The sequence below is a fragment of the Helianthus annuus genome, chromosome 1 (assembly GCF_002127325.2).
Source record: "Helianthus annuus cultivar XRQ/B chromosome 1, HanXRQr2.0-SUNRISE, whole genome shotgun sequence".
Taxonomy (NCBI): Eukaryota; Viridiplantae; Streptophyta; class Magnoliopsida; order Asterales; family Asteraceae; genus Helianthus; species Helianthus annuus.
Window position 1 is genome coordinate 88,387,256 of NC_035433.2, and position 72,089 is coordinate 88,459,344.

The 72,089-nt window shown below is 37.0% G+C and overlaps 5 protein-coding genes across 12 annotated transcripts in view; 1 reads left to right on the forward strand and 4 right to left on the reverse strand.

Annotated features, from left to right (window-relative positions):
• The first annotated feature begins 11,930 nt into the window (after positions 1–11,930).
• LOC110871177 (3-ketoacyl-CoA thiolase 2, peroxisomal) lies at positions 11,931–21,863 on the forward strand. Its single transcript, XM_022120091.2, has 13 exons — positions 11,931–12,136; positions 15,492–15,553; positions 15,761–15,845; positions 16,680–16,806; positions 16,909–17,075; positions 17,148–17,255; positions 18,204–18,281; positions 18,471–18,603; positions 19,437–19,533; positions 19,722–19,845; positions 20,684–20,792; positions 20,884–20,967; positions 21,608–21,863. The coding sequence occupies exons 1-13, from the start codon at positions 12,044–12,046 to the stop codon at positions 21,649–21,651; spliced, it is 1,311 nt and encodes a 436-aa protein (XP_021975783.1). The 5' UTR covers positions 11,931–12,043; the 3' UTR covers positions 21,652–21,863.
• Positions 21,723–27,320, reverse strand: LOC110871189 (thioredoxin-like protein 4B). The gene is made up of 5 exons (XM_022120096.2): positions 27,117–27,320; positions 26,876–27,033; positions 25,306–25,372; positions 23,690–23,790; positions 21,723–21,944 (listed from the first exon to the last, which is right to left on the reverse strand). Exons 1-4 carry the CDS (start codon positions 27,246–27,248, stop codon positions 23,692–23,694), a joined length of 456 nt encoding a protein of 151 aa, XP_021975788.1. The 5' UTR covers positions 27,249–27,320; the 3' UTR covers positions 21,723–21,944; positions 23,690–23,691.
• A 28,648-nt stretch (positions 27,321–55,968) lies between these two features.
• On the reverse strand, positions 55,969–56,586 carry LOC110925009. The gene has a single exon (XM_022169007.1). It carries the CDS (start codon positions 56,584–56,586, stop codon positions 55,969–55,971), a length of 618 nt encoding a protein of 205 aa, XP_022024699.1.
• A 2,390-nt stretch (positions 56,587–58,976) lies between these two features.
• On the reverse strand, positions 58,977–64,166 carry LOC110871123. Of its 8 annotated transcripts, none has more exons than XR_002553532.2 (4): positions 63,959–64,166; positions 62,476–62,689; positions 60,371–61,474; positions 58,977–59,243 (listed from the first exon to the last, which is right to left on the reverse strand). XR_002553532.2 is itself a non-coding variant. In XM_022120065.2 (4 exons), exon 3 carries the CDS (start codon positions 61,464–61,466, stop codon positions 60,423–60,425), a length of 1,044 nt encoding a protein of 347 aa, XP_021975757.1. In that variant the 5' UTR covers positions 61,467–61,474; positions 62,476–62,689; positions 63,959–64,166; the 3' UTR covers positions 58,977–59,243; positions 60,416–60,422. The 8 variants fall into 8 exon arrangements, 7 of the variants coding, with proteins under 7 accessions (XP_021975757.1, XP_035845750.1, XP_021975766.1 ...); XM_022120065.2 differs by having other exon boundaries at positions 60,416–61,474; XM_035989857.1 differs by having other exon boundaries at positions 60,416–61,488.
• Positions 64,167–71,312: 7,146 nt separating this feature from the next.
• Positions 71,313–72,089, reverse strand: part of LOC118490608 — an 8,139-nt gene continuing 7,362 nt past the window's right edge. Inside the window, exons 3-4 of the mRNA XM_035988364.1 lie at positions 71,433–71,489; positions 71,313–71,317 (exon numbers count right to left, since the gene is read on the reverse strand). Of these exons, the coding sequence (XP_035844257.1) occupies positions 71,313–71,317; positions 71,433–71,489 (62 nt within the window). The remainder of the gene's footprint in view (positions 71,318–71,432; positions 71,490–72,089) is intronic.

Here is a 72,089-nt window from a genome sequence, read left to right on the forward strand (position 1 = left end):
ATTTTTCGACCGCTAAAACCACTATTTGCATCCCAAATCATATTTTGAATCAACCTAATTTTACCTTTATTTAGTTTACATCCATTTTTTTTCTTTTATAATACTTTTTTGGCAAATTGGATTTAAATAATCCCAACTTGCTCAATTTGGCCAATAATAATCCCAACTCAGTTATTGGCCGATAATAATCCGAACTGGTCCACTTTTGGCCGATAATAGTCCGCCATTAAAAATAGCTTAACGGAGTTAAGCTTTTTTCCGAATTACAAACCGATGTTTTATGGATTTTGATCAGAAGGAGGATACGATTCGATTTATGTAAAACTTACCTCGAAACGGTGCTTCAAACGACTTGATTTTTGTTAATTGGAAGTTTAAACACCTGAAATGAAGCACCGTTTTCGTCATTTGGCGCAGTATTTCGAGGTAAATTTTACATCAGTCAACTCGTATCCTCATTCTGATCAAAATCCATAAAACATCGGTTTGTATTTCGGAAAAAAACTTAACTCCGTTAAGCTATTTCTAACGGCGGACTATTATCGGCCAAAAATGGACCAGTTCGGATTATTATCGGCCAATAACTGAGTTGGGATTATTATCGGCCAAAATGAGCAAGTTGGGGTTATTTAAATTATATTACATAAGACTATCCACTATCACAAGTAAACCCAACCCAATCTTCCATTAAAATATTAATTTCTCTCTCTTTCACCTACATAACCCAACCTAATTCAATTTTTCATCCACATTCACAACCCAACCTAAACTAATATTTTATTAAATAAAAATGATTTATAGTTATTGTTTATAAGGAAAAAGACAAAAGAAATAATTAAATCTATTATATATAATAAATGAAAGTTATTTGGGCCACGTGTCACTTAATTAGGGCATCCTCAGTTCTCTTTTCCCGCCCAACAGTACCACTGTCCTCCTCTATTTATATCATTCCTCATTTACTCATTTAGGGCTAATGCTTTCTTTCTCTCTCTGCTCTGCTCTATTCCGATCGATATTTATCCTCTCTGATGTTTATCTTTCTTCTTCTTCTTCTCATATTCATCTCCTCAACAATGTACGGCAGAGGTTACTTCTATTGGATACATCGGCGTTTGAAACCCTAAATCATGAACCGTCGAGTGGTTGAAGAAGAGAATAATCATGTAAGATCTACTTTTTTATTCAGAAATTTTATTTCGTTTTATCTATTTTCTCATACTGAACATGATTACACCTTTTCTATCCTCAGAAGAAGAAACAGATCTCCTAGGGTTTCTTATCGTACTCGATGAACGCTTTTGTACAAGCTCCTCTTAATCGGTAACTCTGGTATGTTTTGCTTTGTTGTATCATGTGATTACGAGTAGATTTATTTTGATATGTTTTGTACTTTGTCTTTCTAAAGTTTTTTTGTTGGTTTATAGAGTTTGTTGATTAGAAGCAACCTCTGCCGGACGGTTGTTGAAGAGATGGAAATGTGAAAGGTGATACCAAGTGTCTTGATAGGTGATACCAGTACAAAAGTTTAGGACATCAGCAAGGTAACTTAAGTTGGTGTGATTTATATTTTGGTATTTCTAACGTTTTGAATTACTGTTTATTGGTGCATTGATTCATTTGTAATCCTTTGTAGATCTCCCATCATGTCAATTTTTAGCAATTAAACGGAGTGCTTAAAAAGTTTTCCATCAGCTGTTTGGCTTAACAATAGTTTTCGTTATTTATTCTAAATTCATCAGTTTTTATAGGTAAACTGAACTTTCCTACAATAGGCACAGCTCAGCTAAGTTTCCTACAATGACAGTGGTTATAACAAGTCAATATGGCAAATCACTGTTCAATTATCTGCCTAACAAGTGTTGGATATAATGATGGTTCTACATAAAGTATGATAAACATCATTCACTGTTCAATTATGAAAACCACTGATCAAGACCAAAGTCCAGACAAGTACTGATCAACTAAATGTGAAACACTCTTCAACAACAGTGGTTCCCCATCAACATTAGTTGTTATATCTTTGTTTATGTTAGCAGTGTTTATTCTATCTTTGTTTATTTTAACAGTCCTTATATGTAACAAAATTTATCCTATCACTTCAGTGTTTTGATCTGTACTATTAATTGAACAGTTGTTTCATTTTTATACTAAAAAAATTCCTATACACTTGGATGAATATTAAGCACCTCATCTTGATTATTTGGGTATAGTATTCTTGAAATTGGTTCAAGCATTTGATTGTTCAAATATTCCACTGCTGAAATACAACCTTTGTTTCTTCAATCCCCCTGTTGACCACTGATTGACCAAACATCAGTGTTTCCAAAACTGGTTGGTATCCACTGATCGGAAAAATATCCACTGCTCACTTTTACATTGTTGACATCCAATTACATAAGAGTTCCACCAACATTATTTTCATGATAAAATTTAAAGTTAAGTCAAAAAATAAATAAAAAATTCTTGATAACTATTTGTTTCAAATCAAATTAGTAATTAATGCTGATTTCTTGAGCTTTGGATATTTGATTAAGCAAATTTTGAATTTCAAATTGACGGTTATTATATCTTGATTAAAGTTAAAATAAATTTTAAAAAAGTCATTATGGCATTTGCTTTCAAATCAAGTCAGTGGTTACTGATAATATCATTAATCTTGAAATTCAAAATATGCAAAATGGTAATTTAAAATTTTCATTCCCTCCTTTTTTTTCCTAATTTGCATATCATTTCTAATATTTAATTAGTTTAATAAAGCAGCGTATAAATATATACACTACTTACCTTTGAAAATCAAATCTGAAATTTATGACGTCCAACAACAGTGTCAAACTACAACAGTGGTTCAGCATCAACTTTAGTTATTCTATTGTTTATTTGTTTATGTTAACAGTGTTTATATGTAACAGTGTTTTCCGCATCAATGTTTTAAAGACTGTTAGGTTGTTAGATGTCATCACCTCAGTGTTTTATATGTAAGCATTTTTATGGCATCAGTGTTTATATGTAACACTGTTTACGACTGTTGTTTATATGTAACACTATTTATCACATTTGATTGTTCATGTATTCCACTGCTGAAATACAACCTCCGTTTCTTCAATCTCCATGTTGACGACTGACTGACCGAACATCAGGGTTTCGAAAAATGCTTGGTATCCACTGATTCGAAAAAATAGCCACTGTTCACTGTTACATTGCTGACATTCACTGATATTGATCATCAGCGGTTTCCCTAAAAAATAGTCAGTGCTCACATTTTTATTATTGATGTTGTTAATTTGTGATACATTGAAATTATCAAATGAAAACTAGAATTACAATCAAATTACCATTTTACCTAATCTTTACATTCCAATTACATAAGAGTTCCACCAACATTATTTTTATGATAAAATTTAAAGTTAAATTAAAAAAAAATTCTTGATGACTGTTTGTTTCAAATCAAATCATTAATTAATGCTGATTTATTGAGCTTTGGACATTTGATTAAGCAAATTTTGAATTTCAAATTGACAGTTATTATATCTTGATTAAAGTTAAAATAAAATTTAAAAAAGTCATTATGGCATTTGCTTTCAAATCAAGTCAGTAGTTTCTGACAATATCAGTAATTTTGAAATTCAAAATATTCAAAATGGTAATTTCAAATTTTCGTTCTTTCTTTTTTTTTTCCTGATTTGCATATCATTTCTAATATTTAATTACTTTAATAAAGCAGCATGTAAGAATATACACTACTTTTCCTTTTGAAATTAAATCTGAAATTTATGACGTCCAACAACAGTGTCAAACTACAACAGTGGTTCAACATCAACTTTAGTTATTCTATGTTTGTTTATTTGTTTATGTTAACAGTGTTTATATGTAACAGTGTTTTCCCCATGAATGTTTTATATGCTGTTAGGTTGTTAGTTGTCATCACGTCAGTGTTTTATATGTAACCATTTTTATGGCAACAGTGTTTATATGTAACAGTGCTTAGGAACAGTTGTTTTTATCACATCACCTTAGTGGTTTCATCTGTACTAATAATTGAACAGTTGTTTCATCTTTATTTTAATAAAATAAAATTTCTAAACATTTGGATGTTAACAGTGTTTAAGTGTTTATATTTAGTTAAGCAAAATGTGAATTTCAAATAAAATTCCTATACACTTGGATGTTAATGACTATTTGTTACTAAATCAAATCAGTAATTAATGCTAATTTCTTGAGCTTTGCACATTTGAGTTAAGCAAAATGTGAATTTCAAATTCACGGTTATTATTTCTTAATTAAATTTAAAATAAAATATAGAAAAGAAATTATGACAATTGCTTTGAAATCAAGTCAGTAATTTTGAAATTCTAAATATACAAAATGGTAATTTAAAATTGACGTTCTTTCTCTTTTTTTGCCTACTTTGCATATCATTTCTAATATTTTATTACTTTAATTAGTATATGTTATATAAACTGTTTTTTTTTGTGTGCATATATTGATCATTCATTGAATTCACATGTATATGTTTACTTTTTCATCAAGTGGAAGAGAGCTGCCAACGTTCCGAAAAAGCTTAAGCGTAGAAATAAGAGTGCAAAGACTGCAAAAAAAACATTTTGGACATCCTCTTGACCCTGACTTCTTTCATTTTGATCGCAAAGGAGACTATAGGCTGATATACCATTTTTATAATAAAGTAATGATTTACGTTTATTTGTCTAACTATTATTTTTTCCACACAATACATGTAGTGTCTTCCTGCTGAAGTTGCGAGACGAGCAGGTCTTTCTCTTGATCTTCATCCTTTGAAAGTTCAAAACATGGTTGGAGTTGTGGAGGTTTATGATGTTAAGTTGGAGTTAAATGAATTGAAGCCACGTTATGCGTTGGATGGTTGGCGAAAGTTTATGACTGACAATAACTTGAGGTTTGGTGATATGTTGCATTTCACATATGTATCTTCGCAACAGAAGATAGTATTAAATCAAGTTACATCAGTTTAACAAACACATTTTAAGTCTGTTCTGTTAGCAGATACTAATTATGAACTTTTTGATGGTGATGTAGGTTTTTTGTTAAATTATTAACTTGATGATTTGTTGCTATGTATGGCTAAGATGATAAAACACTGTTATTAGCACTTTATGTTTTAAATTTGGCCAATTAGATTATGTGTTAAATCATAGTCCTTTAAGTCATTGTTCCATTTTCTTGAATTCTATCTAATTTTTTTAAAGAACTTCAATAACAAATAGTGGTTTCAACATCTATTTTCCTTTTGGTCAATAGTTAATGGAAACCCATGCTAGGTTCAACAGTGTTTTGAAGAGGAAAACTGTGTTAGAAGACAGTAGATCTTAACAAGTTAAAGATCTGTTAAGGCTTCAACAGATGTTTGGCATTTAAAAAATGTTTGGCCTTTTATATCAGATGTTTGGACTTAAACAGTTGTTTGACCTTACACACATGTTTGACCTTAAACAGATGTTTTGCCTTAAACAGATGTTCTTCTTCTATATCAGATATTTGGACTTAAACAGATGTTTGACCTTAAACAGATGTTTGGCCATAAACAGATGTTTGGCCTTAAACCAAACATCTGTTTAAGCTCCACATCTATTTAACTATTTGTCAATATGTTATTGAGTTTTGGTTAACATCTGTTTCAAATTTAGTCAACACCTTATTTTGTAAAAGAGGTACAAAAACAAAGATTCTTTCAAAATTCCAAATCACCCTATCATGTAAGTGCATTGATGTAAAAGTGGAAATGATATTATTCATATGGTCCTGTTGTGCTTTTGTTTGTCCTCTAATATGAGTTCATGATCTAATCCGGTGATTTGAAGACATTGATGTTCAATCGAATGAGATGGTTGATTTAATGTGGTTGTATTAAAAACAAATAGTAATTAATTAATATAAATAACTTTCCCGAACCCGGGAAGCAATCCCGTGTAAAAACCTAGTATTAATATAAGTGGTTGCAGACTTGGGTTGTGTACACAACCTAGTTGTGAGATATGATGAATTATCCACCTAACAACCGTTTATGAAGTTTGGTCACCATAGTAAATAGTCTAACATAAATTCCAATTTTAATAATTTAAAAAATCATATATATAATATTAAACATTAAGAGTACAACAAATAATAAAAAACACGCCTAGACCTAAAATACATACAGAAAATAATAGAATCACACCTAAGCATAAAATTTTAAAAAATCCAATAAAGAGGAAAATACCTAAATCTAAACCTAAAAGATACAATTGAGTACGAAGAGTCTATTGACCATTTATCTTCCCACGGGTCATGGAAACCCTCTGGCTGGTATTGAGGAACATCCTAGTCATGCATTGGAAGCTGGAACATATTCCTCCCCAAGGTCCGTGACGTGACCTTTGAGATGAGTGTTGGTCATGTGCTCGTCCCGAATTTACAATTGGCTAAAACCTTGATTGAAAGTCGCATCGTCCCTAATTTGCAGTTGACCAAAAACATGGTTGTAAGTCGCGTTCAATTATTTGTCCATCAATAAAGGTTCGTCGGAAGGAGGTGGGGGGTTTTGGCCGGGGGGGGGGGGGTGTACTTGCACAAGACATAAATGGTTTGAATGGGGAAATAGTTGCATGGGCCGGGAGTATTTGTATGGGGAAACGGTTGCATAGGACGCATGTGGTTTGTACGGGGATCGGTTGCAGGAGACGCTGAGAGTTTGATGAAGGGATTGAATGCACAGGACGTCGGTGGTTTCTGTTGGAAATAAGGACTTTTTTTTAACATAATCAAACAATAAATTTAACAATAAAAAACTCTTTGATTAAAACTGAAGGTACATAAACCGTAAACTGTAACTCCTATATATATACAAAACAAACCTTGATGCCCAAGAAACATAACTAGACTAGAATTAGAAACCAAATAATAATAAAATAAAACTACCATAAATCTAAATCTTCAACCGAAAATTAACTAAACTATTTAGCATCCTCCAATTTTTGAGTTATGACAACAGTTTCTTCAGCGTGAAGTCGCCAGTTCACAAGAAATCGATACCCTCCACCCATTTTTTGTTATATGTTGGTTGGGTGAAAGTGAGATGGCTTGAGATAAGATAAGTGTCGAGTAAAATTTGAATGAGAGTAGTGAAATTTGAAAGTGAAAGAGAAATGGGTGGGTGTAGGTTGTTTTTGAAGTGAAAGTGAGTATAAAAGTGAAAGAGGGTATGAGTTTTAAATTTAAAAAATTAAGTAACTTGTGTCTTTTTTAATATAATCGTTGGGTGGAGTGTGGGGCTCACCCATACCGTTTGAAGCAATGTTTTAAAAACCGGTTCGTACCGGTCGGTTATACCGGTAATACCGGATTCCAGATGCTTAGCCGGTACGAAACACCCCGGTAAAACCTGGAAACGGTATGCGATTCGTACCGCCGTAAAAATGTGAAATACCGGTTTGAACCGGTAAACCGGTACCGGCCCAAGGTAAATTTTGGTTCTTTTTTTTTTTTTTTTTTTTTACAATTTCATCAAGCCCATTAGTTTACTCCATAACCTAGCGCATATCAATCTTCCTTGGTATACGGTGCAATCGATGCATCATTCATCATTTCATCCCTTTGTCTTCAACTCTTCATCACTTCCATCCCTTCGTCTTCATCACTTTGTGGCTTCCAGTTTGATTCAATATTTCAGGTATGCCATTGTGTTGCTACTGGTTTCACTCTTTTGGACCGATATATAATATTACTTAGTAGTTATTAGTAATCATGTAGATATATAGTAGGATTCCACGTGTATATAGTATATTATGATTGTTGAGAGGTCTTGACATTTGTGAAAACATGTGTTACTATTAAATTTTGATTCTGCCATATTTTATGTGTAGGTTTTAATCTATTTTGGGGTATTTTTTCAAATGTGATTTATAATGTGTAGTTTTTAATATGTTTCCGACATTTATTCATTCCAGCAACTTGTTGGTTGGGATTCATGTTGGTATTATAGAGTTAATTAGTTACCCGGTTAAACCACTCGGTACAACCCGGTTCAACCGGTTGAACCATTTTTTAGCCCAATCCTGTATGATTAAAAAACCGGTTTTTAAAACATTGGTTTGAAGGAGTCTGCATTTTTAGATCATGATCGTCGGACGAGGGACCTCCATTGTGGCATTAGGACGGTGCTAATGGTGTCTGTGGGATGGGTTTAAATCTTAGGCCGGTGCCACATTGACAACGTTGGAGATGCTCTTAGAATCTTAAACAACCTATTTCGGCATTTGACATGTGAATGTTAGTTAGTATGGCCATAGCATGACATCTTCCTTTCAATGCCAAACAAAGCTTTCTTGATTTAGCTAGTTCACTTCATTTTGTTTTTACGGATCAATAAAGCCCTATGCTATTCGAACCAAATTGCCAGACTTAATTAGTTAGGTTTTATTTACATGAATATGGATCATGATCCTGTGTCTAAGTAATTGTTCTTGTTACATGTTAAGTTTTGTAAGCACCAATCCTAGTCTATAATTTGGACCCCAACCGTATCAAATACTATAAAAATGTAATTATATAATTTAAACAATAAAAATAATTATTATTCATATCCAATATAAACGAGAAAAATAAAATCAAACCCAATTCACTGAACCAAATATGTCATCCACCAATATTGATGGTCTTGAACCAAGAAGTCACCCGAGTCCATTTAACCCAAGTGATTGACATCAACAATGGAACCTCAGAAGTGAACATCAAATCAACCATCATGAATTCATATCCTTAGGGTGTCCGGTGTGGGGGCGGTAAACCCACCCGGCACCGCTAACCACCCCACCGCCAACATCTTGTTTGCCGAAATGGTTAAGAAAATCGGTGAGGGAACACCGATTCGGCAAGAGGGAGGAAGGAGAGAGAGGGAGGGTATTGTGGGTGGGGTCCATTCCAATCTCAACCAATCACATCTTTTTCCTTTTTTTTATTTAAAAAGTTTACCACTTCACCAAATGTCTAAACCATTGCCAACACTTTTCACCAAAGTTTAAACACTTTTCACTAATTGACGTGGCACACTCTCATTGGTTGATTTTTTAGTTTGCCACTCTCAACTGTTTAACCACTCCTTACACCCTTACCAATCGAGCCCAAGTTAAACGTTTTTTTTTTTTTTTTTTTTTTTGGGAACGACGATATCTCATTAACCAACAACTAGTAAAAAGCTAGAAAACAATTGTTACACAATAAAAGAACACCAGTTCTTCCACGACAGAGAACGAAACGGAGATCTATTTTTTTATCCAAAAGAAACTAAACGATTTGATGTGTTCCATTGTTTTGTTTATCATGTAAACTCCATTGTCTTACACTTGGAATATTTAAAAGGAATATTGGATTTTAATAATCTCAACTATTCGGCGTTGGCCGCTAACAGTCCTAACTTCAAAAATAACCAGTGACAGTCCTAACTATTAACATATTGGCCTCCAATGGACCCTAACTAACAGAACCCTAACGCCGTCAGTCTCCGGTCGCCAGAAAAACGTTTTTTGGCCGGAAAACTGAACCTTTTCGTCCCAAACCTCTTTATAACCTTATTAGGAACCTTTTTTCTAGTAAAAGACCCAATTATTAAAGTCGCCGGAGAACTCCTTTTTGGCCGGAAAACTTATTTTTGGCCAGAAAATACAACTTTTTGGCCGGAGTTAACTGTCATTTTCGTCCATGTGATTTGTTCACTTTTGTCATTTCAGACCAATTTTCAAAAATGCACCAGTTTCCTCCCTAATATACTGGAAACGTGCCACTTCAGTCCAAAAATTAAAACTCAGTTAAGTCAGACAGGTTAAATGAAGGGTATTATTGTCAATTCATAAAGTAAGGTGAACATAAAAATATATGAATTTACATGTTCAGAATTTACTACTACAACAAAACAAAGTGTCGGCAGTAATAGGCCTTTTCTTTGATTGGAGGAAAGGGGCGGCAGGGGAAATAGTGCCAGGCAGCTGTCTGCCACTCCTCTATTGGCCCAACAAATTTATGATTTTACCTTGTTTTAAAATTACGATTTTGCCATCAGTTCAAAATTATGTTTTTGCCCCACTTAAAAATAAATTTACGCTTTTGCTCCCAGCTAAATATTTCCATTTTGCTCCTGATTCAAAATTACAATTTTAACCCGTTACAGTTTTGCCATTAGTTTTTTCCCCTTAAAATTACGATTTTGCCATTAGTTCAAAATTATGTTTTTACCCCCACTTAAAATAAATTTACGCTTTTGCTCCCAGCTAAAGATTCCAATTTTGCCCTCAGTTCAAAATTACGATTTTGCTCCGTATAAATTTATACTTTTGCCATTAGTTTTTTTTTCTCACAGCCAAGTTACGATTTTGCCCTCAACTTAAATTTACATTTTGTCCATCGTTTTTGTTTGTTTTCCTGGTGAAATTACAATTTTGCCCCCAGTGTAAAATTACCTTCATGCCGGCAGCTTCCTGACACTCCCGCATTGGTCCATTTAATTTAGGATTTTATCCCTAAATTCAAATTATGATTTTGCCCTCAGTTATAAATTATGTTTTCCCATCGTTTTAATTTTTTTAGCAAAACTATAAAGATTTTCTGTTTTAAATTTTTAATTGATTTACTCGATTTAATTTTTTTCGTGTTAAGGAGCTGCCTAACACTGGCTCATTAGTCCTGAAAAATTACAGTTTTGCCCTTAGCCCAAAATTACGGTCTTATTATCGTTTTTGTTTTTTTTTTTCCTAGCAAAATTATAGTAGTCTTTTTTTAATTGATTGAGAATTATTCAGCCATCGTCGCGCAACGCGGGCAGGTCATCAACTAGTTTCATATACATTTAATAAAAATATTATTCCCATGATTTTTTATTTATGAAATACCATTTGTCTGTTTGGTAAAAGCTTTCACATGTTCTACCGACCCACACTAAAACTGTTTATTTAAAGTGGGGCGATGGCCTGGCCGGTGGGTCACCATGGTTCCATTTACAACAAATAAAATTGACCATACCTTTTCTGGTCAACTTGACCCAAGTCCAGTAAACACCATGATTATTGTCTTATTGCTAATGAAGATTTACAAAAACCAATGCAAACATTTTTTTAATGGCTTAAATTACATTAAATTCGTTTTCGACAGGACTCAGGCCCTTAACCACAAGAGGAACAACATCTTAACTCCAATAGCTTTTCCAATTGAACCCAACCCTTCATCCATTATTTTTTGTTATTACTATAATGATCGTTTGAAATTATTTAAATGAGATAAAACTGGGGTGGAGAGAAATAAAAAGATGATTGTGTGTACGTGTTTTGGTGTTGATAAGAAAGGGTCTGATATCACTACACGTGTTATCGACAAAGCATAGCCAGCCACATAAGTGTGTGGCTGACAACTTCATCTGTTCATTCAGTTGAACTATTAACAGATATTAATGTTTAATTAAGGTTACGTAAGTGGTTAAATTTGAAAATTATCTGTTAATGAGTAGACAAGCTGATGCATTAAAAAATAAAACAGATAAATTAAAATGCATAAAAGCCAAACTATGTAACTTTTTTTTATAAAAATCAAAACTTGTTGGGCTAGTTGGATCAACCTCTAATCAAATAATATATTATTGATTATCAATTTTTATGGATAAATTAACAATTTAACAAATCATTAAAATTTGATTTTTTAAAAAATTTAAAGATATATAAACTGAAAATATATTATAATATAAATAAGTAACTAAACCATTAAAATTGCAAAAGTTAGTTGAGTTACATAGGGACAAAAACGTCAATAACCCAAACTTGAAGGGGTTTCATGTAACTTCCACAATGGAAAAAACGTGGAAAACTTCTATCTTTTGAGTCTTCCCTCCACTTAAATATAACGAAATTCTATTGAGTTCACACATAACACAACCCCCCCCCCCCCCCCCCCCCCCCCCCACAAATTTATTATATATACATGTGTGATCTGCTTGATCTGTGTGCAGAAACAAACTTTTATAAAATTTAGCGTTACACAAGAGATAAAAATGGAGAAAGCCATTAACAGACAGAAGATCTTACTTCAACATCTTCAACCTGTTTCTTCTTCATCTTCCTCTTACCATGAATCTAATCTTTCTGTAAGTTTTTAGAGCCTTTTTCTTTATGATAATTAGTAGAATCTGTGTGAATTTGATTGGTTTTCTACATATTTATGTGACTTTGTATGTTGATAGTCCACATGATGTTTATGGTATTTATTTATGTGAGTTTGTAACTTTGCCGTTTTTGAATGAGTGAGAAAGATTCTAGGAGAGAGGAGGATTTCGCTAGAAAGATCTGATGTGAAGGTAAGTGGCCTTCGGTCCCATTAGTTACTAGCATATATGCTAGTAACTAAGAGCATCTGTAATGGGGCCGAAGGCCACTAACCTTCACATCAGATCTTTCTAACGAAATCCTCCTCTCTTCCAGAATCTTTCTCACTCATTCAAAAACGGCTTGAAGCTAAATGCTAAACTGAGGAAAAATGGTAAAAAAAATACATGGAAAATTTGTATAAATCCTTGTTCCCCATCCGCAACTCTCGTATATTTGATAGAAAATAAATCAATTCTCCAAATTTGTTTCTCACTATTCATCGCTCGTTTTTTTTATTTTAAATTTCTTTTTAGGTAGATATAAGTGGAAGCGAGAGGAAAATAATATAAAGAAGTATTCTTTATTTGAAATAAATATTAGATAAATATGAGGAACAAAATGTAAGGGGTTTTAATATGGGAAACAAATTAAAAAAAAAATAGTTAAATTATATGATTGGAGATCAAGAACAACGAGTCAAATGCTAAGAAATTCATAACCTCTCTCCTCCATCTAAGCTTGTTCTCAAACTTTACAAGTCTAACACTTCTTAATAATGTTTACAGGGAGTTAGGAAATTTTTAATTTGATGTCACATATCTTGATTATCTTCTTTAATCCTATTAATTATTATTGTTGACTTGGCTTCCACTAAAAATTATAATATTTTGGCCAAATGGTATTTATTTATTTTTCATCACCTAACTAAAAATTATAATATTTTGGCCAAATTGTATTTGTTTATTTTTCATCACCTAACACGCATTATCTTAAGTAATTGTTTTTCCTTATTTTAATGTGGGTCAATTATAAGGCGAAAGTGTGGTTTAAAGCTTTACGGGTTTTATCACGTCATGTAGACGACACATAAGCAGGGGGGGTTTATCCCTAACTTACAGGGGGGAGAGGGGCGAAGCCACACCCACCGGCCTAACGATGGCAGAAAAGTTTCGTATATGTCATTAGTATACAGGGATAAACTTACTTATCAATATCTATGATTTTCATGATTTTCTCTTTTTTATATTCTCTCTTTCATAATTAAATAAATACAAAACAAATATAATTTATTATTATCAATACACTATTTTTATACTTTCAAAAATCATTGACCACTAATTATATTTTTATATATGCCATACACATAATTTAGATACCAACGCTCCTTTGGTTTAGTGGTATCTAGGTGTGTAAAATGGTAATACTCCTAACTTATTGAGGGTTCGTGTCTAGCAATAGATAATGGTGTAGAATTATGAATAGATTAGATTAATGTTAAAAAACGTAGTTTAGATTAATATATAAATTCAAATTTATGTATTAGAATTAGCCGATCATCTATTAAGTTAACTAACTTCTAACTTTTTTTCTATTAAGAACTAAAATTTATCCATTAGCTTAACCAAGATTATAGATAGAATTAAACCATTATCTATTATGTTGACAAACTTATTTATTTATTTAAAATTTATACCTATCATTACTTGATAATTGTCAAGTGTTGCTACATCAATAATCATATATGTGTGTATTAACTTGCTTGTATAGTATAACGAGAAAAAAATATATTGTTATTTTAACTTACCTTTTTTTTTATGAGTTAAATGCCATTTTAGTCCCTGTAGTTTGGGCTATTTTGCCAGTTTAGTCCAAGGGTTTCATTTTTAACCTGTGGGTCCAAAAAGGTTTCACAGTTGCCATTTTAGTCCACTGGGTTAACTTCATCTATTTTTTCAGTTAACGAGAAGGCCAATTCGGTCATTTTATATGACTGAATTGCCCTTTTAGTTAACAGAATTACATACAAAATGACCAAATTGGCCTTCTCGTTAACAGAAAAAATGGATGAAGTTAACCAAGTGGACTAAAATAGCAACTGTGAAACCTTTTTGGACCCACAGGTTAAAAATGAAACATTTGGACTAAACTGACAAAATGGCCCAAACCACAGGGACTAAAATGACATTTAACTCTTTTTTTATTGTCAATCATCAATCACACTTTCAACCCCACTACCAAACATTGATTGTCTTAATTCATAGTTCTCCACTTTAATGAGTTTTCACAAGAAAAGGAAAAGATGAATGGGAAAGCAAGATATTGCACCAAAAAAATTAAATAATAACTTGATAAAATATCTAAAAGTACCATAATATGACATAATAAACGTGTGAAACTGAAATTAAACTGGTTTGGTGGTTCAAATAGAAAATTTTAAACTGTTAGGTATCTTGTAAAGGGTTAATATCATGAATTAGTCAAAATATTGTTTTATCTTTATGAGAAACTTTTAGGTTTCGTATATGGGTTGGTATAGTTAAAACTTAAGTGTGATTGTGATAAGTGACATTTAAGGACAGTTATCAAGGTTAATTACTTAGGGTGAAGGGAGTGGTTACCTATTCTAAATAGGTAAACTCCTCATTCACCCAATCAAACAGTGGCACATCAATTCACCTAATTTGTTTACCTAATGTTCAAAAACGTTGCGGTGGTTTACCTAATGGGGTTTAGGTAAACTATTTAAAAAAAAAAGAAAAATGTGTGATTGGTTGAGAAGGAATGGACCCCACCACACACTCATCTCTCTCTCTCTCCCTTCCCTCCCTCTCACTGACTCGGTGACCACTCACCGATTTCGCCCCCCATTTCGGTAAAATGTTCTCGATAAAAAGGTTGGCGGTGGAGGGGGGTTCTGTAAAATGTTCTAAGGGACATTTTCTGCCAAATTAGCATCAAAACGCCCCTTAATATCCTTTTAATCACTGCTTTTCAAAAAAATTTCTCTTCATTTAGCATTATACTAGAAACACCATTCTCTCTTCGTGCCCCTATAATGCTTAGAGGGGTGGTGTTGAAGGCGTTATCAAATCTCTTCATGTTTCTATAATGCTCATCACGTAGATGGTATTAATGGCATTCTTTATTTTTTATAATCTTTAAAAAGGAAAGAAATATCATAAATTTTAGTTAGTGGGTTGAGCAAGTTTCAATATTTTTGTAAATATTTAGTGTGTTATATATATAAAAAAAGCTATTATAAATAAAAATCATTTACATTGTCCTAAATATCGAATCGATTTATGTTATTTTTGCCGTTTACTAATTTAAACCTTCTTTATTTTCTTTAATTAGGTTTCAAGTTGCTCAGCTGGGAATAGTCACCGGGCTACTGGAGATGATGTTGTTATCGTGGCGTAAGTTTCGCTCATTTGAACTTCTCAAACGCTTAGTTAAACCGTGTCATGTTTGGGTTTACTGGTTGTGTTAAACGTGTCATATTTGTCCCATCTAACACAACATAACACATTTCCTCAGCTTAAAAAAAAAAAAAAAACCATTTATGCATAATTATATAAAAACTATAGATTTTATTGACATAATTTTTTTTGTGCCTCAAACAGTGCATACCGTACAGCCCAATGCAAATCAAAGCGTGGAGGTTTTAAAGATACTCTTCCTGATGATTTACTCTCAACAGTTCTAAAGGTATATTGGTTGACTTCATGTATGTTTGACCTAAAGGGTCAAGGCTTTCCTTTCTGAATAGAAATGGAAGAGGTTTTGTTTAATTATTTTTATTTATGGATAATTACAAAGTTTAAAGTGCCGTAACCGAGTCGAGCCCTAGCTCTTCTAATTTCCGAGCTTGACTCGTTGCAAGTTCTATGTCTAAAGCTCGAGCTGGTCCATGAGTAATTTCTCGAGCTTGGGTTATACTTGTTTATCATGTATTTAATTATAGTGTAAAGATTTTTTTTTTTTTGAATTTTTTCCCTACTACTTAAGAATTATGTTTGATTGCAAAATGTAAAAAAAAAAAAAATCGTGATTTTACACTAGTTGAGTAATTATAATTACCCTACAATAATTACTCTACTAGTGTAAAATTACAATTTTTTTTTTTAATTCTGGGACTAAAATACGTGCTTAATAAGATGAAAAAAAAATTAAAAAAAAAATCCCTCCTGCATTTCTTACGTTAAAGGTATGTTGTATGTTAAGACTCATTTGTACAATAACTTAACCCTTTAATTATATATGTATATATTTAATTTAATTTGTTATATTATATATATATTTACTGTATTATTGTATTAACTAAAAAGTTACATGTATATATAAACAATAGACCGGCTTAGGCTCGAGCCTAGTCAAGCTCGAGCTCGAGCCTGAGTTTGTACATTATACAAGCTCCAGTTTAGTCTTGAACCCGGTTAAGCCGGTTTGATTCAAATTTTAGCAAAGTTGACCGCGAATAGCTCATGAGCAGCTCGTTTACACACATAGTTATAAGTTATAACCTATATTTTGGTTGATCAGGCAGTGATAGAGAAGACAAATGTGGACCCCAGTGAAGTAGGGGATATAATTGTTGGTACAGTTCTAGCACCAGGTTCACAAAGGGGAATTGAATGCAGAATGGCTTCATTATATGCTGGATTTCCAGGTACTTTCTTTTATAGATTTCACTACTAATGTTGTATTTTTTAAATGTATTTTTTTCCTTTTATTTTTAATTAATACATTTTGGGTACTTTTTGTGTTCCAGATACTGTGCCCATTAGAACAGTTAACAGACAATGTTCATCTGGACTCCAGGCAGTTGCTGATGTGGCTGCTTACATAAAAGCAGGATTTTATGAAATAGGTATTGGTGCTGGTGTGGAGTCAATGAGCATTGACCACATTGGACCAGTTTCAAAAGTCAACCCAAAAGTCAGTATCAAATTATCAATCCCTTTAAAAAGTCAAACAAAACTCATGAGAATCCCTTTACTATGCTAACAGGTGGACAAATTTGCACAAGCCAGAGACTGTCTTCTTCCTATGGGAATCACATCTGAAAATGTGTCGCAACGGTTCGGTGTGACCCGCCAAGAACAAGATCAGGCTGCAGTAAGTTTTGACTTTTAAAAGTCAACCAAGTTTTTTCTTATTTCTTTGTGGGTCAAAATCATTGTTGTTAATAGCGCTCATGTGTCGCTATCTGATTTTGGCGCCTCCATAGCGGGATTTTAGGTTTTTTTTTTCTGTTTTAATATAAAGGCAAATTGGAAAATAATAATCCCATCTTTCTGAAATTGGCCGATAATAATCCCAGGTCAGTTATTAGCCAATAATAATCCGACCTCGTCCAATTTTTTTGTAAAATAGTCTGCCGTTAAAATAAGCTTAACGGAGTTAAGTGTTTTTCCGAATTACAAACCGATGTTTTAGGGTTTTTGATCAGAACAAGGATACGAGTCGATTGATGTAAAACTTACCTCGAAATTGTGTTCGAAATGGCTTGAATTTTGATAATTAGAAGTTAAACACCCGAATTGAAGCACCGTTTTCGTGGGTTGGGGGCAGTATTTCGAGGTAAGTTTTACATCAATCGACTCGTATCCTCGTTCTGATCAAAAGCCCTAAAACATCGGTTTGTAATTCGGAAAAACACTTCCATTAAGTTATTTTAACGGCGGACTATTTTGCAAAAAAATTGGACGGGGTCGGATTATTATTTGTTAATAACTGACTTGGGATTATTATCGGCCAATTTCAAAAAGATGGGATTATTATTTTCCAATTTGCCTAATATAAATAGCGGGATTTTAGGTTTTTTTTTTGTTAAATATACATATAAAACAGCGTATAAAACTACGTATCTGGTTATAACATAAGTATAAAATATTTCTAAAATTTTCTTTTAGTGTCGCTAAACATAAATTAGTGTCCGCTATCGCTACGTAGCGTATAGGTAGCTTGTCGCTATCATCCGCTATTCGCTATTAACAACCATGGTCAAAATGTATGTATTAATCAGCATGAATTTAACCCCATGAAATTTATATTTAATAACAGGTCGAGTCTCACAAGCGTGCTGCTATCGCAACTTCGTCTGGGAAGTTCAAAGACGAGATTGTCCCTGTTCATACCAAGGTACATACTTGACTTTTAAAGTCAAACCATATTACGATGAAATTAATATGAATTATGTTGCAAATTGAACATTAACATCTTCTGGTTAGAGTATTTACCACTAAGTTTAATGTAATCTTAATTCACATCGATGTTACGAATGATATTAGTCAAACTTGACCTAAGAAAGTCAAATGGATCTCTTTGTAGATTGTTGACCCAAAAACAGGAGAGGAGAAGCCGGTTATAATATCGGTAGATGATGGTATTAGGCCAAGCACGAATATGGCTGATCTAGCGAAACTGAAACCATCATTCAAAAAAGACGGTACAACAACAGCAGGTATACATACATTTAATATTTGTACATACAGACGCGCGCTTAATGTAAAATCAATTTGAAGTAGATAGCTTAGAGAACTGCATAAGCACTTGTACATTGTTGTGCGCGTAAGATATAGTGGAGTTGTAATGCGGTTACATAACCGCCTTACGTATCATAGTTACAACAATGGGTATAACTGTTATATGGTTCTCGCAATTCTCTACTTAAATTGGTTCTGTATTTAACGTCCTTGTGTACAACCGTACATATATATATATATATATATATATATATATAGGGTAAGGTTCATGCGAGAACCACCTTTATTGCGAGAACCGCGAGAACCAATGTAAACACAACCTAAAATAGCTTAAAAAACCTAACCCCCCCCCCCAAAACCTAAACCCCCCTCCCCCCCCCCCCCCAAAACCTAAACCCCCTCCCCCACCCCCCAAAAACCTAAACACCCCCCCCCCCCAAAGCTAAAATGCTAAAAACTAAACCCCCAAAAAACCTAAAAAAATCAAAAAAAAAAATCTAAAAGTTTTTTTTTTATTTTTTATGTTAAAATCGCTACTTTTAGTAGCGATTTTTTTATAAAAAATATTAAAAAAAAATTTGTGTGTTTTTTAGCTATTTTTAGGCATTTTTGGTTGTGTTCACATTGGTTCTCGCAATAAAGGGTGGTTCCTAACGGATCTTTGTCCTATATATATATATATATATATATATATATATATATATATATATATATATATATATCAAGAAAAACTAAGTGATTCAAATCATGATATGAGGAATAAGGAATTTTGACTCATTAAAACCCTTGAATAATTTTTGTTTTCGAATAGGGACCGCAAGTCAGATTAGCGATGGTGCTGCTGCAGTTCTCCTCATGAAAAGAAGTGTGGCTCTAAAGAAAGGTCTTCCAATTCTTGGTGTATTCAGGTATGTTTGACTTTTGGACTTTAAAAATTAGTTGGTTGACTTTCTACAGGCAACTTACAGTTGCTAATAGACAAATTTAACGTTGCGCATAATTTTGACCCTAAATAACATTCAGATCAGATGTTTCAATTTTTATAGGATATATATGCTTCTTATTAAGTATAAATTTACAATGATACGTCATCCAGGAGTTTCGAAGCTGTTGGTGTGGAACCCGCTATTATGGGCGTAGGTCCCGCTGTTGCAATTCCAGCAGCTGTGAAGTCGGCAGGCCTCGAACTTAAGGACATTGATCTATTTGAAATAAATGAGGTAAATCAGGTCTCATTTACTACTGTCCTACACATAGTTGTTAATAGCGCTCATAGTGAGCGCTATAGCGAATAGCTTTGGCGCCTCCATAGCATGTTAATAGTGGGATGTCAGGCCTTTTTTTATTAAAAATACGTATAGAAACACCGTATTTGGATATAATATAAATATAAAATAGAGTAAACTGCCATTTTGGTCCCTGAGGTTTGGTCATTTTTGCCACTTTAGTCCAAAACTCAAACCTTTTGCATCTGGGTCCCTGTGGTTTCAGTTTTATTGCCATTTTGGTCCAAAAATAAAATCAGGTCATATTTATCTTATAAAATCCTGCAATTTTGTCCTTTTCCTCAGGGGCAAATCAGGTCATATTTGTCTTATAAAATCTGGTATTTAGTTATAAAAAAGAAATGACCATTTTGCCCATGCAGAAAATGACAAAATAGCAGGATTTTATAAGACAAATATGACCTGATTTCATTTTTGGACCAAAATGGCAAAAAAACTGAAACCACAGGGACCCAGATGCAAAAAGTTTGAGTTTTGGACTAAAGTGGCAAAAGTGACCAAACCACAGGGACCAAAATGGCAGTTTACACTATAAAATATTTCTAAAATTTTCTTCTAGTGTATTGCTAAACGTAAAATAGCGTCTGCTATTTCATCGCTGTCGCTACGTAGCGTATAGGTTGCCTGTCGCAATCGTCTGCTATTCGCTATTAAGAACTATGGTCCTACAAAGATTACACTAAAATCTAAATTTCATTTGTGGTAAATTCGAGTTGAAATTACCTATTTACCCTTTAATAATAAAGAGACTCTTTCATATAAAATGTAACAGGCCTTTGCATCCCAATTTGTATACTGTTGCAAGAAGCTACAGCTTGATCCTCAAAAAGTGAATGTTAATGGTGGAGCTATGGCTATTGGGCATCCTTTGGGAGCTACAGGTAACTTACTTTATTCCTAAAATACCCTTTCATATCCATTCACTTAAAAGTGCTCGGTTTTCACGAACCCGTGATTTTTCTTTAATCACAGGAGCTCGTTGCGTTGCAACTTTACTTCATGAGATGAAGCGTCGTGGGAAAGATAGTCGATTCGGTGTTATTTCTATGTGCATAGGTTCGTCTTACTCTACTACTAAAACCTATAGCTTTTGCTAACAGGTCAAACATGTAAAATAAAAATAAATGTTACATTGTTATTAGGGCTGTAAACGAACCAAACGTTCGGCGAACAGTTCGTGAACCGTTCGGCGGGAAGTACGTTTGTGTTCGTTCGTTTATTAAACAAACGAACACGAACAAGAAATTTCGTTCGTTTAGTTAAATGAACAAACATGAACAGAGGTTGCGTTCGTTCGTTTATGTTCGTGAACGTTCGGTAACGTGTTCGCTTGTGTTCGAGAGTTCATTTGTTTTTTTAGTTTTTATATTTATTTAAATATATCAAAATTCTGACAAATTAAATATCTAATAAGTGTCGGTGTATTATATATTCTGTTCATGAACGATTGTTTGTGTTCGTTTGTTTCCATTTGTGTTCATGAACATTAGTTTGTGCTCATTTGTGTTCGTCAACGTTCATTGCCTAAAATTAACAAACAAACACAAACGAACACGAACACAAACATAAAATCCCGTTCGATAAGTGTTCGTGAACGGTTCGCGAACACATATATTTTTTAACAAACGAACACAAACAAGGTCTTGTTCGTGTTCGTTCGGTTCGTTTACAGCCCTAATTGTTATAAACGTTGCAGGTTCAGGTATGGGGGCTGCAGCGGTGTTTGAAAGCGAAGATTGATTTACGATAACAAAATAAGCATGTCACATTTTACTTACACTTTTTCATGAAAACGCGAAATGTAAAACTTATTGAGTTTGGGAAGTGGTGCTTGATATATTTTTTTTGTCTGGTGTTACCATTTGAGAAAACATATTGTATTACATAAATGACATATGTCATATATTCTTTTAGACATTGATAAACATATGAAAGTATTATATTTGTGTCTATATACTTGACATACGAGTTCATGAAGAAGCTTAAAAAGGGCGGGATCGTCCAAAATGAGACAGATGTTTTTTGTTCAAAACCTGCATCATGAAAACATAATTATGAAATTAGGGGATTTTATATGCAAAGGATGTTAAAAATGTGACATATGTATGACTAATAGCGAATAGCGGACGATAACGACAAGCTATCTATAGGCTACGTAGTGATAGCCAGGTTTTAAAAAGGTTGAGGCGTGGGCCGTGTAACGCCCTAAAAATGATTCTGAGCCTCAGGGGGTTTATATTGTATGTGCGCCTCAGAGGGGTTGAGGCGCTAAAAAGGCTGCTCCTCAAGTGCGCCTCAGGGGTTTTTGATATTTGTTTTTGACTTTTTATGTCAATTTCAAGCAATTTATGTCTTTTTTTATGTGTGACCTATGTATTGTGTATAAAGTAAGAAAAACTTCTTGGATTAAAAAAAGTAAACAACTTTGCTGACAATTACATATTTTTTGTTTGGTCAGAAGAGTCCTCCGAATATTTTGATCTTGGATTAGTGATGATTTTGATGAATTTGATGATGAATTTAGTTAGTATTATTATTTTTATAAAATATATAATTTTTATATTTATTATTTAATTCCGCCTCAGGCTTACGCCTCGGTTCGCCTCGAGGCGTACGCCTCGTGAGGCAAAGGGAAAACGCCTCGAGGCTCAATTCAGTTCTTTTAAACCTTGGTGATAGCGATGAAATAGCGGACGCTATATTATGTTTAGCGATACACGAGAAAAAAAAAGAAATTATGTATATTTTATCAAAATACGCAGTTTTTATATGTATATTTATAAAAATAAAAACTAATATCCCGCTATTTTATAGGTATATTTTATCGCTATGTATACTAAAACAAAATAATACCTATAATCCCGCTATTTTCACTCTATAGAGGCGCGCCAAAATCAGATTGCAACCTATTGCCGCGCTAAATGCCATAGCAGGCGCTATGCTCGCTATTAAGTATTAACAACAGTGATGAGGGTAGGTGAAATCCATTGGGTTGAAATGGACCGGTCCAAAAAAATTTAAAAAAAAACAATGGAACCGAAAAACCAAACCCATCTAATCCGGTTTGATTTTGGTTTAGAACTGTATCCACTAAAACCGGACACCACATACATATTGAGGGTTGTTTTAACTTGAAAACAAAAACCTAAATTAACTTTGCTTTCATGTTTTAGAAAAAGAAATTAGTTTTTATTTCGAAAAGAACTAAGCCGAATCAAGCTGGTTCTGGTCTGGTTTAGTCTAGTCCTTGGATTATTTGGTTTTGTTGGTCCATACCGAGTTTAACCCATGCAGAGACATAACTTTAGGCGGAATGAATGACTTTAAAAAGAAGGTGCACTGCTCTAACAATATCTTTTTTTTTTTCATAATTCCCGTAAAATAACCAATAAACGGGGGGGGGGGGGGGGGGGGGGGGGGGATTAGTGCACGGTCCTCCTAACCGCCGGAGTGATCTCACTCCGGGAGCCGCTACCCGACCAAGCTAGCTCCGCGGTGACTTCCCCATGCCGAGTTCTTACCCTGGGCGACATATGCCACTCCCAAGACTCGAACCCGGTACCTCTGGGAAGAGGTGGGTGTCGGTGGCCAACTGGGCTACCCCAGTTGGTTAATAAAAGGGTAAACGTGCGTGTGTGTGTGTGTGTGCATAAAAGAAATGTGGGGCAAGTGTGGTAGCCAAACTAGACAAACCATTTGGTATGCACATGCATGTCTTGTGCAGTTTCGTTATTTCTGATTATCTAACTAAAAATAGCAATTATCAAACACGATTTACCTTCACACGCCTTTATATAACAGTTGAAACTTGGGTATTCGTTCTGGAGGAAGTGGGCAATTCACTATCAGCTTGCCTTTCATGGCCCCTCTAAATATTTCCTGCAAGACAAATACAAAACCCGTATTCAAATAATAATGCATTGGTACAAGAAAGGAAAAAAAGAGGCGTAAACCTTAATGTTGTAAACATGGTAAATAGATTCACTGAAAGGAAAGTAGACCGAACAACAAACCATTTTATTCCCTAATTTTGTAAAAGTATATTTCCACACTGGAAAATTTGGTATTTTAATTTAGGCTAAATTGCACTTTTCGTCCTTTATGTTTCGACAAACGCTGTCCTTTAACTTTAAAAATTACACTGTATGTCCTTTATGTTTGCAATCATTAACGGGCGGTGTCCTTTTAGCTAAACCCAGTTAACTTTTTTATGTTAAAACTCCTCACGTGTAACTTTGTAAAACTCCTTAACAGCAGGGACCATATGTGCAATATTCAAATTCTATTTTAAATCAAACCTGCCTCCTCCATCGTTTCTCAGGCCATCATCCGGCCGTTTTTGGTAATTCCGGTGGCTCTGGTTTCGGTGACCGAATTTAAACCATTTAAACGCGAATCATTACAATTAAATAAGTTTCGATCATAACAATCCTTTTAATTCCTTGTTTAAACGAATCAACGCTGCCAATATAAATCGACTGTAACCGGAATTTTAACCCAACTCGTTTGTAACTGTTTGATGTGATATACGCGATTCTAAGACGAACGCGATTCTAAGACGAAATCTAGAAGAAGTGACATCAGCATTCCAGACTCGACGTGGTAAGCACCCTCTATTCTCTGCTTTCCGGACGATGCAGTCAACTACTCAGATATCGCCACCATTCCCATTGACCGCTGTGTGCTCGATTTTGCAACCGATTCTACAGACTCCTTTGTTGGACTGGCAACTATGGACGATCAAGACGAAATGTATTCATCAGCTCGAGTGTATGTAATCGGGCGGCGGAAACCTACAGATGATGATTCTGATCCCGATGATGCTGAAAGCGAGGGGGAAGACGAGGATGATGAGGACATTGACGACGAAGCGTTGTTGGGAAACGATGAAGACGGTGATGATATGACTAACGATGAAGACAGTTTAAGCGATCTTGACGATGATGATGATGGGGATGAAGATGGTAATTTTGTGATAGATGGTGTCGACTTTGGCGGCGGTGGTGGGGGGGATATTTGAGATTGTGAGTGAAGGGGAGGATGACGATGATTTAAAACAGAATTTGAGTATTGCGCCTATGGTCCCTGCTGTTAAGGAGTTTTACAAAGTTACACATGAGGGGTTTTAACATAAAAAAGTTAACTGGGTTTAGCTAAAAGGACACCCCCCGTTAATGATTGCAAACATACAGTGTAATTTTTAAGGTTAAAGGACAGCGTCTGTCGAAACATTGAAACATAAAGGACGAAAAGTGCAATTTAGCCTTTAATTTATAGGTTACCATTCTTGGAATTTTGCCTAAGGAAAAATATGCAACTGGGATGTAAAAAAAGTTCAGGTAATGTTCTTGATGACATCTTAAAGTTAAAGACCTATAATGAGAAAGAGCCTACCTCTACAACATCAACGAAATCCTGTTTTTGGTGAAATGCGCCTACCCACTTTGTGTGATCTGCACTCCTGCGGTCATACATACATTCATATAAGAACTACGAACATCTGCCATAGTTATATCAGATAAATCAATAAGTTAGATCTTATTCGATTGGCATTTCAATGTGCAAGTGGTTATTATATGCATAAAAGTTATCTTAAAACTTCTCCTAAAAAGTCAGATGCTCAGATTATTCCTTTATTAGTAAGTTGGCAAGATCTAACAAATAGTTGCTAGCTATAATTGTTGGAAGTTATTTTGCGATGGCTCCATTACGACATATTTTGCGATGAACATTATTTACAGTTTACTGACATATATATACGTATTCTGAACGATATATTAAAAAATATGAAAACAGTGCACTTTTGGGACAACCTGAAGAAAAAAAAAACATTTGTATCTTGCAAAGATTAACTACCTATATGCTACGTAGCGATAGCGACGAAATAGCGCCCTTAATTTCATGTTTAGCGATAAAGCTGTAGACAAATTAAGAAATATTTTACATGTATATTTTATCAAAAATCGCTAAAATACGCTGTCACTAATTATCTAAATATGCTTCTTTTCTCAATCGTGAAACAAAAAAAACCTAATGGGCATCGCTATTTATATTATAAAAAAATAAAAACTACAGAAATGTCGCTATTTGTCGCTAAACACCCTATAGCACCAAAGGGGTGCATCGCTACACAACGCTCTATAGCCGCTATTGACAACTATGGAGTATGGACAGAACAGCTTGTCAAAGGGGGTTCGCGCAAAAGCACCCTCATGCCATAAATGCTTATAAGCAAAGGGTTAAGTTTTCCTACAAATGGGTCTTAAGATACAAAATACCCCTTAACGTACGAAGTTAAGTAGGGATTTTTTTTTTTTTTGGAATTCTTTTTCCCATCTACTAAGCTCGTATATTAGTCCCAGAATCCAAAAAAAGAAATTCTCGATTTTACACCAGTAGAGTAATTATGTAAATATTGTAAAGTCATCATCATCATCATCAAACTCAGTAAATCCCACCAATAGCAAGCTAAGGTAGGGTCTAAGGAGGGTATAATGTAGACAACCTTCTCTCTACCCCGTAGGAATAGAGAGGCTGCTTCTAGTGAGACCCCGGCTCGATAGTAGTTTTTCATCAAGCCTTGGACATAAGGCACATAACACTCAGCAGTTGGGACAAGAGCCGATTAATGCATGTACCCCTTGTCTTTCGGCTATCAACGTCACCACATGATGCATGATCAACCGTCCCTCGCTTTTTAACGTTATTTTCACGAAATCAGTAAAATAACGTTAAAATTAGTCCACTTTCACTTTTGCCCTGAGGGCCACGCATATACGCATTATATGCGCATACCGCAAGCGGGGCGTATGTAATTATTGTAGAGTAAAAATCACATTTTTTTTTACATTTTGCAATTAAAAAAAGAAGTGAATTCATTCTCACTTAAAATTAATCCAAAAAAAAAAAAAACTGAATACAGAATGATATAGATAACATATTCAAATTAGAATAAAATAATTACCCTGAATCCATCTTCATATGATGAGCATTGAAGAAGAAAACGGTTGAAGGAATAAGAGTGATGTCAAAATACTTAACGTAAACCTGAATTTCCTCAGAATCAACATCCACTAACGCTATACTTGCGAATTTTGATACATCTTGTTCAGATTTTGAAAGCTGTGAATTAAAAAATTCATTAAAAGATTGAAGAATGAAGAACCCTAGAAAATAAATAATAGGGTAATGATTGAAATGCGTACGATATCATCGAGTTGTAGACAAACGGAATCGGAAGATCTTCCGAATCGAAGGACAAGAAGCTTATCGATGGTGTCTCTGATGATTGAATCCACGTCTTCCTTCTTCGTTAACGTTCTCAAAAGGTAACTCATTGTTCCTCGCACACTTCTGCTAAACCAGATTGCAAAAATCTTTTTATGTTTTGCAACGGGTTCGATGATTGCAAACCCGTACGTTACGTCTTTTACCCTAAACCTTGTTTGTTTTCAATGTTAAATCAGGTCATCTGGCCCCCATGTGAGCGCAAAATGGTCTTTATATATACTTATTTTTATTCATTATTTTTTATGATTATGAATATTTATTTTAGTATTTAGAGTAAAATGAATAAAATACCCTCATGTGGGAGTCTTCATCTTGTTATAACATTCTCCAACTCCTTGTAAGCAAATGTAAAATAAACATGATGTTTATTATTTTGGTTTTTAAAAACTTTATTGTATAATTTACCTCCGCAGCTTCATTTCTGACGCTCTTTTCCACAACACTTTGTTCATGTTCAACATTAGCCTCAACCTCATATCCTTCTTCTTCACCATGTTATGTTATAACTGTGTACAAAACATGATTTGCTAATGCAGATACTTCATACATTATGTTTTTGCTTTCCAGTTCTTCTTGAGAAACCCTTCTATAATAAGCTTCTTCCTCCTCACCACCCATATCCATGGCTTTTTGCACCACAAGGTCCAGACCAATACGATTCTAAACAACAGGTTCATGATCAAAATCATTATCATCATCAACCTCAACATCACCATCATCAATCTCAACATCATTATCACCATCATTATCTTCATTCTCAACATCATTACCATCATCATTCTCAACATCATCACCGCCATTAGCATCTTCATTTCAACCACTATGACATTTTCATGAACAACAGGTTCAAATTTAGTCTTATTATCCTTTTTAGCCTTCTTAACCGTTGGTTTCTTTTTAGAATCAAAATGGTGTTTTGATTGCCCCCCTCTAGCCTGTTAAGCAAGGCATTATCAAACATTTCTAGACGTCTCTTTGATACCACTCAATTAGGTAACCTTCTTTCCTTTCCAACAGTGTTCTCTCGTAAGCATCATTCACCAAAGCCAGCTGCATCAAAGCAAATTAATTTTATTTTTTGTTGAGCCTGTAAGTGATGTATTGCAAAATACATATTTTATCGTGTACAGTTTGTATAATTTTAGTTAGTTTTTATTCAGTTTTTAGTTAGAATGTGATACTGCTGATCTGTTTTTGTTTCCTAGGTCTCGTGTGATGATAGATGCTGAAAAAGGTGAAAAACGAGCCTAAATATGAAGAAAACGAACACCGAAACGAGATCAGGATAACAAAAGCTGGAAAAGGAACAAATTTCGAGGGAAACAATCCGCTCGCCACCCGCGAGAAGGAGAAGGCAGTTGGCTCGCTCCCCGCAGAAGGGTGTTGACCTGCATTGACTTAATCACTTCCCCGTGACCCGCGAGGAAGGAAGGGTATTGGCTCGCGGGTGGCGAGAAGAGGATTTTGACAAAATATTTCGTGTTTGGAGCTGGTTGTTGGCTGGGAAACCTATAAATACATCTCTTTTAAGATGTCCAACCCTAGAGACGAATTGGAGATATCTTGGACGAATTTTAGAGCTTGGACATCATGTTTTCACAAGGTTTTCGAGCTAGGAATCATTGGTGAGAAACAAGAAGATTCAAGATAGAAGAATCATCGGGTTCTGTCTTCCCGTTTGTTTTACTTTTCTAGTTCTTCATACTTTTTCCATGAATTCCTTGTTAATACATTCTGATTTGATTTCCTTGAATATGATTTGTGGCTAAAAACCTTAAACTACCTAGATTGTGATGAACGGAATGTTAAAGTTTTATTTTTAGTGTGGATGCTTGTTATTTATGGATCTTTTATGTTAAAGTAGCAAACTTGATTATTGATCCGTTGTGTATGCATGTCTAGACTTGTTTAATTATTGTTTATTGCTTCGCATGATCTTTGGTGAATGTCTTTCATGTAATAGGATTATGCTAGATCATTAACTTTGCGTTTGTGGTTTGGTTGGTTAATCGGCTAATATACCTTAGAAGTGATATTCATTAATTGAGTAGGTCTAGGTGTTCTACTAATCTTAACAACCGAGAGGTGCAAGATTATCGGTAGGTCTAGGTTGGGAAATTGCTAGGTAGGTCTTCGTAGGGAGTCCGTCTTAGTTGCCTTGTCAACTCTTGTTTACCGAGTCGAATCAAGAACCCGAGTTACTCTAGACTTTCATATCGTAAGGGGGTAGGTCATATTAGGGTACTTTACATAAAACACTTAGATAACCGAAAAGGAATCTAGATTAAACTGGTGTTTCCAACATCCTTTAAAGTTCCATAGGTATATTCCCGAGAAGGGTCGGGGGTCCTGTTCGGTGTCTCTTTAGGTTTAGCAATTTATGATCCCGATTTCATAATAACTTGTGTCCACTTAAAATATAACTAGTAGCGTCTTCCATCATCATCTGAAGTAAATCCAAGTATTTTCGTGTCTTAGTTACCTTTTCTAATTAATATTTAATTTAATCGCATTCGTTGGATATTTAGACCCCCCCCCCCAAAAAAAAAAACATAAAAACAATTAGAGTCGTGTCAGTCATTAATCTAAAGAGTCTAGTTAACGTAATTTAATATAGTCCTGTGGGTTTGATTTCCAGACTTACTTAGCTTACTAGAGTCGATCGGTTCACTTGCCAGTTAGTAATTTAGTTGAGTTTTAGAGAGTCTAGGGTATTACTTAGTGTCTAGATTAGGTTAATTTAGTTAGTTTTAATTAAACTACTTTTAGCACATCAGTAAGCAAACTATGTTAAATAAGATTAGTTCATATCACCAGTGTGAACAAAGGTCCCGTGAAATGCTTTATTGGCATCCATGCAGTTTTAGCTTGTTGTAAGCAATTGATCAAGTAATTACACCACCTCATTTGGTTTATTTCAATGTTTGGTTTAACATTGTGCAAAAATGTTTGGTTAACAACTGAGTTGTCACTTGCATGGCCAATCATAATGAAGAGTTTGAAATTTCTCCCATAATCATGCATCTTAGGTAGAATGTCCTTCACAAATTGTCTGTTTATCCACGATGCATTTGTAATTGTTTTGGTTTCGCACAGCTAGCTAGTCGTGTTTTTGGTTTTTGTTTTACAATATATTTGATATTGTTCAGAAAAAAGTAGTTCATGCCAACTATTTGGAAAGTAAACCGAAACACATATAGTCTAATGGTACCAAGATATTAAAATAGTGCCCTTCCAAACAGAAATTGTGGGTAACTGTGTAGATTTAAAGATATGTAAGTTTGTCGTTTAAAAGAAAATATTTGGAACTGACCACTGTTATTAGAGAAAAAATCGATTTTTTTTGTAAACAAAAAATTTTAACTTATGTAAACACTAAAGATAATACATATTTGGGATATAGGCTAAAGTTATCCTACATAGTCTTCTAAATCTAAGAAGAACACAAAACACAATGTCGAGCAAAATATAACAAAATGCCGACAAATATAACACAACAGCGAGGAAAAAAGACACAATGAGTTGCAAAAAAAGACATAATGACGTAAATATAGAAAAGACAATGATATAAACAAAAGTTCTAAAATCTACAAGCTATAAATTCAAAGTGAAAACCTAAAATCTCACATCGTAGAGTTCGATTAGATGGTTCCAATGCAGCTTGAATGAGGTCAATCAGAGTCCGTTTCATACCTTTCTTACGACTTCTTATTTTTAAGAGATATTGTATTTGATCTTAACCCTTGGGATATCACTATAGATGATTGTTATATTTCAACAAAATCTGATGATAAAAAGAAAATGGTTTCCAAAAACCTGGAAGCAAGGCTCAATTATATTATTATCAAAAGAGAGAATCTGAGAGTCCTCATATGTGAAACTAATTTGAAGTGTGAGGTTTCGTCATAGATGGCAAAGTCTAGAAACGTTGTGAGCGATTCTCACCCACAAGATCTAGTGATTTGTGGCTGAGATTGATGCGGTGACAATTCATTGTAGTGTACAGATCGTTAGTTGTAATTTTCGATTCAATGATATTATTACTAATTTCTTGATACTACTTGCATCAAGAAAAAACATGTAAGAAAATTTCTTAAGGGTATTTCCTCTCTAAGTATGGATGAATATTTCATTAATGATGAGGAACATCATATGATGGTTTAGAGATTTCACAAAGTTCTTTTGAAGGAGGTAAGTATGGATGAAATTTTCAGTAATGATGAGTAACATCTTATGATGGTTTAGATATTTCACAAAGTTCTTTTGAAGGAGGGAAAGAGATATTAGAATCCCTTATGTGACCATTCTATAAATAAGGGTAAAGTTGTGACAACCCGAACTTTCGAGGTTAGTAACGTTTAATCTTGTGATCTTAACTCCTCGTTATTTCCCTTCAATGTGTCACGCATTCCGTTCTAGTGTAATTCTGTTATACGTATATAAAACTTTGTTAAACAAACACACTATTATAATTGGGCCGCACCCTCGTGTGTTCAAATGAATGGTCGTTTTATGTGGGCCGCACCCCAAACCCTTGAAGCCCAAACCTAACCCAACTGGATTAAAAACCCAAACTACCACTTGTGCACATTGTGAAGGTTGTTTCGTCCAAGAGTTGCGGCAGCCCAATTAAATGGACTCAGGCCCAGTTCGGCCAAGATAGCTATTACCCTAAACCTTGACTATTTAGAGCACATATCATGTTACGTATTATATTGTTGCTCAGTAATAAACTCAAAATTAAACCCTACAAGGTTTGTATGGCAGTGGACTCCCCTCTCGAAGCACTATCTGATTCGATCAAGATGATTGGGTTAGTAAATCCTCATGTATGTAATTTTTTATTTGTGATCTTGTTTGTGTGTGATATTGGTCAACAAAAATATGTGTGCATGTTCTATGTAATCATGAGGTGATGTATTGTCGGCCACTTTGAATAAATTATGGATAAATTATGTGATGGATAAATTTGAGTTGAGAATCAATTTGGATAATGATCACTTTAGGTTGTCGGCCATTTTGTTTATGATTTCATGAAAGAAACAACCTGCTAATTGATATGAATGGCTGGTTAAATTGCATATTATGTATTAAGGTTTGCTGAAACTGTGAGAGTGCAATTCGCTTGACTGAATACATAATTGGTCCTGATACATTAGGGTGCATATCATAAACTAGTACACCTCCATTCTGGGCCGTCTTATATTGGGCCACAATCACCGTAAACACTCAAAGGAGTTGCATAGGTTGTTGGACTAAATTACATTATTGGGCCACATAACTAACACTAGTTACAATGTTACATAATGAACTGGGAGGCACGACTGATTGCATATGTTGGTTGGACTGCCTGCAAACCAAACTGAACTCGGGCCGACCCCTTTTACATTGGGTCGGTCCAGCATGTTGGCACTAAGGGTATTTTTATATTGGTTGCACATTTGAATTGTTTGTCTAGGTGTTCATGAAACATGTTAACTTGGGGTTATGCGTTGGACGGAAATATTGTTATGTAACACACACGAGACCTGATTATTTGTGTATTGATGATGTGGTTACGTATAACTATGTGTTTTTCTGATATGTTATTTGTAATGTGAACGAAGGACATGTGGTTGATGTGCTAACACGTGACCCCAAACAGTATTGTAAACACGATGTGCGATGAATGATATGACATACTAAGATGATAGTTTGGAATCTGGATCTATGTTATGAATCACTACGTGCACTGAATGATTAGTGTGTATCATTGGATTATATGCATATCATGCAAGGTGTTGATTATGCGATCTAAGTGTGCGGAAACTAATTGTTAATGGTAACAATACTAGGACTTGGTTGACTAACTGGGAATAAGTAACTAATTCTACCGAGCAAACCTAAGGTGAGTTCACTGCTCTTTTTCCAAGCATGCATCCCGGGGAGGGATATCGGGTAACGCTCCGGGGAGGAATGTCAGGTTATTGGGATGTTTGTTATTACACTCATTTTCTATCATATAAGACCCCTTACATCTACCGATAGTTGTCGGGGAGGCAACGAGGTTATTAGTTGATAGCGCTATTAGGTTTGGCACCCTCACACCGTACCGGGGAGGACGGGCGTGAACTAATTTCCTTAAAGCATGACAAATGTTTTGATAGAGACATTGGGGTTGGGCAAATACATCTTGTAGCCATCTGCGGTAATCGATGAAATAATAGGTTCCTTGACCTTTTTCCATTGATAATGATCCCTATAAATAATACATTTGATATCGACTATTTTGGTACAAATATATACAAATTATACATTGAAATCGTTGCCTAATATATGTATGCTATTATACCCCCGCAGTCGAAGCGGGAGGGGACCGTATGTTGAGACTGGATCTGAAATCTTCGAAGAGGATACGTGGTAGACCCTTGGTAAAGATGTCTGCAATTTGATATCTGGATGGAACATGCAGAACCCGCACCTAACCCCGCTGAACCTGTTCACGAACGAAATGTATATCGAGCTCTATGTGTTTTGTTCGCTGATGTTGAACGGGGTTACCAGACAAGTATATAGCACTGACATTGTCGCAGTAAACGAATGTAGCGCAAGATAATGGTAAATGAAGCTCAAGCAATAAATTGCGTAGCCAGCAAATTTCAGCAACTACATTTACCACGCCACGATATTCGGCCTCCGCACTAGAGCGCGAGACGGTAGACTGCCGTTTGGAAGACCATGAGATAAGGTTGTCGCCAAAATAAATGCAGTATCCGCTAGTGGAGCGACGTGTATCGGGCAGTCGGCCCAGTCCGCATCCGTGTAAGAAACCAAAGATGAATGTGACGAACCTGTGAGCATCAAGCCTAGAGGTGCAGAACCTTTGACATACCGGATGATCCGTTTTAAGGCATTCCAGTGATCGATCCGGGGAGCATGCATGTGCATGCAAACCTGTTGAACCGCGTAGCTAATGTCAGGACGAGTGAAAGTAAGATATTGAAGAGCACCTGCCAGGCTGCGATAAAGAGTGGGGTCGTGAAAGAGTTCACTATGTGCGGCACTGAGCTTCGAATTAGTGTCAACCGGGGTGGCTACCGGGTTACAGGATTGCATTCCAGCTCGAGCAATAATGTCAGAAGCATAAGATTGCTGTGAAAGAAACATGTGGTTGGCCGTTCGAGAAACGGAGATGCCTAGAAAATAGCTGAGAGGGCCCAAGTCTTTCATTGCGAATTCATGTGCAAGACGAGACATTAAGCGTTGACGAAGCTTATCAGAAGAGGTGACTAAGAGGATGTCATCAACATAAAGAAGTAGAAAAGCTGTGTCACTGCCCTGATGAAACGTGAAGAGAGAAGCGTCACAACGACTGTATTGAAACCCCATGGTGAGAACATGATCGGTGAACCTTTGGTACCAAGCCCGAGGGGCCTGTTTGAGCCCATATAAGGACTTCTTGAGGAGACACACATGATCAGGAAACTGTTTGTTGCGAAAGCCCATAGGTTGGTACATATAAACTGTCTCATGTAAGTTCCCGTGAAGGAATGCGTTAGTGACATCCAGTTGATGAACCGACCACCTTTTAGAGAGAGCAATGGACAATACTGTATGAATAGTAGCGGGTTTTACGACTGGACTAAAAGTCTCCCCGCAGTCCACACCAACCTGTTGCGATCTACCGTCGCATACTAACCGTGCTTTGTATCTTTCCAAAGAACCGTCTGATTTGAATTTATGCTTATATAACCACATACACCGAATGACATTCATATCTGAGGAACGAGGTACTAACTCCCAAGTTCTGTTTCTAATTAGTGCGTTGTACTCCGTAGTCATGGCGGAGTACCATTCTGGTATATTAAGGGCATCCGAAGGGTTTTTGGGAATAGGTTGAAGTGTTGTGGAGTTGGTGGTAATGTGTAAATTTAGAGGGTGTTTGGGCTTGAAGATGCCGCTCATGGAGCGTGTTTGCATCGTCCGGGTTGGCTGGGCGGATGGTGGTTGAATTGGTGGAATCGGGTTGGTGAATGGAGGTGTTGAGTGTTGGGTAGAGTTAGTGGAAATCGGGTGGGATGTGGAGGCAGTGGGCAAAGGCTGGGTAAGTGTAGTAGGTAGGCTGTGGTGAGGTATCGAAGCAAGAGGGGTATTGGGGTGTGGACTGTGGTTTGGGCTCGAGGGAGTTGGGCCAGGTATGCGTTGAGAGGGGCCTGTAATGGGGAAGCTTGTTGGGTCGTGGGTGTGTGGGTGGGACTGTGGGCCGGGTGATGAGAGTGTAGAGTGGGCCGGGTTGGTATTTGGAGGAGGTGGTGGACTGGGTGGCAAGTTAGGTTGGGCTGAGGATATATGAGGGCACAAATAGTAGGGGAATGGATCAGATAAAAACTGGTAAGAGGGTGTTGGACCGATTTGTTGAGCAAATGGAAATGTTGTTTCATCAAACGCAACGTGACGCGATATGAAGATTTGTTTGGTCTGAAGGTCTAGACAACGGTACTCGCGGTGGGTTGCGGGATAACCAAGGAAGACACACGGTTGGGAGCGATATTCAAGCTTATGTATGGTGGTAGAAGGAGCGAGAGGGTAACAAAGGCACCCAAATACGCGAAGATGGTCGTATGTTGGGGTGGTTTGATATAGAATTTCAGTTGGTGAGGCAGTTTGGGAATGAGTATTAGGTAAGATATTTAAGAGGTAGGTGGTTGTTTCAAGAGCAAAGTACCATAAATAGGTGGGTAAGGAGGCTTGGGCAAGAAGAGTACGAATCATATTATTTATTGTTCGGATTTTCCTTTCAGCTTTAGCGTTTTGAGATGACGTGTAAGGACATGAAAAGGCGGTAGAGAATACCATTAGTGGTAAAAAAATTTTGAAATGAGTTGTTGACGTATTCACGCCCATTGTCACATTGGAAAGTTTTGATAGTTATTTCAAATTGGGTTTTAATGGTAGACGCAAATTGTTGAAAAGATGGAAAAACTTTAGATTTATTGGAAAGTGGATATGTCCACAAGAAATTTGAGTAATCATCTAAGAACAAGACATAATATTTATGGCCAGAAGAACTAATTATTGGAGATGTCCAAACGTCACTATGTATGATATCAAAAGGTTGAACAGTGTAATTGTTAGAAGCAAAAAATGGCAACCGAATACTTTTACCAAAAATGCAAGACTGGCATACATTATTATGAAGTTTATTGAAACCAATAGAACTAGAAGTTTTTAAAGAATGTAAAGAGGAACGTCCAGGATGGCCTAGACGTTGATGCCAGAGTTGAGCAGAGATAGCAGCAAGAGCAGTAGGTTGAGATGTGGTTGACCTGAGCACCAGAGGGTAAAGATCACCGCTGCTGTTGCATCTGAGGAGCGGCTTCTTGGTCTTGTAATCCTTCACCAGAAAACCAAACGGGTCAAATTCGACAGAAACAGAGTTATCGGTAGTAAATCGGCGAACGGATATTAAGTTTTTGACAATTTTGGGTGAATATAGGACGTTTTTAAGTATAAATGGTGGGAAGGGTTTGGGTAGGTATTTGGTGCCCTGTCCTAGTACCGGAATGGTGTCGCCATTTCCTACAATGATATTTTGAGACACGCACGAATTAGAAAAGGAATGGTAGTTACCTAATTCATGAGATGCGTTGGATGTTGCTCCCGTATCCATATACTGAGTAGGGTCAGGCTGCTGCAGGGACATGGTATACATGGCTTGTTCGATGTCCGTTGGGCTGTAGGCGACATGGGCTTGAGTGGGGCGTGGGCCCAGAAGTCCTGAACCTGAAGTATTGGTGTTGGGCCTGTTGGTAGACGGGTAGGGACATGGCGGAGCAACCCAGTAAGGCTGTTGGGGAGGACCGTAAGGCGGCGGGTATGAGCCATAGTTGTGCATCCATGGTGTCACGGCCCCCGACCCGGTTTGACCCGTTTTAGGAGCCGCGGGACAGAAATCCCGTGATATTTATTTATGTGATTTTAGCAGCGGAATTTTAACATCAGGATCGTTATACAGCTAAAAACTTTTCCCGATTATTTTATTTCACAACTCTGGATAAAACCCCGATAATTTACAATAATAAGATTTTTCTGATAAATTTTATTTCAAAACATATTTCTTTATTTTATACTGAGCCACTATCTTAAGCTTGAAATGCTCCCCCGGCACTTTTCCTGAATTACAGTAGATCACCTGAAACATGTTTGAAAAAGGTTTTGTCAGCGGGGAAATACTGAGTGAATCATTCTATTTACTAAAACGACACATTTGTTATAATTCACAGTATTAAGAGTTTTTACATATGTTTATTATCAACCAACTACCCACAGTATTTGTCACTCGACCGGATCTGTGACTGTGGTCATATCACCATTGGATGCCCCAATGAATGACGTATATCACTTAATTTTAGGTTCGCCCACCTAATGTGATTAAAACTGTAGTAATGTGCACAATACCCCACATACTGGCTGTAATTTGGTGATTACATAAACTTAATCACTGTAATTATAATTCTGAAAATAATTTGGAGTATTGTAAAACAGTTGATAAAAAGAGAATGACTCACAAACTGTGAGAAAAGAGAATGACTCACATTGCAGATTTAACACGGGCAGAATATGATTTAGCCTTGTTTAACCTAATTAAATAATAATGCACACAAAACCAGGTTAGTGATCAATACAGCAGTTACGATAACTCACGAGATCAAATTCTCACAACGAACGACAAAGTGCGATACTTAAACATCCATCGATTTAACAACGAACGACAAAGTATCACCCTGGTGTGGGCGACACTTAAACATTCATTGGATATATTGATCTTGGAAAATGAATCGTAATAGCGATCGAGTGATTACCCTGTTTTGCGGCAGTAATTTGATACTAAGGTGTGTGTTTTGTGACTGTTCTTGCTATATCTTGACGTCTACAGAGAATTTGCACGTCGTTTTCAACACAGAAATCAATTGCCAATGTCTGCTATTTATAGTGATTTTTGGACAGGCTTACGGACCGTATGGCTTTTTCCTTTACGGTCCGTAAAGGGTGCAGTCTATTTACATAGGCTAGCTGGGTACGGGACTAGCTTGGCTGACTCAATAGTTTTCTTAATTTCAATTGTGACAACGAATTTGATGGATAATTATCCACTAGGGTTTGCCCCCCTTGAGTTTTAGGGGCCCTGATCCTAATTCTGATTGTTCTGAAAATTTTAGGGTTAGTGCAGAATCACTTGGGTGTCTCAATTAGGGTTTCCTTATTGACTAATTATCATCCTAATTATTGATTTTAATAAGAGTTGTTACATCCTCCCCACCTTAAGAAAAATCTCGTCCTCGAGATTCATTGAAATAGATGAGGGTATTTCTGCTTCATTTCTGACTCCAGTTCCCAAGTATATTCTGGTCCTCTCTTTGAATTCCATTTGACTTTCACCAGTACTAGTCGCTTGTGTTTGAGAAACTTGATTTTCTTATCTTCTATTTGTAAGGGTTTCTCTATGAATTTCAGCTTTTCATTTACCTCCACATCTTGAAGAGGTACTACCAGGGATTCTCGTCTGATAGACATTTCTTAAGATTGGATACATGAAATACATCATGTACTCCAGCTAGTTCTTCTGGTAGTTGTAAGCGATAAGCAACTGGTCCGATTCGTTGAATCACTGGGAATGGTCCAACATATCTTGGACTCGGTTTTCCTTTCTTACCGAATCGTACTACTCCTTTCCAAGGAGATACTTTCAACAATACTTTGTCTCCTATCTGGAATTCAAGTGGCTTGCGACGATTGTCTGCATAGCTTTTCTGGCGATCTCTGGCTGTTTTCAATCTTTCCTTGATTTGAGTTATCTTGTCTGTGGTTTCTTGCACGATTTCTGGACCTGATAATTGACTTTCTCCTATTTCTGCCCAACATACGGGAGTTCTGCACTTGCGTCCATACAGTGCTTCGAATGGAGCGGCTTCGATACTTGAGTGATAACTATTATTATAGGAGAATTCGATTAATGGTAAATGGTTATCCCAATTACCACCAAAGTCAATTACACATGCTCGGAGCATGTCTTCTAGGGTTTGGATCGTCCTTTCACTTTGTCCGTCTGTTTGTGGATGATATGCAGTACTTAGATTGAGTCGGGTTCCCATTGATTCTTGGAAACTTGTCCAGAAACGGGAAGTGAAACGACTATCTCTATCCGATACAATGGAGAGTGGGACTCCATGTAAGGATACTATTTCATCTACGTACAACTTGGCTAACCTTTCCATGCTAAACGTTTCCTTTATTGGTAGAAAATGAGCAGATTCGGTTAATCGATCCACAATTACCCAAATTGCATCGTTACCTTTTCTGGTTTTGGGTAACTTAGTAACAAAGTCCATTGTTATGAGTTCCCATTTCCATACAGGCATTTCTAATTGTTGTAGTAGACCTGAAGGTTTCTGATGTTCGGCTTTAACTTGTGAACAGGTTAAACACTTAGATACGTATTCGACTATATCCTTCTTCATTCCTATCCACCAGAAATTCTTTCTTAAATCTTGGTACATCTTATTGTTTCCTGGGTGAATAGTATATCTAGATTTATGAGCTTCCTCTAAAATTTTTGATCTTAAATTTCCCTGCTTAGGTACCCAAATTCTGCTTTTGTGGAATTTCCAAATTCCATCATTTCCATGTTCCAATTCTTTTAAGTAACCTTTCATTCCTTCGGCATTGTCCTTGATTGCCGTTTCCTGAATTTCTTTCAATTGTTCCATTAAATCTACTTGTAGATTTATTCTAAGGGCACGGACTCGCCTTTGCTTCTTATGATACTTACGACTTAAGGCGTCTGCAACTACGTTTGCCTTTCCTTCGTGATATTGAATATCACAGTCGTAATCACTCAGGATTTCCATCCATCTTCTTTGCCTCATGTTTAACTCTTTTTGCCCAAATATATACCTTAAACTCTTATGATCTGTATAAACAGTAAACGTACTTCCATACAGATAATGTCTCCATATCTTAAGGGCAAAAACTATAGCTCCTAATTCTAAATCATGAGTCGTATAGTTTTCTTCGTGCTTTTTCAATTGTCTGGAAGCATATGCAATTACCTTCTTGCGTTGCATCAACACACATCCATATCCTAATTTTGAAGCATCACAATATACTTCAAAATCTTCTGTTCCTTCTGGTTAGGCTAAAATTGGAGCATTGGTTAATTTCTGTTTTAAAATTCTGAAGGCCTTTTCTTGTTTAGGTCCCCACTCAAACTTAGTGGCTTTACAGGTTAGCTTAGTTAATGGTACAGCTATCTTGGAAAAATCCTTAATAAACCGTCTATAATACCCGGCTAAACCTATAAAACTTCTAATTTCCATTGCAGTTTGCGGAACCTTCCAATTGGTAATTGCTTCTATTTTAGCAGGATCTACGTGAATTCCTTCGTGATTCACCATGTGTCCTAAGAATTGCACTTCTTGCAGCCAAAATTCACACTTCGAGAGTTTGGCATACAACTTTTCTTTTCTTAACAAAGTTAAGAGTGCATGCAAGTGCTGACAATGTTCGACCTGACTTTTTGAATAAATAAGTATATCGTCTATGAAAACAATTACAAATTTATCCAAATATGGTTTACAGATCCTGTTCATCATGTCCATAAATGCTGCAGGTGCATTAGTTAACCCAAAGGGCATGACTGTAAACTCATAATGTCCATACCTAGTTCTAAAAGCAGTTTTAGGTATGTCTTCTTCTTGAACCTTTAATTGATGATATCCGGAGCGCAAATCTATCTTAGAAAAATATTTAGCGCCTTGTAATTGATCGAAAAGAACATCAATCCTAGGTAATGGGTATCGATTCTTAATTGTAACCTTATTCAACTCTCTATAATCGATACACATTCTCATTGATCCATCTTTCTTTTTCACAAACAACACTGGTGCACCCCAAGGGGATGAACTAGGTTGTATAAATCCTTTGCTTAGTAATTCATCTAATTGCTTCTTTAATTCTAGCATTTCGGTAGGAGCTAATCGATAGGGTGCCTTGGCTATCGGTGTAGTTCCTGGAATTAGATGAATCCTAAATTCTACCTCCCTATCTGGTGGTAACCCAGGTAAATCTTCCGGAAATACATCTGGGTATTCTGAGACTACAAGAATTTCCTTAAGTTCTTTTCCTTTAGTACAAATGATTACTGAAATCATATATACTATTCCTTGTTTCCGTTCATAATTAGCAACTTTCCTTACTGATATGAACTTTAGCGGCTTTCGAGGTTTATCTCCTGTAATCATGATTACTTTCCCAGTAGGTGATTGAATTTCTATAGGGTTTTTATCACAAATGATTTGAGCATGGTTGGCTATTAACCAATCCATTCCTAACACAACATCAAATTCAGCTAATTTCATAGGCAATAGGTTTGCAGCAAATTTATGATCTGAGAGTTCTATTTCTACTTTTTTCAAAACCTGATTGATTTTTACTGAATTCCCATCTGCGGTTTCGACTGTAAAAATCTGCCTAACGGTAGTTAAGGGTAACTTAAGAGCTTGACAGAATGAAGTATTTATAAAACTTTGGTTTGCACCAGAGTCAAATAATACTTTTGCATAAACGTTGTGAACTAAAAACGTACCGGCTATCACATTCGGAATGAGCTCTGCTTCTTGCGTAATTAGCTGGAATGCTCTGGCATTCTTCTTAGTAGTTCCTTCGGCTGCCTTGGGTTTATTGTCTACTGGGTTGGCTAACTTAGGACATTCTGTTTTGAAGTGTCCGGCTTCTCCACAATTGTAACAAATTATGGATTTCTTTCTGCAGTTTTCTTCACGATGTCCTATCGTTTTGCAAAAATTGCAAAGTTTGTTACATTTTCCAAAATGTTTCTTTTTGCAAATTTTGCAGAATGGCTGTGCTGAAGATTGCCCTGCTCCTCTTTTCTTGAAATTACTACTATTACCCACCCTAAATCCTTGGGAAATTTTCTGGGCTAATTCCTTCTTCCTGTCTTCATCTCTTGTGCATATCAGTTCATCGGTTAGGGTGTTAGCTAATTCTACTGCATCGTCAATAGTGCGAGGTCTCGCAGCCTTAACGATATTTCGAATTTCGCTAATTACTCCCCAAATATAGCGAGAAATGAGTACCGGTTCTGACGAAGCCAGTGTTGGTACCACTCTAGCATATTCAAAGAATGTCGAAGTATAACCACGACAATCCACACCTAACATCCGATGAGTTAGGAACTTATTTGCCATTTGTTCCTTTTCGTATTCGGGACAGAATTTTCTTTCGACAAGACTCTTAAATTCTTCCCAATTCATCGCATAAGCCCTATCTCTATCTTTAGCTTGTAACACAGTGTTCCACCATTCGAGTGCTCCTTCTTTAAACAGATTTGATGCGTACATGACCTGATCATCTTTGGCACACTTACTTATTGCAATTACTGCTTCGGTTTTCTCTAACCAACGCAGTGATGCAGTTGCCCCTTCATTGCCTGCAAATTCAGTGGGTTTACAAGCAAGGAATTCTTTGAAAGTGCAACCAGGTGTTGCAGCTTTCTGTTTCTTAGGGAGCGGTGTCACACCCCCAAAATCCCACACGCGGAGTACCACCGCTTGGGAGCGTGACATGACCAGGATCAAGCCATCAATCATATCAAACATAGCAAAAAGTAGATAAAGTAATTCATCACGACATGATTGATGTTTCAAAAACCAAACTTTGTTTAAGTAGCGGAAGCATAATAATGAAAACCCAACGTAAGTTATAAGTTCAAACATCGTTCATGAATCATTTCCCACAACGACCTGCTCCTCCCTGTGCAAGCTCCATAGTGTACCTAAGGTCCTGCAAGGCATGCAGCAGAGAGTCAACAACTAGTTGAGCGAGTTCACAGAAAGTAAATGCGTAACAGTAAGTTCATGAGTATCAAGTAGCTCTACTGGGCCAATATAGGTTTCTATTGGTGGGGGCTTCCCATGTTATTAATCCACTAGACTATGTGTAACCATAAGTGTTCTTCACAACCGAGAACAGTAATACGTACAAGTTTACGCAGGATTTACGTAAGTATCCTTCACAACCGAGGATAAGGTACGTGGGGGTTTACGTAGGTTTTACGTAAGTGCCTGACACAACCGAGGCAGTAGTAAGTATCCGTTCACGCAGGTTTTACGTGAGTATCCTTCACAACCGAGGATAGCGAGTAACTTAGTTATACGTAGGTTTTACGTATGCGTCCTGCACAACCGAGGATGATGGTATGGTAGTCTAGTAACAATGTCCGTATGAGTCTATTCAACCTTATCCTTATCAATCCCATTCCCAACACCCCGGGAATCCCATGCCTTAGTAAGGGTGTGAACTCACCTTGGGTTGCTCGGCAGATACACAGAAAGTACAGGTAAGCTAGTAAGTGGTCAACCACGTCCTATCATGGTTATTGTACAAGTCAGGTTTTGACTTCAAATGATACACGTATATTTATACATAGTCCAACAAGTCACGAGCTCGTATAAGTCATGGTAACACGTATTCAATCAACACACTTTAATAGTATACCGTATGCAAGACTTGGACTCGCACAAGCCCAACATCCTTGTGCGGTCCACCCAATGAAATTCAATAGTTCCCGGCCCAAATAATAGCATAATTGATCCAATAGCATAAACGGCCCATATACATAACACATAACAGCCCAATAACAAAACAGTCCATAGGCCCAATTGTGTGTGCACGTGCATATGATCTCGAGTCGAGATCTCGAGTCGCAACGGGAGGTTTCGAGTCGCAACGGGACTCGCAACTGTGGTTTCGGCTTGTCATGGCCCGGTTTCGAGTCGCAATGGGACTCGCAACCGTGGTTCCGGCTCGTGCTGCTGTGTGAGATTTCGAGTCGCAACGGGACTCGCAACGCCGGTCTCGAGTTGTGCTGCTTGTGGTCTCGAGTCGAGATTGTGAGGTCTCGACTCGCAATCTATGTCGCAACTAGGTGTGTAACTGGTTTCCATAATTCATGCAACAATTATTCCGTGATTCAAGCTAACAACTTAGGCAGTTTCAGAAACAGATCAAATCAACGTTTATTCAGCATTCAATCATACTCATAACACCTTCAAATCATCATCATTAAGCATGTTCATAACAGCATCAATACAAACAATCGGATTATCAAACAACCCTAAACCGAATCATAATCATATCATCAGACTAGCATGCAACCTAGCCGGTTATACTCGGACCAAATATCAATCATATATGCATCAGAAACAATAACAGGAACAATGAGTCCATAATTCAATTATCATGTTTTCATATGAAATCAATACTAGCATGCATAACCCTAAAGTAATCATATGAAATCAAAACAAATATAACATCAACATCACCAAACATGAAATCGGTGAACATATACTAACCGGGTGAAAGTAGGGGATCGATTCGGTTCACGAGCTTCGTGTGGTGTTTGCCGTCGGGTTCCAAAGCACACGAGAGAGAAAGAGAGAGTCTAGGGTTTGTGTGTGTTAATGTGTTTTTGTGACAATTGAGAATACCAATCCCCAACTAAGGAAATTTACACGGTCAAGAGGAGTGGGCCGAGCCCAACCCGGCTGCCCCATGGTGTATGGTATCCGATTACAAGGTGTGGCCCGAAATGGGCTTGTGTGACCGGTTAGCCTTTTGCGATCGGGTTATAGTGTGTGGTTTGGGCTCGTTCACTATACTAGTATATAATACACACATATCACATAAACATAACATATCATGTATTTATTCAAATAATATGGTTCACGTAAGCATATAACGTTACACACGGTAAGTCTAAAGTACGAGTTGTCACATTATCCCCAACTAAAAAGAAATTTCGTCCCGAAATTTGGTATGCACTCACTGAGGAAGCTAGGTAAGTTCAATCGTTCACTGGTTTTCCTGGGGTGTCACATCCTCCCCCCGTTGATCTGGAATTTCCGAAATTCCGAAGTAGTAGCTTCAGCCTCAGTAGTGGTTGTTTTGGTTCCGAATAACTGGGGGTACTTTTCTGTCATCCTGTCTTCGCGTTCCCAGGTGTACTCTGGGCCACGTTTGGAGTTCCAACGTACTCGAACAAGAGGGATTCTCTTGTGTTTGAGGACCTTCACATCCCGGTCCGTGATTTCAACTGGTTCCTCGACGAATTGCAACCGCTCGTCGATAGTGAGTTCCTTAAAGGGAATGATAAGGGTCTCATCTGATAGGCACTTTTTCAGATTCGACACATGAAATACATTGTGAACTGCACCGAGTTCAGCTGGTAGGTTTAGCTTGTAGGCTACTTTGCCTATCTTTTCAATGATTTCGAACGGTCCGACGTACCGCGGATTCAGTTTGCCCCGTTTGCCAAAACGAACCACACCCTTCCAGGGTGAAACTTTTAATAAAACCCGGTCCCCGACCTGAAATTCCAATGGCTTTCTACGCTTGTCCGCGTAGGCTTTCTGACGGTCGCGTGCTGCCGCCATGCGTTGTCGTATCTGTGCAATCTTTTCTGTGGCGTCCACTACAATCTCTGGACCCGTAATCTGACTATCCCCCACCTCTGCCCAACAGAGAGGTGACCGGCATTTACGTCCGTACAATGCCTCAAATGGAGCGGCTTGTATGCTGGTGTGATAACTGTTATTATACGAGAACTCCACCAAAGGGAGATGCTTTTCCCAGCCGTTGCCGAAATCAATAACGCATGCCCGAAGCATGTCTTCAAGAGTTTGGATTGTTCGCTCAGACTGCCCATCCGTCTGAGGATGATATGCTGTGCTCATGTCTAATCGTGAGCCGAAAGATTTATGCATCGCTTGCCATAGTTCTGACGTGAATCGTGCATCGCGATCCGAAATGATGGAGGTGGGCACTCCGTGCCTCGAAACATCTTCTTTAAGATAAACGTCTGCGAGAGTGGAGAACTTATCCGTTTCCTTTATAGCTAGGAAGTGTGCAGACTTGGTGAGTCGATCCACGATCACCCATATGGTATCATTCCCACGCTGGGACCTAGGTAGGCCTGTAACGAAATCCATGGAAATTTCTTCCCATTTCCATTGAGGTATCTTAGGCTGCTGAAGTAGGCCCGCTGGTTTCTGGTATTCAACCTTGACTCTCGCACAGGTCAAGCATTTTCCAACGTACGTAGCGATGTGGGCCTTCATGCTTGGCCACCAGTATGTTGTTCTGATGTCGTGGTACATTTTGTCCGACCCTGGGTGTACCGAGTAGCGAGACTTGTGAGCTTCGTCCATTACAAGTTCGCGTAGACCGCCATAAAGTGGGACCCAAATACGCCCCGTTACGTAGTAGGCGCCGTCTGCCTTCTGTTCCATTCGTTGTCGTGAGCCGCGTAAGGCTTCAGCCTTGACGTTTTCGGGTTTCAATGCTTCTACCTGAGCATCTCGTATCTGTGCAGGAAGGCTAGACTGAATCGTAAGTTGTAGCGCTCGCACGCGCTTAGGTAAAGTGTCTTTCCGACTGAGGGCGTCAGCCACAACATTGGCCTTGCCTGGATGGTACTTAATAGCGCATTCGTAATCGTTCAGTAATTCAACCCGTCGCCGTTGATGCATGTTCAAATCCTTCTGCTTAAGGATATGCTCGAGACTCCTGTGATCGGTGTAAATCGTGCACCTGGTACCGTACAGGTAGTGTCGCCATATCTTAAGCGCGAAAATAACAGCTCCCAGCTCTAAATCGTGCGTCGTGTAGTTCCGTTCGTGAACCTTGAGTTGACGTGAAGCGTAAGCAATAACCTTGTCGCGCTGCATTAACACACATCCAAGACCTTGGATGGATGCATCACAATATACCACGAAATCGTCCGTGCCCTCTGGCAAAGAGAGGATAGGTGCGCTGCAAAGTCTATCCTGTAAGTACTGGAAAGCAGTTTCCTGGGGCTCTCCCCAGCGATAGGTGACTCCCTTCTGTGTCAGTAGTGTAAGCGGCTGAGCAATCTTTGAAAAGTCTTTAATAAACCGTCTGTAGTAACCCGCCAAGCCCAAGAATTGGCGTATTTCCGTTGGCGTACGTGGTGCAGGCCAGTTTCTGATCGAGTCTACCTTGGATGGATCGACATGGATCCCATCCTTGTTCACTACGTGGCCTAAGAAGTGGACTTCACGAAGCCAGAAGTCGCATTTCGAAAACTTAGCGTACAACTGTTCCTTTCGAAGAAGTTCCAAAATAAGACGTAGATGCTGCTCGTGCTCCTCCTGACTCTTGGAGTAAATCAGAATGTCGTCGATGAATACTATGACGAACTTGTCAAGATAGGGTTTGCGCACCCTGTTCATAAGATCCATAAATACGGCAGGCGCGTTCGTTAACCCGAATGGCATGACAAGAAACTCGTAGTGACCGTAGCGTGTTCTGAAAGCGGTTTTAGAGACGTCCTCCTCCCGGACTCTCAGCTGATGATAACCTGACCTCAGGTCTATCTTCAAATAGTAGCACGACCCTTGCAACTGGTCGAATAAGTCGTCTATGCGTGGAAGAGGATAACGGTTCTTCACCGTCACCTTGTTGAGTTCACGGTAGTCGATGCACATTCTGAACGTACCGTCCTTCTTTTTCACAAAAAGTACTGGAGCTCCCCAAGGCGAAGAGCTTGGACGAATGAAGCCCTTTTCTAAGAGCTCTTGCAGTTGCTTTGACAGTTCTTCCAACTCTGATGGAGCTAGACGGTATGGTGCGCGAGCTATGGGTGCTGCTCCTGGAGCGAGCTCGATTTGAAATTCGACCTGACGGTGAGGCGGTAAGCCAAGTAAGTCTTCAGGGAACACCTGAGGGTAGTCGCGTACAATTGGAATATCCTCCAATTTCTTTTCCTTTGTTGATGCGTCTGTAACGAGTGCCAGAATGGCAGTGTGCCCCTTTCGTAAGCATTTCTGAGCCTTCAAGAAAGAGATGATGCCAACCACAGCACCACTCTTGTCGCCTTGAACTACAAGAGGTTCTTGTCCAGAACGAGGAATGCGAATTATCTTCTCACTACATAAGATTTCTGCCTGATGCTGGGATAACCAATCCATCCCAATAACGATATCGAAACTTCCCAAGACTATGGGAATAAGGTCGATGGAGAAAACTTGACCAGCTAAGACAATGCTACAACCCTTGACTATCTGCGTGGCTTCTAGACTTTTACCGTTAGCTAACTCTACTACATGTTTGGTGGGTAAAAGTGTTGGTGCACGTTTTAGCAGTTGACACATTTTCACAGACATATAGCTTGTATCCGCACCCGAATCAAACAAAACAGTAACGTAAATATTGTCGAGGAGAAACTTACCCATAACTACGTTGGGATCGTTCACTGCGTCGCCTCGACCTAGCACAAAAGCGCGTCCCCTAGCTTCGTTGCCATTATTATTGTTGTTTCCCCCGTTGTTGTTGTTGCCATTGCCCTGATTGTTATGGTTGTTGTTCTGGTTCCTGTTTAGCTGAGGACAGTGCCTCTTGAAGTGGCCTTCTGCCCCACACTGAAAACATACTTTGTTGCCCTGTTGCTGATTCTGCTGTGCCTGTGGCTGCTGCTGGTTCTGGTTCGCAGGACGAGGGCTTCTACAATCCTTAGCCTCATGACCCATCTTGAGGCATCTTTGACAGCGACCCTTGTTACACTGGCCACCGTGGTGTCTGCCGCAGTTGTTGCACTTTGGGAGGTTCCCTCGATATCCGCCCTGCCTGTGGCTACCTGAGGAATGCTGGCTGGGACTCTGATAACTGTCAGTCTTCCACTGCTGGGCCTGAGACTGAACTGAAGCTGATCCCTTGCTGGAATCCCCATCCCATTTTCTCTTACCGTCACTGGGAGTAGTAGGAGTAGCTGAAGTAGTAACGGTAGCAGTAGCGCTGACGCGTTTAGGCAGTTTGTTCTGATCCACTGCCTGGTCTGTGATGCGGTGAGCGAGGCGTTGAATATCCTGGATGTTATCAAGATTAGCCGAAGTAACGTGGCTCTGGATCTCTGGCGCCAACCCTTTGAGATACAACTCAATGCGCTTAATCGGAGGGTCCACCATAGTTGGACACAGTACGGCCAGTTCGTTTGACCTTTTGGTGTAAGCTTCAATTTCCGATCCAGTCATCTTCAGATGGTAAAACTCATCCTCCAGCTTATGGATGTCTTCCCGAGTACAATACTCCCTCTTGATCAGTTCCTTGAAATCATTCCAGGGTGTGGCGTTAGCAGCTGCCAACCCTAAGATCTGAACTTGGGCGTTCCACCAAGTTAGTGTTATTCCTTCTAGCATGCCAGTGGCGTATTTCACCCTGCGAGCCTCAGGGCATTCGCACATCTCGAATACCGACTCGAGCTTCTCAAACCAGTGGAGGAGTCCCACTGCCCCCTCTGTGCCGCTGAAGGTACTTAGACGACAGTCCATGAAATTCTTAAAGGTGCAAACTTGCTGCGCTGGTTGACCTATTGTATACGAATAGGGCAAAGTTTAAATACAAGGGCTAGTTTAGGAGTGTAGGATCTAAAGATCCTAACGTAAGTTATGACTACAGGATATACTACCTGCTTGAGCAGCTGCAAGTGCCGCAGCAACTTGAGCTTGAACGAGAGCCTCTAGCTGGGCTTGAGTCATGTTGATTCGTCCAGACATGATCTTCATGGCAAAAGTAACGTAAGTGAGAGTGGTTCGCGAGTAAGGCGATGACAGAAAAGTGTAAGCACGTGGGTATTCTCATGTAATACAGTCATGTGTATCTAAGCGTAATGCGAGCAAAGTTCTAAGCAATTCTAGCAAACAGGCAATAAACATAAACCTTGTTACCTATGATGTCGAGTCTTGCACGTGGAGCGAAGCGTCGTTGTGGATCGTTGAGAGCACTGTTCTGGTTATAGTCTGGTTTTAATAAAAACGTTTTCCCATATTAAAACCAAGTTCTCTATAACCAATGGCTCTGATACCAATCTGTCACACCCCCAAAATCCTACACGCGGAGTACCACCGCTTGGGAGCGTGACATGACCAGGATCAAGCCATCAATCATATCAAACATAGCAAAAAGTAGATAAAGTAATTCATCACGACATGATTGATGTTTCAAAAACCAAACTTTGTTTAAGTAGCGGAAGCATAATAATGAAAACCCAACGTAAGTTATAAGTTCAAACATCGTTCATGAATCATTTCCCACAACGACCTGCTCCTCCCTGTGCAAGCTCCATTGTGTACCTAAGGTCCTGCAAGGCATGCAGCAGAGAGTCAACAACTAGTTGAGCGAGTTCACAGAAAGTAAATGCGTAACAGTAAGTTCATGAGTATCAAGTGGCTCTACTGGGCCAATATAGGTTTCTATTGGTGGGGGCTTCCCATGTTATTAATCCACTAGACTATGTGTAACCATAAGTGTTCTTCACAACCGAGAACAGTAATACGTACAAGTTTACGCAGGATTTACGTAAGTATCCTTCACAACCGAGGATAAGGTACGTGGGGGTTTACGTAGGTTTTACGTAAGTGCCTGACACAACCGAGGCAGTAGTAAGTATCCGTTCACGCAGGTTTTACGTGAGTATCCTTCACAACCGAGGATAGCGAGTAACTTAGTTATACGTAGGTTTTACGTATGCGTCCTGCACAACCGAGGACGATGGTATGGTAGTCTAGTAACAATGTCCGTATGAGTCTATTCAACCTTATCCTTATCAATCCCATTCCCAACACCCCGGGAATCCCATGCCTTAGTAAGGGTGTGAACTCACCTTGGGTTGCTCGGCAGATACACAGAAAGTACAGGTAAGCTAGTAAGTGGTCAACCACGTCCTATCATGGTTATTGTACAAGTCAGGTTTTGACTTCAAATGATACACGTATATTTATACATAGTCCAACAAGTCACGAGCTCGTATAAGTCATGGTAACACGTATTCAATCAACACACTTTAATAGTATACCGTATGCAAGACTTGGACTCGCACAAGCCCAACATCCTTGTGCGGTCCACCCAATGAAATTCAATAGTTCCCGGCCCAAATAATAGCATAATTGATCCAATAGCATAAACGGCCCATATACATAACACATAACAGCCCAATAACAAAACAGTCCATAGGCCCAATTGTGTGTGCACGTGCATATGATCTCGAGTCGAGATCTCGAGTCGCAACGGGAGGTTTCGAGTCGCAACGGGACTCGCAACTGTGGTTTCGGCTTGTCATGGCCCGGTTTCGAGTCGCAATGGGACTCGCAACCGTGGTTCCGGCTCGTGCTGCTGTGTGAGATTTCGAGTCGCAACGGGACTCGCAACGCCGGTCTCGAGTTGTGCTGCTTGTGGTCTCGAGTCGAGATTGTGAGGTCTCGACTCGCAATCTATGTCGCAACTAGGTGTGTAACTGGTTTCCATAATTTATGCAACAATTATTCCGTGATTCAAGCTAACAACTTAGGCAGTTTCGGAAACAGATCAAGTCAACGTTTATTCAGCATTCAATCATACTCATAACACCTTCAAATCATCATCATTAAGCATGTTCATAACAGCATCAATACAAACAATCGGATTATCAAACTACCCTAAACCGAATCATAATCATATCATCAGACTAGCATGCAACCTAGCCGGTTATACTCGGACCAAATATCAATCATATATGCATCAGAAACAATAACAGGAACAATGAGTCCATAATTCAATTATCATGTTTTCATATGAAATCAATACTAGCATGCATAACCCTAAAGTAATCATATGAAATCAAAACCAATATAACATCAACATCACCAAACATGAAATCGGTGAACATATACTAACCGGGTGAAAGTAGGGGATCGATTCGGTTCACGAGCTTCGTGTGGTGTTTGCCGTCGGGTTCCAAAGCACACGAGAGAGAGAGAGAGAGAGAGTCTAGGGTTTGTGTGTGTTAATGTGTTTTTGTGACAATTGAGAATACCAATCCCCAACTAAGGAAATTTACACGGTCAAGAGGAGTGGGCCGAGCCCAACCCGGCTGCCCCATGGTGTATGGTATCCGATTACAAGGTGTGGCCCGAAATGGGCTTGTGTGACCGGTTAGCCTTGTGCGATCGGGTTATAGTGTGTGGTTTGGGCTCGTTCACTATACTAGTATATAATACACACATATCACATAAACATAACATATCATGTATTTATTCAAATAATATGGTTCACGTAAGCATATGACGTTACACACGGTAAGTCTAAAGTACGAGTTGTCACAAGCGGCGTGTGCTGAGATTCATTGTCGTGATTATTGCCCCCATTTATACTATTACTGAAGTTATCTTCAGAAGTACGTTTACTAGGAACGATATGTTGTGGTTCAATTGGACTTTTTACAGCAGCAACAAATGCTGGAATAGCATTAGCTATCCCTTGAGCAACAATATTTTCAATATCTTGTCTAGTCATATATTGATCCCCTGGATGTTGCTCCGACTGATTAACCTCATTTACTGGTTCATTACCACTATTTGCCATCTGATAATATATAACAATTTTTATTAGTATTTGATAACTAGCAATTTATACACAAACAATCAGACAATTCACAATGCACGTAAAGTCAAAACTATCGATTTCTCGATTCCATTTTATATTGGTTATAGTATGCATCAATACACACCAATATTTTACAACGTTTTATTCGTTATGTTACATACTAATTTCAATATTTACTTTTACTATTATACAACTATAGTTTTACCATCCTCCTATCCCTCGTCACTTGTCATCCTAAAAACGAAGTTCCCTTTCGTCATACTTCCAGGCAATCTGTCCCCCTATCTCCCTGATTCTATTCCCTGCATCCATCAACTCTTCACCGAAATGGCGAAGTTCAGCCATATTCTCAGTGCTCATTGGTGGATTAGGTAGGGGTTCTGGATCGAATTGCGGAAGGAAGGAATAAGGGTCGTTGACAATATTTTGAAATTGCCAATCATTCATCCACCATTCTTCCATTTCTATAGGTTGAGCGTGGACTATTGGTTCTGGAATTGCTGGTGCAAAATTCACAGGGCTTGGATTTTCGATAGGATAGGTAAAAATATTCGTATTGACAGGCTGAATAGTCTCACAGTTTGCCAATAGGAAATCTATTTCATCCTGAAAAGTTATTCCCTGGTTTTGATTTTGATTGGAGCTCTCTCAATTTTCTATTTGTGTTGGTCTAGAACCTTGCCCTACTTCCATTTCTATTTCTTGAGAATATTCCTCAAACTGTATCTCCATTTGCCTAGAATCTTTCTTAACTTCAATTTCCATCTCCGGCTGTTTACCAGTTTCTTTTGCTATTTCTAAAGGATTGTTTATTTTAGGAAGTTTTGGAGCTGGCTTTTTCCTACGTATACGATGTCCCCACACGTAATTCTTCTTTTTCTTTCGTTTTGGCTTTGTCAAAGGTGGAGCATGGAATTCTACAGGTTGGTCCACATCAGCAAAGTATCCAGTAAACTCTTGGGAAACTTCTATATTCACCGGGTAAAGATTGAGGTTCTGAAAAGCTTCAGATATCTCGCTCATGCTGTGTAGCATATATGCAAAAATGCACAAAATGCTAAGTTAAAACTTTGGAACAAAGTTTAACAAATAAACATCGAAGTTTTATTGCACACTTATTTGTACAAAATAATAGGAAAGAACACACTCAGATTTATTTATTTATTTACTGGGAAATGCTATTACTAGATTTAGGTATTTAAAGATTTGCATGTTCTGCTACAGTGGCTAGCATATACAAATTTGCCCATTTCTCATCTAGCTTATCTTCCCAAGGTGATTTATTGATTAACTCCTGGGTTTCCTTTTTAATCATCTTTTCCCGGATTTGCTCTTTACTTTTCTTAATAATCATACTCCTTTTTCTAGGAGAAAGCGGTTTCTCATATTGTGCTTTTCGCACAAATATTCCTTCTTCAGAAATTGTAGGGAGTTTTGAAAATTTAGTTTTGGAAGAACTTCCCTCTTCGTAGACTGACCTATCTAATTTAAGATAGATATCTTGCAACTTTTGCTTACCCATACTGTAACTAACAAATAGTCAGTTTAATAAAAACACATAATCATATAATAGTAATCAGGAAAAATTAAGTATCTTTTAAATACTTAATTAGCTTAACTCAGTGGCTCTGATACCACCTTATTTCTGTCACGGCCCCCGACCCGGTTTGACCCGTTTTAGGAGCCGCGGGACAGAAATCCCGTGATATTTATTTATGTGATTTTAGCAGCGGAATTTTAACATCAGGATCGTTATACAGCTAAAAACTTTTCCCGATTATTTTATTTCACAACTCGGGATAAAACCCCGATAATTTACAATAATAAGATTTTTCTGATAAATTTTATTTCAAAACATATTCCTTTATTTTATACTGAGCCACTATCTTAAACTTGAAATGCTCCCCCGGCACTTTTCCTGAATTACAGTAGATCACCTGAAACATGTTTGAAAAAGGTTTTGTCAGCGGGGAAATACTGAATGAATCATTCTATTTACTAAAACGACACATTTGTTATAATTCACAGTATTAAGAGTTTTTACATATGTTTGTTATCAACCAACTACCTACAGTATTTGTCACTCGACCGGATCTGTGACTGTGGTCATATCACCATTGGCTGCCCCAATGAATGACGTATATCACTTAATTTTAGGTTCGCCCACCTAATGTGATTAAAACTGTAGTAATGTGCACAATACCCCACATACTGGCTGTAATTTGGTGATTACATAAACTTAATCACTGTAATTATAATTCTGAAAATAATTTGGAGTATTGTAAAACAGTTGATAAAAAGAGAATGACTCACAAACTGTGAGAAAAGAGAATGACTCACATTGCAGATTTAACACGGGCAGAATATGATTTAGCCTTGTTTAACCTAATTAAATAATAATGCACACAAAACCGGGTTAGTGATCAATACAGCAGTTACGATAACTCATGAGATCAAATTCTCACAACGAACGACAAAGTGCGATACTTAAACATCCATCGATTTAACGACGAACGACAAAGTATCACCCTGGTGTGGGCGGCACTTAAACATTCATTGGATATATTGATCTCGGAAAATGAATCGTAATAGCGATCGAGTGATTACCCTGTTTTGCGGCAGTAATTTGATACTAAGGTGTGTGTTTTGTGACTGTTCTTGCTATATCTTGACGTCTACAGAGAATTTGCACGTCGTTTTCAACACAGAAATCAATTGCCAATGTCTGCTATTTATAGTGATTTTTGGACAGGCTTACGGACCGTATGGCTTTTTCCTTTACGGTCCGTAAAGGGTGTAGTCTATTTACATAGGCTAGCTGGGTACGGGACTAGCTTGGCTGACTCAATAGTTTTCTTAATTTCAATTGTGACAACGAATTTGATGGATAATTATCCACTAGGGTTTGCCCCCCTTGAGTTTTAGGGGCCCTGATCCTAATTCTGATTGTTCTGAAAATTTTAGGGTTAGTGCAGAATCACTTGGGTGTCTCAATTAGGGTTTCCTTATTGACTAATTATCATCCTAATTATTGATTTTAATAAGAGTTGTTACACATGGGTTGAAGAATTGATTCGACCAGTTCTGCATTGGACGGCCTCGGCCATAAGACCCACGTCCCCGACCACGTCTGCCGGACCGACCACGGCCCCTGCCGCCGGTTCGGTCATCGTGTCGACTTGATTCGGAAGGAACCGAGCGTTGGGTAGTTGCTGTGAGAGCCGAACCGGCTGTTTTGGAGGCATGAAGGGCCTGCTCGGCTTTGCGAGTCTCAACCTAAATAATCTTGGATCGGGCGACATAGAATGACGGCAATGGTTCCTGTTGTTGCAAAATTGTTGCAATTCCGTCGTATTCTTCGTTCAAACCAGCAATTAACTGAAGCACAAGGCGATCATCATCCACAGGAGCATTGACATTAGCAAGTTGGTCGGCCAATATTTTTAGTTCTTGGCAGTACGCGGATACATTCGGGAAGCCGTCAAGGCGGGTGTTGGAGAATTTATGCATAAGTTGGATCGCACGAGCACTTTTGTTGTCGTGAAAAAGATTTTCGATGGCAACCCAAGCATCGTACGCAGTAGCAGTCTTGTTAATGATGGTGTGTAGAAGGTCGTTTGAGATCGTATTGTATATCCATTGTAAAACAATGGCATCCAGACGCTCCCAATCGTCCGTCGGCTTGTTGGTGTCACTGGAGGAAATTTCAGGTTTGTTTTTGATGTGATCGAATACAAGAAAAGTTTTGCAGTGGAGTTTAAAGAGGGTGGCCCAAGAATTGTATTGACCGGATTCGATTACTAGAGTGATAGGGATCAAAGACTTGATGTTGGAGACGGTTGTGGCAGGGTGAATCTTAGATTCACTGGCGACAGAGGAGTTCGAACCAGTCATGGTGGCGGCAGAGGTTGTTTGTGAGGAGAGAGAGTTGGCGAACAAGGGTTAGAGAAAGAATAGGAGAGGATCGAAGGATGATACCATGAAATAATAGGTTCCTTGACCTTTTTCCATTGATAATGATCCCTATAAATAATACATTTGATATCGGCTATTTTGGTACAAATATATACAAATTATATATTGAAATCGTTGCCTAATATATGTATGCTATTAATCGAGTTAATAACAACATCAAATCAAATTATTGAACTATTGAACATTTGAACTGTTTTATACACATACCTGGTAACTAAACGTGTTAACAAAACTTTGAACTCACCAGCGTCGTCTGACACACTTGTTTGCATGCTTGTAGGTCGTTAGATGTCTTGGATTGGAACTTGCTGTCTGGAGTAGCTGGAGTGGTCATGGGTCGACTGGAGTGATTCATGTGATTGAACTATTGATATCATACATTGGTTTTTGAAACAGTTTAACATAGGTTTACTATTTGCTTCCGCTGAACATGTTGATTTTCATTTAAACTCGTTGATGGTATTTTACATTAATAATTAAGGATTTTATTTTGCAACTTGTACGCGTTCAATGTAATTAGTGGCTCGTTATTGGTACGTCACACGCCTAACAAGGACATTCCCTAGGTGGTATTTTGGGGGGTGTGACAAAAGTTATTATAAAAAGACTCCTAACAATAAGAAGTGTACAAAGACACAATGGATCGCAAAATATAACACAATGTCGAGCAAAATATAAATAATGACGAAAAATATAACACAACGTCGAAGAAAATGACACAATGAGTCACGAAAGAGACAATAACGCAAATATAGAAAAGACATAATAATAAATAAAAGGAATAACGGATTTTAATAATCTCAACTATTAGTCGTTGGCCGGCAACGGTTCCAACTTCAAAAATAATCAACGGTGGTCCCACTTTTTTCATATTGTAAACAAATGGACCTTAACTAGCAGAAAAGGAAAAAAAGAGAAAGAAATTAATGTTCTATTAGTAAAGGTCCATTAATTTTCAATATGTGAAAAAATGGGACCACCACAGGTTATTTTTGAAGTTGAGACCGTTGCCAGCCATTGGCTAATAGTTGGGATTATTAAAATCCATTATTCATAAATAAAAAGACACAATGATGTAAACAAAAGTCTAAAATCTACAAGCTAAACTTTTAAAAACAAAAACCTAAAATCTCACATAGTAGAGTTCGATGAGACGGTTCCAATACCGCTTGAATGAGGTCAATCAGACTCCACTTGATATCCTTCTTACGACGGTATTTGATGCTACCTCCTATAAATAAAATGCAATTACCCCTTAGTTGCAAACACCTCTTGCATATGCATTTTCAAAACTTCTAAAACATTCTTGAGTGATACAATAACACTTTTGTTTTGTATCTTTCTTATTCTATTTCATTCACAATTATTATTATCTGATTCATTATTCTATTTCATTCACAATTATAATCTGATTCATATGTTTCTGAAAAAAAAAAAAAAAACTTTGCATATCAGTTAAACAATCTGTAAAAAAACTTATTCAGGAATAGAAGATTCCCACAATGTTAAGCAAACTATGTAAGATGGCGACTCGACGAAGGATTCGTAGAAAAGAGGTTTAACTTGCTTTCCTAACCGAAAAGCGTGGCATTGCATAAGAGTTTTGGTTTTATGACCTGAAATAAGACCATTACTCATAAGAGACTGCAAGATAATGTCTCGTGTCACTTAGTCGTTGTCTCGTTGGTGTTCGAGAATGTGACTCAAAGAAAGGGTGACAAAGGCAGAAGTAACATGGGTATGAATTGGATAGAGATCAACAATGTTTTCACATAAGATGAATTGTCAAGTCATAGATTTTTCATACAAAAACCATAAGGGTCGAACTCAACGGATCACTTGTAATAGTAAAAAGACAGGACACATTTTAGGATTTTAATAATAAAACTGGAAGTGACGCAGAGACAAGATAAGCGGGTGTATGACCCATGTAGGTAATTGGTATAGAAGATCCATCACTAACAAAAACGAATTGCACGATGCTAGTGTTAAAATCGGATTGCATACCATTCTGGGTGAAAACGCGGAGGTTGCCAATTCCAGGTTAACAATGGCGATGATTTGCAGCATTGCAGTTTAGCCATAGACAATGAAGTGCCAAACGAAAATACTATGGTTTAACAAAAGAAAAAGAAAAGACGACGCCAGTGGCTAGCCGCGCATGGTAAAAGAAACCCGTTTTTTACGGTTGACAAACATGACAACCTAATTATTAAAAAAAAAAAAAAAAAAAAAAAAAAAAAAAAAAAAACTAATACCAAAATAACAATCAGCCAGCTAGATAAAACTTACTACCAAAAGCATGGATATGAAGACAAAAATGAACTTGTAAAAAAAGGTTTCATTCAAGTTACTTCACATAAATGGTGTAAACAAGCACAAATAGAGTAATGTAAATGCTCCAAGCAGCCCCCCCATCTTCCCACCCCACAAACAGAACCAACAACCATTCTTCAATCTAAAAAACATCTGAGCAAATAACAACGATTTGAAATTCAAATACGCTTATGATCTCTCCACCGGTGGTATCGAAGTGAACGAGAGTTGAAAAACCTGATGCATCGGTTTGCTTTTATCTGTGCATCAAAAACGATAAGAAATGCATGGATATTCGGGTTAGAAAATCTTAAAAGGGTAACGGGTCGAGACTCAAAGTTGCCCAAAGTGTATTCATAATACATGAACCACCAGAATAATATTAACCAAAACTTTTTTATATATAATTACTGTCATATATGATTAATAGGGGATGGTTCAAATGAAAACCACTTTTATCGCGAAAACTCGAAAACTAACTAAAAAGGGAAATTGGCCTGTAATAATCCCACCTAGACCTTATTGGCCATTAATAATCCCACCTCAGAATATTCCCCCCACCAGTCCCACCTTTCACCTATTTTTCCTACAATGGTCCCCGGTTAAAAAAACTTAACGGAGTTAAGCTTTTTTCCAAATTACAAATAAATTTTTTAGGGCTTTTAATTAGAACGATGATACGAGTCCATTGATGTAAAACTTACTTCGAAATGGTGCTCCAAGTGACTTGATTTTGGTTAATTGGAAATTTAAACACCCGAATTGAAGCGCCGTTTTCATCGTTTGGTGCACCGTTTCGAGGCAAGTTTTACATCAATGGACTCGTATCGTCGTTCTAATCAAAAGCCCTAAAAAATCTGTTTGTAATTTGGAAAAAAGCTTAACTCCGTTAAATATTTTTAACGGGGGACCATTGTAGGAAAAATAGGTGAAAGGTGGGACTGGTGGGGGGAATATTCTGAGGTGGGATTATTAATGGCCAATAAGGTCTAGGTGAGATTATTACAGGCCAATTTCCCAACTAAAAAAAGCCTAAAAAACACACGAAATTTTTTTTTTCAATTTTTTTATAAAAAATCGCAGGTTTTTTTATATAAAAAAAAATTCAAAAAAAAAAAAAATTGTATTACACATGTGTAATACTACACATGTGTCTGTGTACTACACGTGTAGTATTACACATGTGCACTACAATGAAAATTTTTTTATATACTAAAAGTAGCGAAAATTGGTATGCAAAAAAAAAAAAAAAAATTGGTATGTTTTTTTGGCTTTTTTAGTTGGTTTTCGAGTTTTCGCGTTAACTAGTGGTTTTCATTTGAACCTTCCCCTATATAATTTTAGATAAAAAGTTCATTCAACTAGTTTCATCTCATACAAAAATTACCTGTCTTGACCCGTTACCCGGCCCGAAAAACAAAAAAAAAGCTACCAGATTTTCATGATTGATCTTCGTCTGATCTGTATCGAGTCAACCTTCGTCTACGTCTCCTAGGGTTCTCAGAAGGAACCCGATCTTCATCATTATTATCAACCAAATCCAACTCAAAAGGATCACCATCGTCACTATCATCATCACCGTCGTCATCATCTTGTAAACCCAATAACGTTTCCCCCCACAAAAGCCGACGGCGGCGATGCCTTGTCGGAACCCTAGCTCTCCCAATGCCTCTCCGGTCGGCAGGCGGATGTTCCATAGACCCGATCATCTGAAACAAGAAAAACGCCGTCCACCAATGCCCATTATTGCTCCCTGCTTCCGCAACAAGACTCCTGTTCTCACCAGGTATCCGATTATCTCCGTTTTCGATAGCGTAATCACCGAAAACAACCGCCCCCGGCATGGCAGACCGGATGGCACTAACTATATCACCGTACTCTCTTTGGTGCTCAAGCCGCCTCCAAGCTCTTTCACGGGTAGGGTCAACATCGGACGGCCGGGCTGTCGGGTGGGCCCGCCTAGCATGTCGTCTTAATTCTCTATAACTCCCGGAAAACAAACACGATTCTTGAGAACAACTTCGGGATTTCGAATTTAAATACTGCCGCACCTCCTCCACCACCTCCCACCCCGACACTTTTCCCCGACACAAAGGGCATTTTAGGCAAGATTTTGGCTTTAAACTCGGTGCATCATCATTATTATTATTGTCATTGTTGTTGTTGTGATCAGAATCTTGAAGCCCTCCAGCCAATTCAACATCTTCAATTAGATTGTCGTTTGCGGAGATCAGATTAGGCGGGTCTGTGGTGGAACTGGTGGTTTCAGAAACAAGTTTTTTGAATCGATCGAGACAATTTGAGTGTCGGTAACTTGTGTCGCAAATGAAAGACCTGCATCCTTTTGAATGAGAACTGCAGAGAATAAGAACAGCATTGTGTGGATGATCCATGCATATAGGACAAGAAATTTCGTCCCATTCTTTGTGAAGTGCGTTAATGTTGTCTGCATCATTTTGAATTTTCCTTTTTCTACTTGCCATCTACTTCACTGTAAATATGTAACTTAAAATAGCCAAATGAGTAGACACTAATTTATTCAGAAAAAAAAAATATTAATAAAAATCTTTTCTCTGCGCTTATCAAAACAATAAGTTTAGCAAGTTCAAGTTTAGATATATACAATTCTATGTGTTCTTGATTTATATGAATTTAGTTTCGGAACAATTAACAATAATAAAGTAGAGTGTTTGAAATATTTTCAGATCCAAATTACGAGTTTGAAGCCCTTTTGGACCCCAAGTGTAAATTTTAAAACTTTCGGACCAAATTTGAACTTTTTGATAAGCACAGGGACAAAAGTTGTAACTGACCATGATTATCGTATATATATATATATGAACCAGTGAAAAAGAAAAATAAAAAACATCACAGGGACTAGTGGCACTTAACTAAGTAGAAGCAAAAATCTAAAAGCACGATTAACCAATCAATACTCCACATATGAAATTTAAATAAGTACACTCGTTACCCTACCGCTATTGGATATTTCAATCACGTTTTAAAACAAATTGGACTCAGTTTGAATTCAAAGGCAACTACTTAAAGAAACAATCACAATCAAGTTGTTTCAAATTGTGTTAGTTGACGTCAGATGCCACATCATTTAAAAAAGCCACGTCAGCAAATAAGTGCCACATCAGATGCCACGTCAGCAAAAAAAAAACTAACTAGGTTAGGGTTCAGTTAATTTGAGAGTGCCAGAGGAAAATAAGTTGAAAGTTGGGAGTGGCGCGATACAATACGTATGTTGGGACTTGGGAGTGCTATCGCCCAAATGGTGAAAGTTGATGTTATTTAAATACAATATCCCTATAACAAATTGTAACCAAAATGATAAGAAATATAGTGCAACACCTAACAAGGGAAATCATATGCCAGATGGTGCAAGCAAATGAACAAGATATCTGAGATATAAAAGAAATAATCTACAAGATCAAAAGTTAGGGTTTGAAAGATGATTCGTTAATTGACGCTTATATCTAAACTCACCAAGAAAATGCAATCTGACAATGGTCCTTATAAGAATCTTTACGAATTGAACGAAATTAGCACGTTCTAAATGTTTTATTGACCTTACTGTATCTTGGAAAGTGTTGTCACTCAATATTTACTTGTACAACCCTCGAACATATACAGCTTTGAGACCAAAGAAATTGATGGTGTCGAATCTACCTTGATTCACACAACCAATGTGTGCAAACACCTGCATTTGTACCACATAATAGAAAGCAATAGTCATTTGCATAATATCCCTATTTATATAAAAGAAAAACTTTAACAAGATTTTAAATTTCTAAGTTCAATAACTTTAGCACACACGCATAGGGCTGCAGACGAACCAAACGTTTGGCGAGCAGTTTGTGAACCATTCGGCGGGAAGTTCATTTGTGTTCGTTCGTTTATTAAACAAACGAACACGAACAAGAAGTTTCGTTCATTTAGTTAAATGAACGAACATGAACAGAGGTCCCGTTCATTCATTTATGTTCGTAAACGTTCGGTAACGAGTTCGTTTGTGTTCGATAGTTCATTAGTGTTTTTTAGTTTTTATATTATATTTAAATATTTCAGAATTCCGACAAACAAAATATTTAATAAGTGCCAATGTATTAAATATTATGTTCATTAACGCTTGCTTGTGTTCGTTTATTTCCATCTGTGTCATGAACATTAGTTTGTGCTCATTTGTGTTCATCAACGTTCGTTTTCGTCCGTTGCCTAGAATTAACAAATAGATACAAACAAACACAAACAAGTCCATTTCCTTAACAATCAAACACGGAGATAAAATCTCGTTCGCTAAGTGTTCATAAACAGTTCGTGAACAACTGAACACGTATATTTCTTAACATTCATCCTAACTACTGCTAGAAATTTTCTTTTTAACAGCAATCCAATCTACTCCAAATTCTACACCATTTTCCGCCACGACACTCGAACCCTCGACCTCTACCGGGATACCGCTAGTAGTTAACAACGATGAAACTATATCAGCTGACACACCTTTTGCAAACTTAGTCATCACATTTAGATATCCCTTGTTATCATTTTGTAAAAAACAAAAAAAAAACAAAAAAAAAAAGAGTATTATAACTTACCTACAGTACAGAACCCCTAAATCCCAACTCTATTATAATTTCACATGTACTTCAATAATTATGCAAACTTTATCATCTTAATGCATAAAAACATAATAAAACACAACATCAACAGATCAATTAACAAAGCAAACTATAATAATTCATCAAGCAGAAGAAAAAAAGAAAAAAAAAAAAAAGAAACCCTAACCCTAGCGTAAAAATCACTTTTTTACAAATCTTACTAATTTTTCAACAATTCACCACCGAAATTGAAGCTACCGATGATCAATTAACGCTAACATCAACAGATTATACAGATCAATGAAATCGGATTGAGATATAATCAAATTAATAAGAAATTAAAGGCAAAAAACATGAAAGTTGGAAATTACTGTTGAATAACGTCATGAGTTGTTGAGGTGTGCGTGTTTGATTGAAGGATTTGGTGAAATTTACAAAGAATGATACGAGTTTTGAGTCAATTTGGAGCGATGAGAAAGGGGGAAGAATATTGGGGAAGTTTCAATGGTGTTGTCATAATGTGTGCATATGAAACGGTGGAGTAAGAAATTATAAAAAATTGATTCGTTTCCCACATTGTTTTCATGTTTATTCAATATCTTTTACCCTTATGTTGCATGTATCATTGTATCATGTTACTTTAAAAAAAAAAAAAAAAAAAAAGATTTTAAGAAAATAAAAGATTTCATATTTTTAGTAAAATAAATAGCAATGTTGTAAAACAATGTCTCTAGGGCGAGTGGGAACAATCAGGGCTACAAAAGAAATTATCAGCAGGGTAACAGTGATATGATGGAGATGTTGAAGTTGATTCAGCAAGAACTGCAGGCAATCAAGCACGATAATAAGGTACGTGATAAAAATATCCAAGCTTTAATTGTGTTGATTGGTCAAATGGTAGGTGAGATGGCTGAATTAAAGAAGGTAAAGGGAAAGTTAACAGGTGACACACAAGTAAACCCTAAGAATGTGAAGAATGTGACAATTAGTGCGGTAAGTATTTTTCTTACAAATGAGTTTGATGATAACTGTTTTTCTTCTTCTCGAGTGATTGCAGGAGTAACTGAGACAACTAAGGAAGGAAATGGAAGTGATTCAGGAACGCCACTCATCCCAATCTGGGTTGGAAAATTGAAAATCCACTGAGCTCTGTTGGATTTTGGAACGGGAAATGAGTATCCTCCCAGGTAACTTGTATGGCCAACATGACTTCGGTCATTTCCATGCAATTGACGGCATGGCGATGTTTGTTGATGCAAGTTGAAAACAACCCCGGGGAGTTGTGAAGGACGTGATGATCCAGCTCGGTGAATCACAGGTAGTTTTGGGGTGCTCATTCTTGCATACATCCAATGCTCAAATCGATTGTTGAGAGGGATTGATTACCATAAGCTATGAGAACCATAAGTTAATTTTTAGTGGGTTTTCAAAATATATTATTTATGATTTTGTTGATGAGTTGTGTAATATAATTGCTACTAAGGAGTGTGTTTCTCAATGCACTTCACGTGTGAGTGGGGACACACTAAATGAGAAGGTTTTTGAGTTTTACAGGTCCAAGTTTGAGAGGAATGGAGATCCTGTGAAAAGTGTGAATGTGAGAAGACAAGTCAAAGAGAATAAGCCACCTGATGGTGGAAATGCATGGGTCAATGAAGCTAAGTTTTACCCTAGTTGGCGTGAAGCTGCAAACCTCCCGGAAAACTGGATAGAATTGTACTTAGAAAAGTTGGAAGGTAAGCACTCTGCTAAACCACCTTAAGCACCACAAGTATGATCTGACTAATGATCTAAAACTTATCACTCTTGAGAAGCAGCCTAAGATTTATTTTTCTTTTTTTTATTTGTTTTCTATTTTTTTTTATGTTTTCTTGTTTGTTTCATAAACATTGCAGCAACCAAGTGTGGGGAAGTTACGTCGGCATGACAGGTCAGGAGTACTGAATCGATATGTATCAGGGTTGATGTGCGTTTGATGGAGGTGTAAGCATTCACTAAAAGGGACTCAAGAAGTGTTTAATAAGTCAAGATATTCTTTCCTTTTCTTTATGGTTGTTTGTTTACATAACTTGGTGGTGTGAAATAATTGTTTGCGTTGGAAATGGTTTATTTTGTTATTTTAGTTTTGTGTGTCTTGGTTGGTTGGGATAGTATAGTCACTTAGAGGCATACTTGGATTGATTAGTGGACCTTTTCCCTACAAATGTGATCATTTTTTAGAAACAATGTACTTTGGAAACAATGTATCCCAAGTGTGGGATGAGGAAAGTAAACTGAATGAAGATTTTGAAAACTTTTGAAAAAATGTCCTCGAGCAGGTTCAAATATGCTTGAAAACCGGATTTTTCAATGTTAATCGTTAACGGTTTACCTGCTAGTGCAAGGTTATTGGTCCTTAGTCATGGTTAAAACTCTTTAAGTTTCAGGATAAAGGTATTCTCAGTAACTGTTTTCAAAGATAATTATATATATATAGAATTGCCTAACTATAGGTAGCAAGCTAGATAGTAGACATGTTTTCACATTGGCAGCTCGTATCCCTTTTGTTTGGTGAGATTTTAAGCTCTTAAATTTCTTGACATTATATATGTTGCTTCGGCAACTTAATATATTCATTTGTTTGAGAATGAGCCACTATATTGCTTTGTTTTAGAACTTGACTGATTTGATACATGCTAAGATTATGAACCGAACAATTACACATAAATGATAAAGGCTACTTTGGGATTCCCTTTTTGTTTGGCAAACAAAAAATGTGAAGTTAACCTAGTGGACTAAAATGGCAACCGTGAAACCTTTTTGGACCCATAGACAATAATGAAATTTTTAGACTAAACTGACAAAATGACCCAAACCATATGGACTAAAATGACATGTAACTCTTTTTAATTATTATATGTGACTATTATTTAATAATCCATATTTTTAATTATTATATGTGAATATTATTTAATAATCCGTATTTCCATAAACATCATTAAGTTGCACTTGTGTCTCTTAATATAATCGTAAATTACATTACAAGAACCTTATGTTAATCAATACTCGTCCAGAGTTCAGTAGTTCATATTAATCAATAATCACTTAAACGGAGTTAGGTTCACTTGGGCTCGGGTATTGGGCTCTAGGGATCAGTGGCTACGGCCCAGGTATTGGGTTCTTTTACCCGTTTATAATTTTATTAAATCCCCTTTCATTTATAGGCAAATTGAATTTAAATAATCCCAACTCACTGATATTGACCAATAATAATCCCAACTCATTTAATCACCAATAATAATCCGAACTATTCACTTTTGTTTGTAAAATACTCCCAGTTAAAAAAACACTAACTAGGTTAAAAAATTGCTGATGTGGCTTGCCACGTGGCATATTTTGATGACGTGGCAGCTGATGTGGCAGTCTATGTGACATATTTTGATGATGTAGCAGCTGATGTGGCAGTGTACGTGGCATATTTTGATGACATGGCAGCTGATGTGGCAGGTGACGTGGCAAGCCACATCAGCAATTTTTTAACCTAGTTAGTGTTTTTTTAACTGGGAGTATTTTACAAACAAAAGTGAATAGTTCGGATTATTATTGGTGATTAAATGAGTTGGGATTATTATTGGCCAATAACAATGAGTTGGGATTATTTAAATCCAATTTGCCTTATTTATATTTAAAATAGAACTTTTTATTCAAATTCAGTTAGATCTTGAGTAAACTGCTAAAATCATCCCTGAGGTTTGACTCAAATTGCTAGATCAGTCCAAAATCAACTATTTTTGCTAAAACAGTCCCTGAGCCTAGTTTCTGTTGCTATTTCAGTCCAATAAATTAACACCGTTAGAACCTCCGTTAATGAATGGGTAAAACTGCTAAATTCGTCCCTGAGGTTTGATTCAAGTTGCTAGATCAGTCCAAAATCAAGTTTTTTGAATTTGTTAATTATAAACTTATGTAGATTATAAACTTATTTAGGTATATAAATCATTAATATCACAAGATTATAAACTTATTTAAGGCGGGTCCAGTTATATTTATGTTCGTTGAATAAATCATTAATATCACAAGAGAAAAAAAAAGGTAAATGACAGGTTCTTAATGCATCAATACTTGTACTAAATGCATTATATATTTTCTTAAATGTCTTAAAATTTAAGATAAATTGCAAGTCTACCCTAAATATATAATTAAAATTTGGGTTTACTTATAAAAATATAAACAGAATGTAGACTCTTTTGGAGAGCGCAATTTTATTTGACCTGTCTTAAACACTGGTTTGACTCGAATCCGTTTTGACTCAAACCAAAATAATCCTTTTTATGAGACTTGTTCTGGCACGACATTTGTCCGACCTCACCTGAATGATAAGTATTATTAAATAAGAAACCACTTAATTAAGTAGAAAAAATGAATAAAAGAACTTTATAATACAAATATTAAATTAAAATAACTGATAAATATTAAACATTAAATATTACGAATTAAATAAAAACAAATAAAAATTATGTTAATTTCTTAATATTTAAATTTACATATAATGTTTGTATTTTTCATAACTAAATATTGTTTAAGTTAACTGTTGTCTTATTTAAATCCTTAAATAAATACTAAATATTTACATGGTAACAACAACAACAACAACAACAACAACAACAACAACAACAACAACATCAAAATAAAATCAGTATTTAAGGCTGGGCCGGTTAAATTACGCTCTTCAAAAAAGCTACATTTATATTTTTAAAACTAATTTTATTTAAATTAAATTAAGTATTATCTTATTTAAATACTTAAGTATATAATTAGTAAACATTTAATGATAATAATAATAATAATAATAATAATAATAATAACTAACAAATAATTTTTCAAAATAACTAACAAAAGGATTTTTTTCTCTTGTGATATTAATGATTTATATACCTAAATAAGTTTATAATTAATAAATTCAAAAAATTAATGCAAGTCTAGAAAAATTATATACCTAAATAAGTTTATAATCTAAATAAGTTTATAATTAACAAATTCAAAAAATTAATGCAAGTCTAGAAAAATTATATACCTAAATAAGTTTATAATTAACAAATTCAAAAAACTTGATTTTGGACTGATCTAGCAACTTGAATCAAACCTTAGGGACGAATTTAGCAATTTTGTACAAGTTATACGTTTCGTCACCACTTTGTGGAAAAGTACCCATTCATTAACGGAGGTTCTAACGGTGTTAATTTATTGGACTGAAATAGCAACAGAAACTAGGCTCAGGGACTGTTTTAGCAAAAAAGTTGATTTTAGACTGATCTAGCAATTTGAGTCAAACCACATGGACGATTTTAGCAGTTTACTCATCTTTCTAAATTTAATTAACGTCCCTTTTATTTTATTTTAGTTCCCCTCCTAGTTTTTAAAATTTTCCTTCCCTTTATAAAATTAAAGATTACAAGATTAGTTTAATGAAATTACAAGATTAGTTTTGATAAATAAATTCTTAGGAAAGTTCACATTTATATAGGGACCGCTAAAATGAAAACCATGTAAGAACCGCGAGAACCAGTTCCTAGTCATTAGATCTTCAAGATCAATGGATGAGATTAAAAGTAACTAAAAATAATATTAAATACTTTTTGTCGTATTATGTTTTTAATATTTTAATCTAAAAGGGTAATTTAGTAAAAAGACTCTATTTTTTCCTTTTGTCTTTATTGTTTTTTATTAGTTTTTTGTATTATTATATTTAGTTTTTATTTTTGAAACATAATTTTTTTATTGAAAGCATTTTAAAATTCAGATTCTTTTAAAAGATTTTTTATACATTTTACATTTTACGTTTTGAGTTAAACTTTTTACGTTTTACGTTTTACGTTTTTTACGTTTTTACGTTTTACGCGCCGGTTTTTGCACGCCGGGCTTTTTCAATCGCCGTTTTTACGTTTTACGTTTTACATTTACGTAAAACTTTTTTACGTTTTTACGTTTTACATAAAACTATTTACGTTTTACCTAAAACTTTTTACGTTCGTAAAACTTACGTTTTACGTTAAAAAGTTTACGGTTTAACTTTTTTTTACAAAAACTTTTTTATGCAAAAACGAACGCACCCAGAAATCGCACACTCGGGAGGTGTCTTAGATATATCCTTATCATCATCGACTAGGAGGGAAAAATAAAAAAAAATCAAAACAAAGTGTATCTCGAAAATAAAACGGGGTTTGGCTCAGATTATCCGATAATAAAAAGGCTGCAAAAGTGGGGTTGCAGGTTAAAAAAACCTATCCTCCGCCGTCCTTGCCGCACCATCGTCATCTAAATCTATGGTTTTTTTCATCATCGCCACCCCAATCAACCATATCAAAACCCACAGATCAAAATCCCCAACATACCAAGTCGAAACAAACATCAAGAACACAGGCCAAAATATGAAAATCCCCAACATACCAAATCAAAACAAATATCAAGATCAAAATCCCCAACATACTAAACCCAGAAAAATCAAGAACACAGGCCAAAAAAATACCAGAGAAATAAAAAACACAGGCCAAGGAACTGATAAACTAGTCTTGAACCAACTAAAAACCATAACCTCCAAAGTCGACCAGAGCATCAACTCGTCGGGAGGAGACCGGGACCTCCGCCGCTCACGGCGGCGCTGCCGCTGGCCCACCACCTAGTTGTCGAACCACCACCACCAGTCTTGAACCAACTAAACCCATAACCTCCAAAGTCGACCAGAGCATCAACTCGTCGGGAGGCGACCAGGACCTCCGCCGCTCACGGCGGCGCTGCCGCCGACCCACCACCCAATCGTCGAACCGCCACCACCAGCCACTAACCCACTGTTAGAACCACCGCCGCCGACCAAACTACCACCGTAACATGTATGGGTGTTAGAACGATGTTGAGAGAGAGAGAGAGAGAGATTAGGGGGTGAAGGACACCAACATCATAGATCGGGACACCAACAACCAAAACATCAAATCGGAGTTCACTACCCCCAAATCGGAGCTTGGGTTAACAGGTTTAGTTGCCGGCAGGGGTGGGTTCAGTCGTTGTCATCATCGTCTTCTGTTAAATAAGTTTAGTCGCCGCCAGAGAGACAAGGAAGATGGGTGTGGGGTTTGGATTTCAAGAGAGAGATGAATGAGAGATGCAATTTTAAAAATGGAGAGAGAGTCTGCAACTAATATAAAAGAAAGAGAGAGGAGAGAGGAAACATTAAAAGAAAGACAGAGGAGAGAGGAAGGATATGACATTTGGGCTAAATGACCGATATACCCTTTTTGTTGGCAAAACCTGATTGGTGGAGACTGGTTCTCATGGTTCTTACAACTGGAGGTGGTTTTCATTTTAGCGGCTCCCTATATATATATATATATATATATATATATATATAGGGTCAGGATTTAGAGAAAACGGTGGAAAGTGTGAGAACGGTGAGAACGCTTATAAATCGTCCGATCAAAACAATCTATGGACTAGATTGGCGCGGTGGCATTTTCGTAAATAACATCAATTTTATTACGTGGACGCGCTTCATTAAGGGTAAAAAAGTCTTTTGACTTCTTAACACAAAACGCCATCTCATGAAATAAAACGCCAAACAAATAGCACACACCCAGGGCCGGCCCTGAGAATTCGTGTATCCTGTTCGAGCTCCAAAAAACGTGCCCTTAGGCCTTAACGAAATTGGGTATTGGGCTCAATAAAGGTCTAAACCTAATGCCAATGGGTTAATAACTAATCTAAAACATAAGAATAGTATTATAAGTGGACCTATATTGATGTTTGCATAGGTATACCCTATTAAAAAAGAACTTTTTACGTATACATATCGGGTTTTTTTCTAAAATAGCGTACCCTCCGAAATATCCGGCCCTGGCCGGTGGTCCTCCCTGCCCACCCCCAGGGCCGGCCCTGCACACACCATTCTAACGAAAAACGCCATTAGATATAAAACGCCAAACTTAATTATAATAAAATCCCGCCTAAAAAAACCGCCAGAAAAATCCTATATATACAACATCTCAGATCTTCAATTAAAAACACACACAAAACCCCAAACTCATATTTAATATATACCATTCGTCTTAGAAACGCCAAAAAACCCAAACATCAAATATCTTCTAAACCAAAACGTTTATTTGAAATTCAGTTTGGTTGTCTGTAAGCTTTCGCTCAATGTAATGGACAAAATCCTTAAGTGAGGATATTGTCCATTTCATTGAGTAAAATCTTATTGACTTTATCCTCAACTTCCATCCAATTTATAACGTCAAAACATACAAAAACATTATTGAGGTTTGTTGTCAATAAAGTTTAGTTGTATGGGGTGGACAACATTGTCAGTTATCTTTCTTAACCGAGGATTAACAATGTTGTCCATCTCATACAACAAAACATTATTGATTTTAGCATGATCAAATTTTAAGGTTTAAGGTGCTATTATTTAGTGGCGTTCTTTTTATCGGTAAAACGCCAAAATTAAAAAAATCAAACATCGTTCATTTTAGCATG

Coding starts and splice junctions, on each gene's coding strand:
- LOC110925009 (XM_022169007.1), bottom strand. CDS start 56,586: ATGACTGGTTCGAACTCCTCTGTCGCCAGTGAATCTAAGATTCACCCT.
- LOC110871123 (XM_022120065.2), bottom strand. CDS start 61,466: ATGGCAAGTAGAAAAAGGAAAATTCAAAATGATGCAGACAACATTAAC.
- LOC110871177 (XM_022120091.2), top strand. CDS start 12,044: ATGGAGAAAGCCATTAACAGACAGAAGATCTTACTTCAACATCTTCAA. Junction 17,256..18,203: donor AAGAACAAGATCAGGCTGCA/GTAAGTTTTGAC, acceptor ATTTAATAACAG/GTCGAGTCTCACAAGCGTGC. Junction 18,282..18,470: donor TTGTCCCTGTTCATACCAAG/GTACATACTTGA, acceptor ATCTCTTTGTAG/ATTGTTGACCCAAAAACAGG.
- LOC110871189 (XM_022120096.2), bottom strand. CDS start 27,248: ATGAGTTACCTTTTGAGAACGTTAACGAAGAAGGAAGACGTGGATTCA. Junction 25,373..26,875: donor CATATGAAGATGGATTCAGG/GTAATTATTTTA, acceptor GTATGACCGCAG/GAGTGCAGATCACACAAAGT. Junction 23,791..25,305: donor ATTTCGTTGATGTTGTAGAG/GTAGGCTCTTTC, acceptor TTTGTCTTGCAG/GAAATATTTAGAGGGGCCAT.